The 72,089-nt window shown below is 41.2% G+C and overlaps 2 protein-coding genes across 2 annotated transcripts; both read left to right on the forward strand.

The window, feature by feature from the left end:
* The first annotated feature begins 7,165 nt into the window (after nt 1–7,165).
* si:dkey-96f10.1 (6-phosphofructo-2-kinase/fructose-2,6-bisphosphatase) lies at nt 7,166–34,281 on the forward strand. The gene is given in 15 exon segments (XM_067447032.1): nt 7,166–7,365; nt 7,946–8,071; nt 12,151–12,247; nt 12,525–12,591; nt 16,166–16,240; nt 16,347–16,403; nt 16,654–16,775; nt 16,870–16,964; nt 16,967–17,076; nt 24,095–24,241; nt 24,396–24,500; nt 25,172–25,301; nt 27,332–27,394; nt 27,486–27,550; nt 33,873–34,281. Coding segments are annotated over 15 exon segments (1,410 nt in total). The 5' UTR covers nt 7,166–7,274; the 3' UTR covers nt 33,933–34,281.
* Nucleotides 34,282–45,002: 10,721 nt separating this feature from the next.
* Nucleotides 45,003–58,330, forward strand: LOC137079530 (golgin subfamily A member 6-like protein 7). Its single transcript, XM_067447483.1, has 3 exons — nt 45,003–45,401; nt 57,245–57,488; nt 58,071–58,330. The coding sequence occupies exons 1-3, from the start codon at nt 45,003–45,005 to the stop codon at nt 58,328–58,330; spliced, it is 903 nt and encodes a 300-aa protein (XP_067303584.1).
* The last annotated feature ends 13,759 nt before the right edge of the window (nt 58,331–72,089 follow it).

The raw sequence follows: 72,089 nt of genomic DNA on the forward strand, positions 1-72,089 counted from the left end.
CCCTTGAGACCTCCAGCTATATAAACGCACTAGGGAGATTATTTGCCATTAAAGGGCCCGTAAAACAATTTCAGTCAGATTGTGGAACTCACTTTGTAGCTGCAAGCAAATAACTGCAAATGTCCAAAAAGATGAAGGACCCAGAGATGCAAGAATACCTCACCAACTGCTCTTGGTCATGGGAATTCAATCCGCCCCATGCTTTACACATAGGGGGAGTTAGTGTACAAAATCTTTCCAAGCTCCAAGCTCTGATGGGAGAGTATCTAAAAAATGGAAATGATGTAAAGTATCCTTCCATTTTCCTAAAGCCGGTTGCACACTGTGCAATTTATAATAGTCCTTTACGATTTTTGCTTGTCAGACTGTACGAACATGATCCCTGCTGTAAGCCACGTCACATTGTTAGGTAATTAATGTCAGATCGCACGATAAAAGGCGTGTTAAAAACGGACGCCTGCCAGAATTTCATCTTGGGAAAATATTTGCTTGCAACGGTCATTTATTGGCTTTTAGTGCACATGTCAAACTAACGATCAAAGACTTCAGATTTTAGCCTAGGATCAGAGGAATCTTTTTAGTGTGTACCTGACTTAAGGAAAATTAAGACTTAAATTAAGACATACTTAGGATGTCTGGCAGGGAGTTCTGCTCCAAGTTTACTTGCCACTTGTATTTTGTATAGTTGTTTTAGTTTTGGCACCACCAGGGCTTGACATTTACACCCGCCAGCCCGCCAAATGCATGTATATTTCAGCTGTGGTGGGTAGGCAGTCACTACCACTGGCCACTTTGGTGGGTTGAGTGTACACTGGGTACAGAAAGTATTCAGACCCCATTCAATTTTTCATTCTTTATTTTGCAGCCATTTGCTAAAATCATTTAAGTAATTTTTTTCCATCATAATTGTACACACATCACCCCATATTTACAGACCCTTTGCTGTGACACTTATATATTTAGCTCAGGTGCTGTCCGTTTCTTCTGATCATCCTTGAGATGGTTCTACACCTTCATTTGAGTCCAGCTGTGTTTGATTAAACTGATTGGACTTGATTAGGAAAGCCACACACCTGTCTATATAAGACCTTACAGCTCACAGTGCATGTCAGAGCAAATGAGAATCATGAGGTCAAAGGAACTGCCTGAAGAGCTCAGAGACAGAATTGTGGCATGGCACAGATCTGGCCACGGTTACAAACAATTTCTGTTGTAATTAAGGTTCCTAAGAGCACAGTATCCTTAAATGGGAGATTTTTGAGATGACCAGAACCCTTCCTAGAGCTGAATGAGCAAACTGAGCTATTGGGCGAGAAGAGCCTTGGCGAGAGAGGTAAAGAAAAACACAAAGATCACTGTGGCTGAGCTCCAGCGATGCAGTCAGGAGATGGGAGAAAGTTGTAGAAAGTCAACCATCACTGCAGCCCTCCACCAGTCGGGGCTTTATGGCAGAGTGGCCCGACGGAAGCCTCTCCTCAGTGCAAGACACATGAAAGTTTGCTAAAAAAAACACCTGGACTCCAAAATTGTGAGAAATAAGATTCTCTGGTCTGATGAGACCAAGATAGTAGTTTTTGGTCTTAATTCTAAGCGTTATGTGTGGAGAAAAATATCACCTGTCCAATACAGACCCAACAGTGAAGCATTGTGGTGGCAGCATCATGCTGTGGGGGTGTTTTTGAGCTGCAGGGGCAGGACGACTGGTTGCAATTGAGAGAAAGATGAATGTGGCCAAGTACAGGGATATCCTGGACAAAAACTTTCTCCAGAGTGCTCAAGACCTCAGACTGGGCCGAAGGTTCACCTTCCAACCAGACAATGACCCTAAGCACACAGCTAAAATAACGAAGGAGTGGCTTTACAACAACTCCCTGACTGTTCTTGTATGGCCCAGCCAGAGCCCTGACTTAAACCCAGTTGAGCATCTCTGGAGAGACCTGAAAATGGCTGTCCACCAACATTTACCATCCAACCTGACAGAACTGGAGAGGATCTGCAGGAGGAATGGCAGAGGATCCCCAAATCCAGGTGTGAAAAACTTGATGCATCTTTCTCATAAAGACTCATGGTTGTATTAGATCAAAAGGGTGCTTCTACTTAATACTGAGCAAAGGGTCTGAATGCTTGGGACCATGCGATGGTCAATATGGGGTGATGTGTGTACATTAATGAGAAAAAAAGAACTTAAATGATTTTAGCAAATGGCTGCAATGTATGAAGAGTGAAAAAATTAAGGGGGTCTGAATACTTTTTTGTACCCAATGTAATTTCAGCCTACAGCCAAATTTAATGCCAAGACCATCATATTACAAAAAACATTTTTTTTACAATTCTTTATCGATTAACTTGCAGTTCTCTCTCTCTCTCTCTCTCTCTCTCTCTCTCTCTCTCTCTCTCTCTCTCTCTCTCTCTCTCTCTCTCTCTCTCTCTCTCTCTCTCTCTTTCTCTCTCTGTCGAATGCGCAATCAGCTCTGTTTGTGCCGAATAGTCAAATATATGCGTATTTTGCATGAACCCAGTTCGTAATGGCTTAAGTGTACGTAAACAGCATAACTGGATATGTGTCAGAATATTACATGCATTCAGCAGCCCAATTAAATACCTGTCTGTCATTAATGTTAATCAAACAAATACAGGTGTTAAATAAAAGTATAGGTTACATTTAAAATAAACTCTACTGTATCTGAACATTTTTTTTTTTAAAAATGTACTATTGTTTTTGTAATTTGCAAATTTGCTTTGTTCTTTTATATAGCTTTAAAAAAAACTTGGGATATTAAATATGCCTATGCTCATATGCCCATCCCTTACCCACCTGCACATCCCAGCTGATATTCAGTGTAGTCTTGATTGTTGTGGTCACTCTGCATTTGAAAGTTTGAAAGAGTTTTAAATCTTCTAAATCAAGTAAAATGACTCAAAATCAAAAACACCAAGCATGCCAATGCCAACTTTAATCACATACAATGTAATTTCCAAACATCATTTTTTTTTTTTTTTTTTTTTTTTATGTTTGGAAACATCAAAATTGGTTTTGCAAAGTTACTAGCCACTCAGCTTTTTTACTGGCCATAATATTGATGTAGCTGATAAGCAAAAATGTTCATGTCAAGCCCTGGACACCACCCAGTTCTCAAGAAAGATCACATTTTACCAATCACCTTCTTCTCCTTAATCTTTGAATGCCATCCTTTGTTTTGGTTTTGTAAAAGCATCACCTGTAAGTTAATTTTTCATTACATAATGCTTAATGATACGTATTATCATATATTCAGCCTTTGCTTTAATTATTGTGATAGCCTTTAGCTAATTGCCTAGCCTTTGTCTGATATAGCCTAGCACTTAATGTGTTCATTTCTATCTACTTTAGTAAGATATCTTCTGGATTTTCTATATGTATTTTTTGCTATCCGCTTGGTCATCTTATAATCCATTTATGTTAATTGATTACATTGATTTCATTTGGGGCATTTTCAGACAAGAGATCATTTTGTCATAGGTCATTACAGTCATGTTGTGATTGTTTATTTGCTGTACATATACAATTTTACTCATAATTCATAATGTAGGCCTACTTGGCATCTTATTAAATTAGTTATTAAATACTAAGATCCTCCTACATCTGTACTTTATGGATGAAGTTTGGCTGGCTATTAAAATGCATATACATGAAAGGAGAACAGTAAAATGTAAATTTTCAGGGTAACAATTTTTCAGTGTCAATGACGAAAAGAATGTTAAGGGGTCTATGGGTTTCTCAAAGTTTTTTTTTAAATGTTTTTTTAATGTGTCTTAATTCATGGTCCTTAAAGGGATACTTCACCGTTTTTTCATATTAAACTATGTTATTCCCTTAACTAAGATGAGTTGATACATACCTCTGTCGTCTAAGTGCGTGCACTTAATCTCTCTGAGGCGGGGTGACATTCTGATAGCATTTAGCTTAGCACACTAATCACAGTTCATTCCTATGGAACCAAACAGAGATCAAGTTAGAAGCAACCAATCAACTCCACGTTTCCCCTATTTAAATACAGTTACACGAATAGTTGGACGATCAAGTATGGTGACACAAAATAAAACGTGGCGCTTTTTTAACCGAGTTAAAAAGGAGAACTATAATGTATGGCGGAATAGCACTTCTGAGAGTACTTCAACTCGGCGCAGTAAAAAGTCCCGGCCGAAACATCTTCCCTCACATCTCCCCCTCCCTCTCTCATTTCCGTAAATAGAACCAACGTGATCTGCACGCCTGCATCAGTAGTAGTTTGAGCAGAGTTGACGAAGTACCAGTTTGTAGGAAGATAGTTTGAACAATCATGGTTATAATGTGCGTCGTAAAGGGTTGTGAGAACAAGGCGAAGGTATTTAGTGCCGTCATGTTTCACCGATTTCGGCGGAAAGCTTGGTTAGCTGATTTGAACATTAATGCAACAACATCGCTGGAGATTCTGAAGAAATGGCGTGTTTGCTCCGAGCATGTCACACAGGCGGACTATACCTCCACAGGATTACGCCTAAAGGATTCTGCCACACCGACAATAATCAAAGCAAGAACACAACAAAGTGGATCATCACCTAACACTGTAAGTGTCCGTTTGCATGGTATTTGGTTGTCCTGAAGTGCAGGTGGCAGTAACCTTAGCTTATCAAACTGTTGTTTAACCTAGTAAACACAAGTAACTTTGCTGCGAAATCAGTGCGCTTGTGAGCAATACAGAGTTTTTGACTGTTTGATGCACTTGAGAAGTGAGCTCAGAAATAAAAATGAAGTATAAGCCTAAGCCCGTAGTGTAACGTTATAACTTAGTGTCACCAAATCAACAGGCACTGTGTCAGCTTTCCAAGTGATCTTAAGTAAAAGACAAAAGCCAATATTAGTATACTTTAAGATAGCAACGTTTAATATTACAGATGGAACATTCACGAGAACATCATAAAAACAAACAAACAGATTTTATGAGATGAACCTCTCAATATAGAAACCTGCAACCGCAGTGAGAAAATAAACATAAAAACTCCCCTTACACTATAAGCTTTAATGTCAATATGGTAATATGTGAAATGCTCGGAGCAAACACGCCATTTCTTCAGAATCTCCAGCGATGTTGTTGCATTAATGTTCAAATCAGCTAACCAAGCTTTCTGCCGAAATCGGTGAAACATGACGGCACTAAATACCTTCGCCTTGTTCTCACAACCCTTTACGACGCACATTATAACCATGATTGTTCAAACTATCTTCCTACAAACTGGTACTTCGTCAACTCTGCTCAAACTACTACTGATGCAGGCGTGCAGATCACGTTGGTTCTATTTACGGAAATGAGAGAGGGAGGGGGAGATGTGAGGGAAGATGTTTCGGCCGGGACTTTTTACTGCGCCGAGTTGAAGTACTCTCAGAAGTGCTATTCCGCCATACATTATAGTTCTCCTTTTTAACTCGGTTAAAAAAGCGCCACGTATTATTTTGTCACCATACTTGATCGTCCAACTATTCGTGTAACTGTATTTAAATAGGGGAAACGTGGAGTTGATTGGTTGCTTCTAACTTGATCTCTGTTTGGTTCCATAGGAATGAACTGTGATTAGTGTGCTAAGCTAAATGCTATCAGAATGTCACCCCGCCTCAGAGAGATTAAGTGCACGCACTCAGACGACAGAGGTATGTATCAACTCATCTTAGTTAAGGGAATAACATAGTTTAATATGAAAAAACGGTGAAGTATCCCTTTAAACACTTTCTTAAAATAAATTAACTCAAAATGGCCCTTTTTGTTGCCATATGCCACACATATGCAGCATGTTCTCATGTTCAAGCCCACACTGCAAACGGAAACAGAATGGGCAATTTATTTTATAGCTCCCAATAAGCACAAACTTTTTTAAATACACAGAAAGAAAATTATAGAAAATATCTATAGACCTGATCAGCCTATAGGGTGAAGTCGTAACAACTATTTGTGAAAAATAATGTCTTATAATGGAAAACTATGCGAGTGTTACAGGATTTTGAAGAGCTCTGCTCTTGTGATGCCCTAATTAATGTTACCTCTGAGTTATGCAACTAATGTTAATACTTTCACCATGTGCCGCACGTTAAAATAAATGCGTTGCCTCTTTCGACAGGAGGTGAAATGGAATCGCATACAGGGTGGCCAATAAGGTGTCAGGGGTGTCCAGTGACACACACACACACACACACACACACACACACCACAGCGCAAATATAACCACAAGTGAATCTCGTGAGAGTTGCTTAAGATGATTAAAGACATGACCGCGAACTATGGCGAAAAGTTCCTATATTTTAGACAATTCGCCATTGGAAGAACCCCAAGCGACGTAATCATGAAGTGAATATTAAAGAGAGAAGCATCGGACAGATCGGTATTTTGTCTGTGTGTAATCGGTGTTTGTGTTAATATGTGTTTTTATGGAGAGTCGTGGTAAGAAAGTCATCATGAGAAAGAGAGCGCGCTGCGAGAGCACAGGTTAGACTGAAATATGAGAATAGCGCATGGACATGTATTAACAGATAACTGTGTCGTGTGTGTGTGTGGTCCAAGCTACTCCCCGCGTTAAAAATGCGTGCATGCACATTTAGGACTGAATCTCTCTCTCACACCTACACACGTTGGGTTTACATGTTTTATGGGGATATTCCATATACATAGGCTACTGGTTTGTACAACTGAAACATATCCTTTAAAGAAAACTTTATGCAATTTAACATTTTCAAAAACATCAAACTTGCGTTATGAGCTGTGTTTCTAATGAGACCAATGTCCGGGTATAGAGGCAAAGGCTCTTGCCATGTTTGTGGGGACATTTAGTCCCCATTAAGTAAACTTGAATAAACACACTCAGTCAGTCATAAATAGGTGTCTGTACTGGCAGAGCAGTGTCTTCTTACAGATGTGTTGGATTATTCAGAGATGCCAATACCAAGGAATTCAACCCCCCCCCCAAAATGTGTTTAAAATAAGACGTTTCTAGGTATCCTGGATGAATTGGCTTTTGCCTTTCAGTGATGGAAAGGAGTCAATGAGTCAATTTAATGCTCATTATTTGCATACTATATATTCAGATGGTGCTGGTTTTGTAGTGATTATTGATAGGCTGTTGTGTGTAATGTGGCCTGATGCGCCTCCTGTACCAGGGTTCAGTTTAAACACTGGACACGGTTACACATACAGACATTGGCTTGCATTTATCACACACACCTGTATATAGCTCACACAGACTCAGCTGTATCACACAGATTGGTGAATATGTATCGCTCACAAATGGAACTTACACAAAATCCTCTGGAGAAGATCTGGGTGCCGTGGATGAGCAGCCGGCTGAGGCAGAGAAGAGGCTGTAAGTCAGGCATCTAAAGAAACATCTCTGTCTCATCCTTCACTCTATTTCCGCCGTCTTACCATCAGGTTATGAAAGTGTCAGTTAGTGGATATCTTGTTTATTCATTATGCTGTTAGAAATGTATCTTGCAAACATGACTGTTAAAATGTGTTTTTTTTATTATATTTTTTAACATTTGTAACTTCCATTTTCCAAAAATATTTTGAGACTGCGTAAGTGAGAGTTAGATAAGAAAGCATACTGCACAGTAAAATCATAGAGAATATTGTGTGATACTTTTCCTAAAATGTTTGTTATGTGGTGCTTGTTTTGTGCGTTTTTAATAGTGTTTGACAGTGCATGATGGTTTGTGTCCTCTGGGCTGTTCACCTCAGTACAGTTCATTGCCACACACACACACACACAAACAGAGAGAGAGAGAGAGAACTAATACATGAGACGCTACTGTTTAAAGCCATGTCTAAAACAATATCAAATGATCCATCTGTTTGAAACGAAATGTTAGATGAATATACATGTATGAAACGATCTTTAGTTTTATTTATTTATTCAGACATCATGTGTGTGCTTGTTTCAGCATCAGTTCCACAGTTCACCAACTCTCCCACCATGATTGTGATGGTCGGTCTGCCCGCACGTGGAAAGACCTACATCTCTAAGAAACTCACACGCTACCTCAACTGGATTGGCGTTCCCACCAAGGGTGAGAATGATTAGTTATGGAAACATAAATTCATCAAAGTAGCAAGTAGAATCACAAAATCTTTTTATACATTATAACCAAGTATTTGTTAAAGGGGTGGTGAAACACATGATTTGACTTATCTAACTTTAGTTAGTGTGTAATGTTGCTGTTTGAGCATAAACAACATCTGCAAAGTTACAAGGACTACAGCAAACGGCCGGTAGGGAACTCCAGACATCATCCATCACCAGCCCCAATATTTACATAAACCTCTCCTCCGAGAATAGAGAGAGGTTTCTTGTGGTGCCCTACCAGTGCGGTGGGAGCAGCGGTACTGAGTGTTGTTGCCTTAGTGATGGGAAGTTCGGTTCTTTTCCGCGAACCGGTTCTTTCGGACAGTTCGTTTCAATGATCCGGTTAAAAAAACCGGATCACCGGTTCTTTTACGTCTTTACGTAATGACGTCATTTCTATCATCCCGGCGGATGAAAATACATTCAAACACATCCATATAAAGTATTTGTAATCAAAACTTAATATAGTAATAATTATAATTGACATCATCATCATCTTGGAAACATTTTTTCATTTATGTTTTGCAACAGCACTAAATACAGTTCACCAAATCGATTGTTACAACATCTACTTCAAGATATTAGTTTTATTTCTAGTTTGAGAGACTGTCACTGTCACTGTCGTGCAAACACTGATGTTTTACACGGATTAAATAAACTGACATAATACTTACACAAATCCTCATTGTTCACCCGTGCTCATGTATTATCAGCATCAGCTGTCCCAGTCCGAGAGAAACAGTTCGGTTACGACGCTCTCACGCATGCTCAGTATCTCAGCTCACCGGTTCTCAGAATCGAACATGTCCGAAAGATCGAACGTGTCCGATAGAAACGGTTCTCGATTCTGTACCGGTGATCCGTTGCAACCGGTCGATCTGACTCGAGAACCGCTGTATCAGTGTGTGTGTGTGTGTGTGTGTGTGTGTGTGTGTGTTGAGCACAGGGTGCTGAGCTGCGAACTGCTGCAAGCTGAATAGTCTATATCAAACCTACTGTTTTGATTACATCTATTTTAAAATCTTTATCGACTTAGAAATTAAATAAGATAAAAGCTGTTCCTGAAAATATCATGCATCATTGATAAAACAAATAAATGTTTAATTTGACCGTTTTACAATCTATTGTTTCCAAAACTTTAAAATAATACAGTGACAGCTTTGTTATAATGTTTCCAAACGTGATTAGTTTTAAATACACTATAACCTGCATTTCGTTCCTCTGAACAAATAACACGCATGCGCAGCTCATCGGCTCATCGGTTCTCAGTATCGAACGTGTCCGACAGAAACGGTTTTGATTCTGTACTGCTGATCCGAGGATCCGACAACCGGTACGTTCGGTTACACGCGCATGCTCAGTATCAGCTGCTCGTGAGTTCATCAGATCTCTCAGCAAAACATGTCTCACTTCAGCTAACGATTGGAGTTACAGAATCTACTTCAAGATATTCGTTTTATTTCTAGTTTGAGAGACTGTCACTGATGGCAGAAAGTTAATATCTACAGTATTTGTGGGATCAGCCCTGATTTGAGACGCGAACCGTTTAGAACGATTCAGTTCGATTTGGTGAACTGGTTCGACCGGTTCACTATAAAGATCCGGTTAAAAAGAACGATTCGTTCGCGAACCGGACATCACTAGTTGCCATAATGCCGGCCAAATGCTGTTATTTTCATCCGGATTGCATCCACTTTGTTCATCCTTCCTTGGGACGGGGGAGTTAGGGATCAATGGTTAAAATGTAAAGGGTTAGTTCACCCAAAAATGTAAATTCTATCATTAATTCCTCATGTGGTTGGACACCCGTAAGGCTCAGAAAGGCCTTCATTGACACCAATGACAGTTTTTTTGTGCACAAAAACTCTTCTGGTGTCTTCATAAATGATTGTCGAGCCACTGTAGTGAGATGGGCTTTGTAACGACATTGGTGTCAATGAAGGCCTTTCTGAGCCATCGGATTTCAACACTAATATCTTCATCTGTGTGTGAAGATGAGCGGAGGTCTGACGGCTGTCCAACCACAGGAGGAATTAATGACTGAGTTTACAGTTTTGGCTGAACTAACCCTTTCAATCTCACTCTCTGTGCTGCACATTTTACGGAGGAAAGCTTCAATCTTCGCGAGTTCAATGTAGATTGCGGCTCGCACAACGGCTTGGCCTGAAAGATGGAGCAGTTCCAACTTTAAAAACAGGCCATAACCTGTAAGCATGATTTATTTTTTCGTCGATGTGTTTTCCTGTAATAGTTCATATTGTTAATAATACATTGTAGCAAGGAAGTAAACAAATGACAACGCTGTTTGTCACTGTAATACAGTTTGTTAAACGCTCATTCATTCTTAACGTTATCCGACAAACACCTAACTTTACAAACTTTTATAAATCTCAACAGCTGACTTGGAATTAGTGTAAATTATTCTTTGATTAGAGCTTTTATGTATTGTTTATCTACAGGCATGCTAAACATGGTTCTGTGTTTGATCTGGCTACTATAGTAAAGCCAATGTTTAGTGTTGGTTTTGGGTTAATAGTTCTTGCGACAGATATTTAGCAATAATCGTTCTAAAAATACAAAAGGTGCCATTCAGTAACTCTATATAGATCCGCAGTCTTTACAGGGTAAGGGGTTTCCGAAACACGTGCACTAGGTGATTAGCGAATCACAACACATCTGACCAATCTGAGCCCATTGTGTATTTCTGAGGGACCGGCTTCATATAACCCGGAAACCATCAGACCGTTTTTACAAGGAGAGACAGAGCAGTGTAGAACAAAGGTAAAATATAGAAAAAAATATGAATTTTGGTATTTTCACTGTTAATCAGGCAACTCTGACAAACTGTTTTTTTGTTTTTTCAAAATCTTTTTTTTCAAAAACTTAAAGTGCCCCTATTATGTTATTTTTAAGTTTCCTAATTTTGTTTTGGAGACTCCTACAACAGGTTTACATGCATCAAAGGTCAACAGACACTTTAAGGGGTCATGAATTGAGAAATCAGCTTTCCCTTGAGCTTTTCATATATAAAAGATCATGGTAATATAAGAGTATCCTGCACGTTTCAGAAAACGCTCTTGTTAGTCAAAGAAAAGCTTTTATAGACACCAGAATATGCCAGGCTGTGATGGAATTCCAAAGCTGCCAAAATTTATAATAAATATACAGAGAAATGTACAAAAGCAAAAATAAAAATATGTAAATGAAAATACATAGAAAAGCAACAAAAACAAATATAAATAATTATTTATAAATTTATTTCCTTATTTATGTATATTTTTTTTTACACATTTATTTATTCATTCTCTTTTTGTTTCTACATTTATTAATTTCTGTTTTTATTCATTTCCACATTTATTCATTTCTAAATGTATTTATTTTTACATTAATTTATTTCGACATTTCTTTGTTTACCTCAGACATAGCCCTTGAGCTCAGAGCCGGCGATGTCGAAGTGTTGAGGCCACAGTAATACCTTGTGGTGTGGTACAAATCAATAAGTTATGAACAGCATGCATATACTGTGGCGTGTTCCAGGGGCTCCCAATATATCAGTGACGTTCCGGCGTGACGACAAACATGACCGACTGAAAGGGAACATCTCGGTTGCGTATGTAACCCGTGTCCTGTTGCCGTTGCCACAGTTGCTGTACCGTCATTGTGCGGCCAAGTCACTGGCTCGGCTCCTCAGCGATAAACAAATGTGCATTGCATCTGAAGCAGTGGTCAGTAGAATTACATGTTAGGTCAAGTTGTTTGGGGGCAGACAATGTGCAACATAGTTGCAAATGTATTTTCTAGTGAACCGTAACCGTGAGATTCGAATTGCAGATGAATCGTTTAAACGGTTCAGTCAATTCTTTCTTTTGGGAGACAATTTATATGTACTTACGTAACTTTACGTAATGTTTACATTCACAAACAGCTATATTACACACTGCATGAAAGAGATTATTCTATAAATCATAATAGGAGCATTATTTCTTGCACTAAACAGTAACTATTGTGAACCTATTTTAACAGTGTTTAACGTTGGACAGTACCGTAGGGATGCCGTTCACACCTACAAGAGTTACGAATTCTTCCGACCAGACAACGAAGAGGCAATGAAGATTCGCAAGTGAGAAAGTCACACTTTACACAGCGGTGATTCATTTCAGTAATATGACATGAGCAAGAGGGCTGTTAGTCCAAAAATCTATATTAAGTTCCTGACTATGTAACTGTTGTAGAAAAGCAATATCACTCTGGCAATTATGCTGTTGGTCTAAATATTCAGCATCAGCACTGCTGTAATTTGGTCATAGGCCAGGGGCTTACATTATATTTGACATATTTTTTGGTGTGTTTGTTATTGTATTTTTGCTTTCTTTTTGTTGTTAAATTGTATGCTTTAGAGCGTGTGCTCTGGCGGCGTTGAAGGACGTCTGTTGTTACTTCACTCAGGATCATGGACAAGTGGCAGTAAGTGACAGCACACACACATGCTCATCACAAGCGTTACTGATGTTTCTACAGAACATGAATTTTAGAAGAGCTGAGATTAGAAACTTAGCTTCTGTTTCAGAACAATTTGCAGTAAAAGCTGGTAATGCAGTAAGTATTAACACAGTAGTTTCTGTTTAATGCGTGATGTTTTATACATAATCAGTCAAATAGTTTGAAATAATAAAACATTTTTAAAAATGTTTTTAAATCTATTATTCTCACCAACTGAATAAATCTGTTTATTTTCTATCAAAAAGATAAAAAACATATTGTGAAATATTATTTAAATAAATCAAAATAACAAATATATATATATATATATATATATATATATATATATATATATATATATATATATATATATATATATATATATATATACCAATTTTTTCCACAATATTACTGTTTTACTATATTTTTGCAGCTATTTTTTCACTATTACGCTACTTCTGAAAGAGTAAAGAATCTCCGGATCAAAACACAGGAAAAAAGGAGCAGAAACAACAGATAAAAGCATTGCTAATGCACGTTGTAATCTTTAAGAAACATGATTTTCTCAGCTTATTATACAAAATGTAAATATATTTTTTTAATGAAACTTACCGACAATCAAGACTCGCTTTTAAAAAGAATGCATGAAGCTAGAATAAAACGTTTTGTTGTTTGTCGGGTATATCCCTCAAACGTTACCTGCATGCTTTCTCATGCCTGACCTGGACTTGACGGCCTCTTCTGATCTGGCAGAGAGCATATTGTTGACTGCATGTTTTTAGTGAACCCAACTCTTCCCTCATCCCCGGTATGAGGAGTTGGTGAAGGAAATGACCTGCGCCACACCCAGACTTAATGTCAACTAATCCTGCCTTGCCCTCTAATCCCTGCCATTCTGGCTCATCCCCAAAGCATACAAGGCAGCAAGCCAGGCTGGTGGCACTGTGCATGCTGTGGCAGTGTTGCAAGCAAACCAAGCCAGTCTTTTGAAGGGGGGTCTCTCCAGACGCAATCATGGAGCTCTGCCTTACCACATACCTCACCCTTCGTGCCAACAGCCGCTCTCTTGTGGTCATAGTTGCCATGAAGCAGCATCTGTGATTGAACCTTTTGGGCATAAAAAAGAGGAAAACATCTTTCCTCCTTGACTCCCAGGTCTTGCGTTTCGGGATTTTTAGTAGGCTGTGGTCTAGAAGTTTAGGGAGGCTAAGGTTAAAATGGCAGCATTTTCCACACCTTGGTCAGGTTCCTTTACCTCTGACCTGATAACCTGCTCCAGTTGGAGACAGGGACAGTTGGGCGAGTGTGGGTGCCTGTGGCTGTGCCCCCTTCTGATGGGGTAGCCTCACGATAAGCCAAACAAGGATCTTAGGTAGGTCAGCAAAAGTCGAAGTCCTGAGATCCTTTATGCAGGGCTCGGCAAGTGGATTTTTTTGAAGGGGCAAGCGAAAGAGAATTTTATTTACCCAACTGGACAAGTAGCCTGATTAAAAAGTCAATAAAAAAAGAACTAGGGAATCACCAAAATGCAAGAATTATTCTGCATTCATTTAGTGCAAGTAGCGGTTGATATTGGGTAATTATATGTACAGGGTTTGAAATGAACACCTGCCAACCCACCAAATGCGGGTAAAAATCAACTGTGGCGGGTAACACTGTCAAATCACTTGCCAGTTTACTCACTCTCCTTAGGAATTTTGTGTATGCCAAATCACAGATTTAGCACAAATACTCAACTCATGAGTCATTATGATATAGCATATTCCTCATTGAATGAATCAGTCATTTCAACGAATCGACTCAGTGACTCACTCATTTAGACCTGCCGCCACCTTATGGCGGTATAGTTTCATGTTTAAACATTCTTTCTCAAAAAAATGTATTTGTATATTCAAAATATTTTTAAAACAATCTCAACATTATTTAATGCAGTTGTAATTTTTCAGTTAAAATTATTTTATTTAATTGGTAACTTATTCTAATTTGATGTATTGATCAAATTTAAGAATATAAAATGAAAGCCGAATATAGCCTAATTTAATAAGACAAGTTTTTTTTACCCTTTTAAAGGTAAAAATATTTCAAATATGCAGATTTAAATATGTCAAAACTGATTGAACACTGGTGAGAATATTGCTTCAGAATAAATTATATTTACACGGACATTACTTTTATGGACTTCAAAGATGAAAAATGAACAGTCACTGCCATTATAAAGCTTTGAGGCGTCAGGATATTTTTTAATATAACTCTGATTGTGTTCATCTGAAAGAAGAAAGTCATATTATAGACCTCGGATGGCTTGAAGGTGAGTAAATCATGGGCTAATTATTATTTTTGTATGAAATATCCCTTTAACATGTTTGCTGATGGCTGTGCTGTCATTAGTGGCCTACTCTCTGTCCTCCTCTCGAGCACTTCTTCTAGAGGTAAATATGTGTCTGCACTCCCTTTGCTAGAATTGTGAGGAATAGATAACCATTAGCTGATGAGGGCCACTTAGTAGAGAATGTTTATGAGAGGCGCTACGGCCTGCTCTCTAAGCTGCCAAAGTTGATCCCTAGTGGTTCAGCACTGAAAGTCTTTCGGTATAGGATGCCTCAGAGAAAGACTTTATTGCAAACAGGCATCCCCTTTTCTCTGTTGCCTCGTCCTGATGTTTAGCTTGGAGGCAGCAAGTGTTGACTAGCTTTGCTAACACACTTCCATAATGGTCTGCGATGGAGAGCATGAAACTCTCAGAAAGATGCAAGCAAAGACATTTGGTCTGTGTCAGCAACGCTGACGAATATCCAGAAGTTAAAGCACAATCTTTGCTGAGTTTTGTTGGTGGCGATGATGTTGTGACCCTCGCCCTCTTCCCCACGGGGTTCGGGAAAAGTTAGATTTTTCAGCTCGCTCCGTTAGTTGTGAAGGAGTTACCATGATAAGACATACGGATGACATAGGTCACAACCAAACATTAGCGATTGGTTATTGCAGATCCAGAGTTTTAAACTTCAACAGAGGACCCGCCTTCGCAGAAGTAAATGATTGTCAATGGAGAGTGGCCAGACTCTATGTACAAATGAAATGTACGAGAGTCTGGTAGGACCTGGCTAGGCCAGTAATACAGGTAAGTAAAAATGGGAGGGCATTGAGCAAGTTCTTGGTCACTCTGTGTGCTGTTTGGCTGCCTTTAGCTATCTCCTAGCTTGCTTAGTTAATTTCACAGCACAGTGAGGCATTTGTTCAGTATGGTGCAGTAGCATCAACTCCAGGACTCTCGTTCCAACGTAACCTGAGACATTTAGGAGGGTAAGAAAAATGATCTTAATGAAGAAGTTTATTGCGGTGTAGCAGTGACAAAGTACATTGAAGCACCTTGGATCATCGCAGTTAGATTTGAACATCCTAAACTCATCATATAAACCATGAAGTTAATGAAGTTCTCACCCACTCCCATTCTACAATTGATGAACATTTGATTAGGATGTGATTCACTCAAATGGTACAATGACTTCTCTATTATAACTAAGCCAGTTTGGGAAATGAGCATGTTCAACATCTTATGTTACAGGTGTTTGATGCGACCAACACAACAAGAGAACGTAGAGAGGTGATTCTCACCTTTGCTAAAGAGAACGGCTATAAAGTGAGTGAAGCAGCTGAACTGATGAGTTAATAGTCATCAAAATGAGTATGGATTAAAAATATCTCTACAGTATATCATTTTTAAAGTAGGTTTGTTTTTCTTCTAGGTCTTTTTTATTGAGTCTCTTTGTGATGACCCAGACATCATTGCAGAAAACATCAAGGTTATAAAATTATTTCATGATGTGTATATGTTTTAGTTTTTAGTTGATCTAAATGTATTAATGTATCTGTGTGTAATTTGCTTTTTACTGAGCTGCATAGTTATTAAGATATTACCTAGTAATTTTTAAGGATTTTGTTAAGTTGGATTTTGTCTGTGTTGGAATATATGTGCTTTTAAAAAACAATTCTTTAGAAATATTCACACTCTTAATCCTGTAAAGGACCTTTGTTTCTGTCTGTATCTTTCAGCAAGTGAAGCTGAGCAGTCCTGATTACATTAACTGTGATGAAGAGGAGGCTGTGACTGACTTCCTCAAGAGAATAGACTGCTACAAACTTGCATATGTTCCTTTAGATGATGACAAGGACAGGTGTCACCCAGAATGAATTTGACGAACATCTGTTGTTTTTTATGATAGTAGTGGAAGTCCTCATCATTACTGTCCTGTCTCTGTGTGTCTCCAGGAACCTGTCATACATTAAGATCTTTAACGTGGGCAGCAGGTACCTGGTAAATCAGGTTCAGGATCATATACAGAGCAGGATTGTTTACTACCTGATGAAATCCATGTCACACCTCGCACTATCTACCTCTGCCGTCATGGAGAGAGTGAGCTCAACCTTTTGGGGCGTATCGGAGGCGATTCTGGTCTCTCCTCACAAGGAATGAAGGTTAGCTTAAAAGCTGATCTAAAATATATAATAATGGAAATAGGGTTGAGCAGGACTTTGAATTAATCATAAATACTTAAATTATTTGCTAGAAATTGGTTTTTGATCTTTACCATCTCTCCAACTGATATATTACAACTTGTAAATAGACGAATTCAAGGCTTTAGTGGTATAACAGTTTTTTTTTGTGAAGAATGTATGCAAGCTTTTGTGCCCATTTTACTGTGTGTAATTACCTTAGAATTTTAGTCAAATGTGCAGTTATTTACGTGTGCAAATTAACCCTTTAAGGTACTACTCAACCATTTGGTTGACCACAGTTTAAATCACTATATTTCATTGAAAAATGCATCAAGCTTAACTCAACCTGAATGAGCCATCTCTACCGTTTGGTGTTGTTGTGCAATGCTAAAAAAATCCTCCAGATGGCACTGTGTCTGTGAGCAGCATTCCTTTTCAGTGTTCCTTCAAACAGCACGTGACACAGCGAAAATTTGCTCCTTCTTTGATGACTCATATCGGCGGGACTTTTAAAGGTAAGACAATTTTTTTGACATATCATTTCAGAGGAGTTGTTAAACAGAATTATGTAACATAATTAAACAAAAATAAGTCTTATAAGGGTCAAATAATTTTTTCAAAACATGCTCTACCAAACGGTTGAGTTGTCATTTTATGGTAGAGAAGCTAGCTAATGATGGTAAAATTAGCTAATGTTGGTAAATTAGTTAATGTTGGTAAAATGAGCTATTTACAATGAACAAAAGGGCTAGTATTGTTAAAATTATTAATTTAATATTATTCAATTGCATATTTGATGAAAAATATTTGATCAATATAATTTTTATCAAAAATAAAAAAAAATGAATGTATTATCAAAATAATAAATTTGAAGAATTAATACCAATTCTGGTGTTACTATTAATTTCATAATTTAAAATTTACTATGTTTGTGTATTACTATATGACTATCATTGTAAGAGTAAATGGTTTGTAATACAAATTGTTTTCTTTATGTTTTAGACACGATAGATGGATGTCAAATCATTTTACGGCTCAAGACCACGCACTTTTCTGGCCCTTGTGCCAGAAAATCCTGAGGACTCAGATGCGGATCTGAGTCATGATGACCCCGTAGATGATCCAGATTATCTGCCCACACCAGCAGAAGAGAGTGGGGACACTTCATTTGATTCAATGGATGAGGAGGAGTTTGCCTCAACAAGTTCATCCTCTAAACCACCGTCCAAAAAGAAGAGGAGAATGGGGAAAAACTCCCTGAAAACTGTTTCTTTGGAAGAGCTACAGGACACACCTGAACCATCACCCCCAGATGGAAAGGAAGGCAGAAGAAGATTGTGGAGGCATGAAGACATTGAGACATTCCAGGTTCCAGACTCAAGTTTTAACCTCCCTGATGCTGTAAAGACACCCTTTCAGTATTTTAAAATGCTCTTCACAGATGAGATGATTACACATATCTCTGAGCAAACCAATCTCTACACTGCCCAGGAGCTGGGAGATCCAATCAGCACCAGTCCTGAAGAGATCGAAAAATTCCTGGCAATGCTTCTCTTCATGGATGTTTTCAGTTTCCCAGCCATCGATGACTACTGGTGCATTGAATCACGATTCAGTGTGATAGCCGATATTATGCCAAGGAGAAGATTCAAGCTGTTACGTCGGTACCTTCATTTTAATGATAATCAGCAGTGCAATGGCAGTCCAGACAGGTTCTACAAAATCCGCCCCCTTTTTGACATGCTTCGTCAGCAGTGTCTTCTGATCCCATCCACTTACCAGCACAGTGTGGATGAGGTCATGGTGGCGTATAAAGGCACAAGGGCTGGCTCTCTCCGCCAGTATATTGCCAACAAGCCAGACAAGTGGGGCTATAAATTGTTCTGCTGGGCCAGCTCATCTGGCATCATTCATGACTTTCTGCTCTATCAGGGGGTGTCTACATTCTCCAACGTTTCCCTAACTGAGCAGGAGGAGGCACTGCTTCTAGGGGCCAAACTTGTCACAACACTCTGCAAAACCATCACACTGCCAAGACTTTCAGTCGTCTTCTGTGACAACTTCTTCACCAGTTTCGACTTAGTCCAAAACCTGCAAGAAAACCTGGGCATCAGGTGCATTGGCACTGTCCGACCAAACCGCATGGGTGGAGCAACCTTAAAGACAGACAAAGAGCTGATGAAGGAAGGACGTGGAGCTTTTGACTTTATGTCTGCTGAAGGTCTGCTCGCAGTGAAATGGTTTGATAATAAATGTGTGAGCCTTCTTAGCAGTGCCTGTGGGATCACACCTCTTTCCTCTGTCAAACGGTGGAGCAAAGAGGCCAAAGCAAAGGTCGCTGTCCCATGCCCATCACTCATCCCTGCCTACTATCAACATATGGGAGGCATAGATCTGTCTGACATGCTGGTACACATGTATAAAACCCCGGCGAAATCCAGGCGATGGTACCTTCCCCTGTTTGGATACATCCTAGACCTCTGCATCTCAAATGCCTGGCTTGTCTACAAGCGGGACTGCAGACTCCTAAAGGAAGCACTACTGCCTCTCAAAAAGTTCCGTTTGGCAGTCGCACACACTTTGGCTCAAGTCAACAAGCCAGCATCTAAAGTTGGCCGACCTTCATCATCCTCTCCACCACAGATGTCGTCAAACAAAAAGTGCAATACCCCAAGACCCTCCCACCCACAACCAGATGTACAATATGACAACTTCGGACATTTGCCACTACACTCTAATAAACGGGGCCGATGCAACCTCTGTCCAAAGGGAGTGTCCAGATGGAAATGCCAGAAATGTCATGTATTCCTATGTATGAATGCAAAGCAGGAATGCTTTGCAGCATACCATCAGAAATGAATGGTCAAAGGCAAAATAAGTGCTGTTGCACCTGTTACACCCCTGACCAAAATCATTAGTGCAGTTGCACAAGTGAAAACCCATTTGTGCTGTTGCACGACCACCAAAACCAATTTGTGGAGGTTTTCACTGTCATTAAAAAGAAAAAAGAAAAAATTCTAATCAAATCTTGGGTGAAGTTTTACACACACGCGCACACACGCACACACACACACACACACACACACACACACACACACACACACACACACACACACACACACACACACACACAATTTGTTTTGAGCCATCAATAGCAGCCAACAGATTTTTTTTATTGGTCAAGAAATTGCACTTAATATGACTTGTTCTTTTATTATGAACAGATGTCTCAACCGTTTGGTAGAGGACTGTATCTAAAATACTGTAGGGTCTAAATCAGAGGTCACTAATAGGCGGACCGCGGTCCGGATCCGGACCCAGCCGCCGTTCTGTCCGGACCCGGACCAATAACCCATAAATTATTATTGAAAATTATTTACTTTTGACGGAGCGTTTCTAATTTAATCCGCACAGTTTTTCTAACATCTATGGTACTGTTTTAGCACGGCCCAGGAAACTCACAGACCAATAGCATGCGTTGTAAATCATGTCACGTGATGCTACTCGAGTCAGACAGCGAGAGATGCGCACACACACACACACACATGCACAGGGAGAGACGAGACGAAGGAGAGACAACGTTTCACATGGCGTGCTCTAAAAAAAGAAAAGTGGACAGCGAAAAAAGAGATTTTAATCAAGAATGGACAGATTCTTACATGTTCATTCTTCCCACGGGCAGTTCCAAACCGGTATGTCTCATATGTTCAGAGACTGTCGCGATTATTAAAAGCGGCAATTAAGCGCCACTAGCACAAATCTTTTGACCAAACATAACCACTTAAATCCGCACTGAGGGCACAGAATATAAACGATCTAAAAGCCCAATATGATCGATCCAGCAGAATTCTAACACATTCATTCACTGCCCAACAACGTGCTAACGAACGTTCCCTTAAAGTTGCTTGGATTTTGGGCAAACATTAAAAAAACATTTACTGATGGAGGGGTTGTCAAGGAGTGGATGATTGCGGTAGCTGAAACCTTATTTGAGGGAAAACAAAAAGACGACGTGTGTATAAATCAATCAAATATGAAAAGAGAAGGAGAAAGAGAAAAGGAGGTGTTAAAGCTGTCCAATTGTTAATGTGTTGAAATTGTTTATTTTAAAATGTGTTTAAACTTAAGATGTGAAAGAGCGTTAACTAAAAAGTAAAAGGGAAACTCAATCTATACTTATTACATTTTTCTAAAAATTAAGCTCTATTTTGAGATGCACTCTGTTGTGTTTTATTTATTTATAATTAATTTTTAAATGCAGCCTTATTTATTTAAATTGATAATTTATTATTAGAGTACTTATTATTTCCCTACAGCTCAATAAATAAACAGACAATAAATATTGTTGAAATATTATTAAATTTACTTTCATTTTATTTGACAGTCGTCTCTTGACTAGGCTACTTACATATTTTCATACAGCTACTAGGCTGTGGCACTGAATGAGAACACAAGTTAGTCATTGTGATGTTGCGGACCTTTGGTTGCTGATTTTTTTTCTAACTGGACCTCTTAGAATTTTAATTGAATACCTCTGGTCTAAATTAAAAAAAGAAATTGATTGTTGTTATTGTTATCATAATTGAATAAAAAATGCAAATAAATAATTTTTATGAAAAATATGACGTTTTTCTGCGTACCCCCAGGGCGTCCAAGATGTAGGTGACTTTGTTTCTTCAGTAGAACATAAATTAAGATTTTTAACTCCAACCGTTGCTGTGTCGGTCATATAATGCATGTCAATGGGGTCACAGTCATTAAGAGTAAAAAAAATTCTACAGACAACGTCAAATTAAACCCTGCAGCTCGTGACGATGACACACTGATGTCTTAAGACACGAAACGATCCGTTTGTGCGAGAAACCGAACAGTATTTATGTCATTTTTTTCAACTCAAATGTCCAACAGCCTTGAACATGCATCACTTCCGGTAAGGAAGGTCAATGTACACGATCTGGTGTTATTTATGTGTACAGACATCACTTCCGTTATGTGAGGTCTCTGCACGATCTGGCATAGTTCAGTCAGGCAGGTGTGTGATGGGACACACTGTAATGTCCTCGTCCTCGTCGGTGTCTTGCAGTGGTGGCATTGCTATGTTCCATTCATGACAACAGATGCTCTCCACTTCCGTTGGCATCTCACAACACTTATTACAAGAACACCACCACTTTTGAAGAGATCTCTGTCTGTCTGAGGCTTGAAGATTTGCTGCTGCAGCAGATGCTTCCTAGATGGAGTAAACCCCGCCAGAACTCAGTCTGGAAACCTGAACATTCATTTCTACTGCTTCTGTTACACTTTTGAGGGAACCAATCGCAGACTGGTTTATCCACCTGGTGCGCCATTGGCGGGTTTAACAAGATGACAGATAGAGAAGTGATGGGTCGTTGCCTGTTGATCACGCCTCTTGTGGTCTGATTGGTTGAAGGAATATCCAATTGCATACAGAGTCATTAGAATAATGCTCGTTGATCACTCCTCTTTGTACAGAGCAGACTCCCCAGACCAACTGAGCTTGGTCTGGTGATAGCCAGACAAGATGCTTCCTCCATCTGTCTGAGTTCTTAATCTGAGTATTCTGCTTAAAATAAATACGGTTGGGCAAAAACTCCATGTGGTCTGTTGATATCAAAATCGTCTTCCACTGTGATGACCTGCTGTATGTCTAAATATCTTTAGACCTTCACAGTGGCAGGGAACACTTCTGCAATGACTGTGCACTGTATAAACAATGAGTGCCGTATACGCGTGAGAGATCACTTCTGCCGTTCGCGTAAACTACGCCAGATCGTGTGTAGAGACCTCACATACCAAAAGTGATGTGCGCTCTTGGACATAGTGTTGTATTCTAGTTAAAAAATGAAATTAATACTGTTCGGTTTCTTGCACAAACCGATCGTTTCGGGTCTTAAGACATCAATGTTTTGTCACGAGCCACAGGATTTAATATGGATTTGACTGTGCATGTTTTTTTTTTTTTTTACTCTCATAGAATTTGACCACATTGACATGCATTGTACGACTGGCAGACTCCAGCGATTGGACTTAAAATCTTCATGTCATGTAGTCTCGTGTGTAGGTCATGTAGTGACGTCTACACTTTGTATTGTCACATTTGCCACGTTTATTTTTGTAATATCGATTATTTTAACATCCAGTTTTTTGCCTCTCCCAGAGGAAAAGCCCCTGTTGTGTACATAGTGTGTAACAACAGAGTAGACAAGTTTTTGGACATACTGTAGAATGTACAAAAAAACTAATTGCACTGTTGCATAGCTCCATTCCTGTCACATTAATTGTCCTGTCAATCATGTTGTCACATTTAATGTTCTTTTATACACACTTCACATTTTAGTTAATTTAACTTACACCACAAATCTTCCTACTGTATTGGAGAGAAAAGACATTGCACATTGATCTTCCAATTGTGGAGAATGCTTCTCATCACAGTGTTTTTGCAAATTAAAATTTATTTTTAATCATTTTAGATGCTGAATAATCGCTCAAACCCCTTAATCTAAACCTTTACTTAACCATCAGTCTCATATATCTGCAGTGTGTGCAGTTTTTTAACACTTTATTTGTGTTTGTAGTTCTGAACTGAAACCTACTCCAGAGCAATGGGTTGTTGGCAAAATAAGCTTGGAAATCTTAGACAATCTTTGAAATACTTATTTTAACATACTACCATTTGAGACTAACTTAATATTCAACAGTATTATTGATTTTACCGCATTTACACTATTAGAGTATATAGACATTCTGTGGGACTGCTTTATAGATTAAATGAAATCATATATTAATTGATGATATTTACAATGGAACTGAATCAACACTACTGACTGATGAACAATGACACAATGAATTGAAGCATTTTCCTAATCATTTATCACTGTAAAGCTGATTTAAAATGGTCTGTATTGTATAAAGCGCTATATAAATAAGACTTTACTTGACTTTACACAAATTCTAATCAGAAACCTATTTGTGTCAGTTTGCTGCAGCTCTTGGGACATATATCAGGAGTCAGTACATCCTTGACCTGAAGATCTGGACCAGTCACATGAGGAGAACAATCCAGACCGCGGAGGCGATTGGAGTGCCCTATGAGCAATGGAAAGCACTGAATGAAATTGATGCCGTGAGTCTAGTGCTATTTCTAGGTGCACATATGATATTGTCCGTAGTGCCCAATGGGCAACAGCCACAGTTGCCATTTGTTTTGGTTCTTTTGCAAAGTGTGCTTGATTTTGAATGTGATATATTTGTCATGAAGTGCATGTGTTCAAGTGCAGGGTGTGTGTGAGGAGATGACGTATGAAGAGATTCAAGATCATTCTCCTGAGGAGTTTGCACTCAGAGACCAAGACAAATACCGATACCGCTATCCAAAGGGAGAGGTGAGTATCGTGGCAAGAGACTTGAAGAACTTATAGGTCTCTGACCTGTGCATTAGTCCTCTGCTAGAGTTTGCATTTCTATTAATGCTTGTTAGTAATTTGTTGAGCTTTGATGATGCATACATTTCAACAAAATAATGCAAATGACTCTGGGCTTAGTTTTTTTCAATTATGATAATAATCCTCCCAGATACAGATTATATATCCTTCTGCACATGTGCGTTTGCTGGATCTACCTGACATTTATTAAAAAAAAGTTTTATCTCACCCTTATTTTGTTTTCAAACTGTATGCATTTCTTTAAAAAAATATTTTTGTCCATTCAAAGAAAGTCAATGGGTACCATAGTTTTACAAAATATTAGGTTTGGAACAGCATGAGGGTTAGTAAATAATGACAGAATTTTCATTTTTTGGGTAAACAATCCCTCTAATGGCATTAATTAATTAAATTAATGTTAAACTGATCCAGGCTACGGTTCTTTAAAGCTACGTTTTTATTGCGAGCTAAGTTCTCTAAGTAAATCATAGAGACCAAGGGTGCCACATGTGTCCTTGTTTTAGTACTACTGTGTGTGTGTTTGTGTGTGTGTGTGTGTGCGACATGTGCGTGCGTGTGTGCATTTGTGTGTCTGTGTGTGTGTGTGTGTGTGTGTGTGTGTGTGTTTTCAGTCCTATGAGGATCTGGTTCAGCGTTTAGAGCCTGTAATCATGGAGCTTGAGCGCCAGGAGAATGTTTTGGTCATATGTCATCAGGCTGTCATGCGCTGTCTGCTGGCATACTTCCTGGACAAAAGTGCAGGTAGAGTGAAACCTTTGGCACATACTGCTAAAACATTGATGTACTCCAGTAATTGGGCTATGAACATGTAAATAGGAAAATGGCATTATTTTGTCACTTATTGAGCAGTAGGCTAGCTTGAGGGTGACCATATTTTGATTACCGAAAAGCAGGACACCTGGCAATGAGAGGGGGCTGTCTCTTCTTCTGCAGCACACGTTGCACAGCCCTTTTCTTCGTTACCTTCTAGATAGATGCATTACGCGTGGGTGGGTGGCTTACTCTAACATAAATCGAATGCATCATGCGCGTGGTAGATACTCAAGTACCGGTCAAATCAATCAATCAATCAATCAATCAATCAATCAATCAATCAATCAATCAACCAATCAATCAATCAATCAATCAATCAATCAACTTTAATTATATCGCGCTTTTACAATGACAATTGTTTCAAAGCAGCTTCACAGTGTTGAACAGGACAATACTGTTACAGAATTTGATTTGGCTAGTTTGATTTTGGTAGTTTATAGAATTAAATATGACCTAATTAATTCATTTTATTTGTATGTTTAGTTGAATAACTTGGATCATAATGTTAGTGTCCCCAACTGAGCAAGCTAAGCCAAAGGCGACAGTGGCAAGGAAACAAAACTCCACCAGGATTTAAGAGAGCGACTGTTCCAGAGTTGAGGAGCCGCCACACAAAAAGCCTGGTCACCTTTAGTTTTATAATGAGGGCGCGGAATTGAAAGAAGTTGGTTAGAAGAGCGTTGTGATCTTGAGGCATTGTGCTTGCTGGAATCGAAGATGACACCAAGATTCTTGACAATATCATGAACATTAGAAGAGAGAGAACCAAGCTTATTGACCATGTCAGAGGACAGATCTGATGGTGCAAAAATAATGATTTCATTTTTGTCATTATTTAGCTGTAAGAAATTCATGTCCATCCAACCTTTTATGTCCCTCAGACAGTCAAACAGAGTAGACACAGAGCAGTTGTTCTTTTTGATAGGAAGATACACCTGAGTGTCGTCGGCGTAACAGTGGTAAGTTAACTTAGTATTCTGTGGAGAAACACTTGTTGGCAAGCACAGAGGTAAGACATTTCTTGAAGTTGGTCACCAGGTTTGCACACATCGCAGTAGGGATTTTGGTCCTCTTCTTTTTACAGATCCTTTCTAAATCCTTAAGGTTTCTTGGCTGTCGATTGGCAGCTCAAAGTTTCAGCTCCCTGCGCAGATTTTCTATAGGATGAAGGTTTAGAGACCGGGTAGGCCACTCCATGACCTTAATGTGCTTCTTCTTAAGCCACTCCATTGTTGCCTTGGTAGTATGTTTTGGGTCATTGTCATGTTCTGGCTGGTCCTTGTCCAAGATTTTAATGTTTCCACCTCTGTGTTTGACTGCAGTGATGGTGTTCTTGGGGTCATAGTCAGCTTTTCTCTCCCTCCAAACACAGCGAGTTGAGTTTATGCCTTAAAGAGGTAGTAGAGCTGTGACTGTAATGTCCCAGTGGGCAAGCTCTCGTAGTGAAAGATTTTTTATTTTGGGTGTTTCAGACAGTGATCGAGTCCATCCAAGGGAGAGAGAAATCGGCCAAACAGGAGCAACCATTTCTTTACAGAGGTGAATAGATTCTTTAAAATCAAGAGATGCCGGCTTAGACCTTGAAGAACAAAGCTTAAGTGTGTGTGCCGGTCGCCTTATATACCCATATATACTCCCAGGGGCGACCCCTTGTGCTGATATTTCGACACAATGTTGAAAGTGGTCAACAGAAAGGGAACCAAGAAACATTGATGAAGTGGAAGTTTTTGAAAGAAGAAAGTCATATACACCTAGGATGGCTTGAGGGTGAGAAAATGATGGGCTGATTTTCATTTTAAAGTGAACTACACCCTTAAGTTCACAAAAATGTTGTTGATACAGTCTGACTCCTTCTTGTAAAGGAGTAAAAACATCTTGTAAATAAAAACATCAATCAAGCGTGTACATGTAAGTACAGAGTGTTTTTAATGACTGCTCTGTCCCATCTATCACACTAGATGAGCTGCCTTATCTGAAGTGTCCTCTGCACACGGTCATGAAACTCACTCCTGTTGCCTATGGTCAGACTCTCTTACTCTCTTCTAAAGTATAACTGTTTGCATCAAGATCAGTTAGATCATAAAATGATCTATTTTTCTTTTGTGTTTCCAGGCTGTGATGTTGAGTCCATTTTCCTGAATGTTGAAGCAGTGAACACACACAGAGACAGACCTGTGGTGAGCAAAGTAAATACTGTAGGACTTACAAAAAAAAAAGAGCATTGCAATTCTCCAGTGTTAGGAGTAGGGTTTAATCCCTTTGGTAACTCCATTTCAAGAAAAGTTAGGGCATTTTGAAAAATGCAATAAAATCAAGAATCTGTGATGTTAAATGAAGTTCCAAACGTAGGTTCAGGAGGAGCCTAAACAACCAGTCCCCTCAATCATCATTACAAGCATACTATATATAAGCAGCAGACACTGTCATCCCATTGACAAATCACATCATTTGGTTTCAAAATAAAACTTTATTCCTCACTGCTGCAGCAGTGATTTCGCCCACTGCTCTCGCACGAACACTTAGAAAATGTTATTTGCTACCTGGCTCTGCAATGATTTTTCACATTGATTGCAATAACCTCCATTCTTTTCATTTCCGCAGCAGTGATTTCTCGTTGTGTTTTCTCTTAGCCTTCACGTGAGATTTACCCCACAAACCACCCTATATTTACCCAAAGTGGCCTCAGCTAAATATTCTATCAAAATCAAATCAAATCAAATCAAACCTGTATTTATATAGTGCTTTTTACAAGTCCCGTTGTTTCAAAGCAGCTTCACAGTGTTAACAGGTAAAACAATGCAACAGAATTTGATTCGGCTGTACAGCCATTCTGGAGAAAATGGTGATGTTATCAGCTTATTTCAATTATCATATAGTGTCAATGCAGGCAGATTAGTAATAGAGATTCAATTTAAGTATCTGAGCAAGCCAAGAGCCAAAGGCGGCGAGGAAACAAAACTCATTCAGGGCCAGAATGGAGAAAAAAAAACATGGGAGAAACCAGGCTCAGTGGGGTGCCAGTTCTCCTCTGGCTGACAAACAACAGTGTATGATTATTATTCTGGCAACATTGCAGGTCTAAAGACATATTAGGTAAATAGATATTCAAAATATTGGAGTCGTCACACCGGAGACGGGTTTATTGAGGATGTCGTGTCGATGCAGCATCTACAGGAAGAGTTTAATTGACCCGCTCTCAGCAGACACTTCAGGGATGCCAGCAGCCATATCACCCTGTAGCCCAAGACTGGTTTCCCACTGAAGCTAAGCAGGGCTGAGCCTGGCCAGTACCTGGATGGGAGACCAACTGGGAAAACCAGGAGCTGCTGGTAGAGGTGTTAGTGAGGCCAGCAGGGGATGGCCCTTAATCATGGCCTCCTAATAATCCCCATCCACTGAATTGGCTCTATCACCCCCTCTTCTCTCTCCCTATCGCTGGTGTGTGGTGAGCGCACTGGGGCCGGTGCACTGTGGCTGCCGTCGCATCATCCAAGTGGAGCTGCCCGTTGGTGGTGGTTGAGGAGAGACCCCTGACATGAGTGTGAAGCGCTTTGGGTGTACAGTAGTACATATGAAAGCCCTATATAAATCATTCATTCATTCATGCGTTGGTCATGCCCAGGTGCAGGTCCACCATCTGATCTGGATATGGCCTGGATCCGGCCGACTGCAGTAAACCTCAGGATAAACAGAGAGACTAACATTAGCGTAGATGCCACTCTTCTTATGATGAACGTGTACATCAGGTGTTATGGGAAGTGTTCCCGGTTCCCGATTCTACTCATCCTTAGGGGAACAGGGCTTAATTTCTTAAGTCTTTTCTACCTATATCGCCAAACCATTCATGGTTTATTGCCCAGCTTGCTGTCTTTGCAATACTTTTTGAGGGGTTTTAGCTTGAGTCGAGCCTCAGGTTCAAGCCTCCTCCAAGGACAGCAAGCCAAGTTAGTTTACTATTAACCTTTGAGGCTGAATGGACAGGTGAACTTGTGAATTCTCTTGTATCTTTTTTTAACTGAAAAAAGTACAAAGATTTTTTTTAAAAAATGTTTTCACTGACCAACTTAATTGTATTTTGTAAATGTTAACATGTTTAGATTTTGATAGCTGCAACATTTTTTTTTTGTGGTGTTCTTCCACAAAAAGCCCCCCCCCCCCCCACCACCACAAATAGTCCAGCATATTTAAAGGTGACTTCAGTTGAATAAGAAAGTAACTTGTCCCCACTAAATCTAGTTACCATCTCTAGTTATCTTTAATGTACAGTAATTGCCTTTCATAATGTTATGATCATTAAACTTTTCATTTTCTCATTCATTTTAATACATTTGACTTAGAGTTGCCACCTTTAGTATGGCAAAAAAGGAAACCAATTCAAAACACATTTTTCCTACTACTAAATTGGTTTCTTTATATTTGCTATTAGGTGTTCTCCACACTGTAAAATATTTGTGTTTATTTAATCTTTGTGTGCAACCGTGTCTGCCTATGAAAAATACGGGAAAAATCACATCCCGTAATGATTTAATATGGAACGCATATTTTTACCTTTAACCACCTGCACGACATCATTAACCAACATGGTTCATCATTAACCAACATGGTTCATCATTAACCAACATGTTGTCGACAGATTTGCGACAATGCGGTTTCAGGAAAGTTGTGACTATCTACCGGTAGTTGATTTCTTCAACGATGCAATGTACTCTGCTAGTTATTAAGCAGTGAGTTACATCATTTTACGGGAAACGCACCCCTGGAGAAAACAGTGATGTCATCCAGCTCAGTTCAATTATCATATAGTGACAATGCGGGCCAAGCCAATGCAAACCAAGCCAAAGGCGACAGTGGCAAGGAACCAAAACTCCATCAGGCGGCATTATGGAGGAAAAAAAAACATCGGGAGAAACCAGGCTCAGTTGGGGTGCCAGTTCTCCTCTGGCCAATGAACAGACAGTGTATGATTAAGATTCTGGCAACCTTACAGGTCAGAAGTCATATTAGATCAGAATATTCAAAGATCTGAGTCTTTAACATGTGGTGGATGAAGGACAAGATAGAGGGATGGAGGGCTAGACCCATGAAGTGGAATTGGGCCTGGAGCATGGCATAGATGCAGACCTAGGCCATAGAGAAGAGGCAGACCTGGACAGTGGTGAAACCAATGGACCATCATGTGACCCTGGTGTAGTCAGCAGAGATGGAGAACATCAGTGCGGAGCCGGCGGTGGTTATCTCCACAGATAAACACCACAGATGCCTCTGTGGCCTTTACAGAGGGAGCAGATGTATCACTGGGTTATGTAACAGAGCACCATATATCCCAAGTTTATCCCAAGTGCAGTTTATTTAGTTTACTCTGGGATGGACTCCTGGTCTGTTGTGGACTCTGAAGCGGGCATATTGGCTGGAGCAGATTCATGGGCTGGAGCCATCATTGGACGCTGGTCTGGGCCGGAGCCATCTCTGGATGGGGTCTGGCTACCACTCTGGACAGGGACTGGAGACATCTCTGGATTCTGGACGGGGACTAGTGTCCTCTATGGACTCTGGACAGGGGCTGGAGTCATTTCTAGATGGGGACTGTGGACATCAGTGGACTCTGGACAGGGACTGGCATCCTTACTGTACTCTGGAAAAGAACTGGAGAAATTTCTAGACAGGACTGGAGCCATCACTGGACTCTGGACAAGGACTGGATACATTTCTAGACAGGGACTGGAGACATCACTGGACTCTGGACAAAGACTCGAGACATCACTTGTGTGGTGAGGGCACTGGCGCCGGTGTACTGTGGCTGCCGTCGCATCATTCAAGTGGATGCTGCACACTGATGGTGGTTGAGGAGAGACGCCTGAAATCAGTGTTGAAGTGCTTTGGGTGTACAGTAGTACATATGAGACCGCTATATAAATGCCTCATTCATTCATTCATTCATCACTGGACTCTGGAAATTATCTCACAGCTGTGGTGGTGAAGCTGTAGTCTCTCTAGATCAGGATCTTCATGAGGTAGTTGCTCAGGTCACGAACCAGCCAAGTCCTGATGGAAGATGGCCTGGGGCAGGGCATAACCCTGGTATAGGTGATCAAAGTGGGTAACATCATCACCAGATCCATCTTTACTGCGGTTAGATCCAAAATAATCATATAAGTAGAAAACAAGATCTAATTGCAGCAGTTTCTTTAGCATTTAATAAACAAAAGAACTCAAGATACTGGACCACTGAACAGAACAACAACGTACACACAACAATAACTTAAATGGGCTTAAATACAACCAGAGGAAGAAACTGACTAGATAATAGACTGGCACTATCATTTGACGACTTTAACACACACCTTACAGCCAGTCAGAATCAGGTATTCAAATTTTATTCATTACATAACTCATCTTTATTACACTAAATTTATTTTTTAAAAAAAAACTGATTTGGACTGAGATTAATTATAGTTATATAGGATCTTCATTAAATCTTTCTTTATGTAAAAGCCGCAGAATTGTAAATACCGTATTTTCGGCACTATAAGGCGCACCCGATTATAAGGCGCACCTTCAATGAATGGCCTATTTTAAAACTGTTTTCATATATAGGGCGCACCGGATTATAAGGCGCATATAATCGCCTAGAAACTACTGCAGTCAAACGTTGGACTGGGTTTGCGTTATGCATCCACTAGATGGAGCTGTGCTAAAGGGAATGTCAACAAAACAGTCAGACAAACTGACTATTCGCACGGAATTAGTATTATCTGGGGACCTCTGGTGATTTGTAATAATTGCAGAGGTTGTCTGTGATCTTAATCCCGTGCAAATCGGCCATGTCTGTAATTTGTAAAGCAAAAATTCCCCCGCAAATTACCTACCATATTTCGCCGAACACTGAGTCCTGTGATAATATTAGTCCCGTGCGAATCGGCATCTCTGTGATTTGGCCAGGATTAGGTGGATCGTATATCATTTTTTCAAGGTTTTTTTGTTCCCATGTGCATTTCTGTCTTTATCTTTCACGAAGAATGGAGGCTGCATTCATTATGCGCACCTTTATGAATTCCCGCACGGATTATACTTTCACTTTTGAATGAGTACCAATTTGGGAGCAAATTGCTTGAATGGTGTGTTTAATATTAACATCAATACTATTCATAATGAAAAACATAACAATAGAACAGTACAATGACAAGCTCGCTTAAATGGGCGCTTTTACATTTAGCTTTGAAACTCAATCTTCCGCCGTATCTGAATGAAATCTGACTCCTGCCGCTGGTCTGTGCTCAGTTCAGTTTTTAATTGTTGCGTGTTCTCTAACTGAACGAAATAATTTGTATTACTATAAAACTATCAAAACGATATCGATACGACTGTTTATGATTTCTTACAGCTATAACGAAAAAACATTTACAAGTCCTGACATCATATCCGGGAGAAGTCAGTAAAATCGAGTAAAATTACAGGGTTTGCTTATCACGTGCGAATGTGCCACTGCCACGCAAAACTCAAATGTGGGGGAGAAATTTCTAAATCACAGAAATCCCAGATACTAATCCCATGCGAATATTGCTTAAGTCAAACTTTATTAAGCGTTCTGACAACTCCATTCACTCCCATGGTAACGTTGTTCAAACGTTGATGTGCATATTAACAATATCTCCCAGCCTTGGTAATCTTTTGGCAGTTGCTGCGAGGCGGTAGTACGTTTGCGTATGGAGAGATTACGTCTTTTCATAAAACGAAAGCACCAAGAAGGACCGCCTTGAAATTCATTGATGTTCATGCCCCGTAGTATTGCTGTTGGCTTCATTCAAATAGTGACTGTAGAGACGCAGACGCGCGTTTTTATTGGTTTTTCATACTGAAACATTTTGACAGAGCGCCTTGATCCATATATAAGGCACTCCGGATTATAAGGCGCACTGTCGTTTTTTGAGAAAATTAAAGGCTTTTAAGTGCGCCTTATAGTGCGGAAAATACGGTACTTTTACTTTATTGGTAGCATTTTTTTGGTTGTGCAGCTCACTGGTCTGATTTGTCAGCTTTCTTTCACTCTTCTCTTTGACTGCATCTGCCTATTCTCATGTACACTACGGCAAGACCTTTTCCTTTGTATTTTTTTTAATCTGTTCGCTTTTAGCAAGTTTATTGTCAGTGCTTGTGCTGCCCCAAATGCTTGGGTCTTGCCCACACCTAGGAGCCGACTGGCCTCATTGTGAGAGTATAAATATCAAGGCGCATTGTTTCTGGGTTGCTTTCTTTTAAAAAAAAAAAAAACCTAATGCATCACAGGGACATTTAAAAGGACGTTTAAGTAAATATAGTTTATATTCATTTATCTGATTTTTAAGCCGGCACAAATGTATAACCACTGTATTTGTGTACATTCTTTGTTATTAGAGAAGTGCATGATTTCATAAACATTAACCATGTTTATCTTCTATTGTTCAGCATTCTCCTTGAGATGTGAATTTGTGTGATACTGATCATCTTCTTGTGATGTTTCAGAATGTGGATGTGGACAGAGATCCAGAGGATGCTTTACTGACCGTACCCGAACACAACTAGACAAGATCACAAGATTTCCTCTTAATGATTACATATCTTTTCCTTACTTATGCGTTCTGACCTTAGATGTAATTGTATGTAAACTCTTTTGGACTGTTATTTAGACTTATACAATGATGTCATGAAAATAAAAGTTTGTTTAATCTAAAAGGCCAGGGAAGTAAAAGATTAACTGAGGCAAACAAGACAAGAAGATCTGATTGTGCAGTTCTGACAATGTTTCTGCTTCACAAGTCAAATGTCATCCGGTCTGGAGACATCACAGCTGACCAGAACATTTCATCATTTCATAGCAAACTGAAACTTTTTATATTGATATTATTGATATTCATTAAATAATAATAATTAAAATTTATTTGTATAGACCTTTTAAAATAATACATACATTTTTTAAATACATTTTATTCATAATAAATGCAACTCAAAATGCTTCACAAGCATAAAAACAAATAATAGAAATACAATTTCACACAATGTCAAAATTTTTAATAAAGTATAATTGGTAATACAATATCTCCTCAATATCAATGATAAAACTGGAAAAAACAGTAAAAAAAAATAAAAACAAACACTTCCCACTATATTGTTATACTGGTAAGCAACTCTTGTCTTAACACGCCTTTTAAAAATATGAATGTTTGGAGCATCTTTCACTTCATTTGGCATAGAATGAAAAAAAATATTTGGAGCATAGTGGCTAAAAGAATATTGTTTATGTAATGGATAATGTCCACCCAGCCGATTGTTATCGCAGAATAAACCCCTTCAGAGTGATCAGGACCCCGACGTGAAGCGGAGCATCACTCTGAAGGGTTTATTCTCCGATAACAACTGGCCGGGTGTACATTATCCCGCTTATTACACGGCTACTAGTCTCAAATAAATTAGACACTAAATATTGTCTTGAGATTAAATATTTTATTAGCTCTTACGCAAAGCTTCCGCGAAGAAAAACAGTTCCAACCTGCTTTAAGCCTTTATCTATTGCTGCTAAATGTTGAAAATGAATGCTGAAAGGGTTAGTTCACCCAAAAATGAAACCAAGCCTATGATTTACTCACCCTCAAGTTATTATAGGTGTTTATGACATTCTTCTGTCAGACAAATACAATCAGAGTTATATTTAAAAAGTCAATACTAGCTAACGTTAATCCCAGCAGTAGTTGGAGCTGTTTTTGAAGTCCATAAAAAATGCAGCTGTCCGTCAAATAACGTGCTCCACACGACTCCGATGGGTTAATAGAGCCTTCTGATTCCAATCGATGCGTTTGTGTGAGAAAAATATCCATATTAAAAACGTTATAAAGGAAACCTGCCTTGAAGTCTTCCATTGTAACCCACGGCTGCTTAAGCCACAAGATGGCGCCAGCGTTAAGCACAGAAGTAGAACCGGTCAAGATAACTCGCAGTACCCGGATGAGCGGGTGTTATCTGGAAATAACGTACCGCTGGAATGTGCGATTGACCAATCAGAATCAAGTATTTCACAGAGCAGTGTAATAATAATTATTGTATACTGTGCCAGAAGATTAGTACTAGTGGATCTCAAACTACAATTTGTATATCTTGACATTCAGTCTGAAATGTATTATTATTGTTTTATAAACCAACATAACCTTAAAATCAATCCTATGCTGAACTGGTAACCAATTTAATTCCATTAAAGGTGTCATATAATGGTACATGCACTTTTACAAGCTGATTGTATGGAAATATATGTTGGCATTGCCTGTACACAACCATCCTATAATGATAAAAATCCATCCAGTGTTTTTTTTTATTAATCTCCTTATATGTTTTCCCCTCTCAAATCGAGCCATTCGACCGCGTGATGTCACACACGCCCCTCCACGATTGTTGATTGACAGCAGCGGTTCACCTCAGACCCGCCCTGAGCGAGCTTTCATCACAGTCCGTCATTGCTGACACGCTGGAGCATAATGGCGTCTAAGCGATTGTGGTGTTCTGTTCTTGGGTGTAATAATGAACACAGCAGTCATTCTGATGTTCCTAAATCCAAACCGCTGAAGACGCAGTGGCTGAGTTTTGTTTTCGAAGGGAATATTCCCCCCGATCAACGTCAATGCTTTCATGTTTGCGCAAATCATGTCTCACCAGACTGCTTTATAAACGAGGGTCAGTATAAAGCAGGTTTGGCTAAGAAGCTGCTCCTGAAAAAAGGATTGTTACCAACTATTCATGTTCTTGCTGCACCTCCAGAAGAAGTGAGTGTAGTTTGAAATGCTTGCAAGCTTCACGATGAATGCGGCTAAAGTTTACAGGGTAAGTTACATTACGGCATGCTTTCTATGTATGACGTTCTCAATATAATTCATAAATCCACGTTTATAATGAACAACGTTATTGTGTTATTACGAACTGTGTACGCTGGTGATAAAGTTAACGTGGACGTTGTAACACTACACTAAGCTTACTTCTGTAGATGTTTTATAATGGTGTCTGTTACTTTCAACAAAAAAAAAGTGTTGTTACAGTTATTACACTGCATAGATAACGTTACGCATCACTGACAAGCCTACAATTTACCGCAATTTTTAAAAAATTGGCATTAGCTGTAACATCAATCTGTAAATGAACTAACATATACATGAGTAAACACATAACATTCGTATCCAGGGCCGGCTCTAGCTCTTTGGTTGCCCTAGGCGAGATGGAGTTTTGCGCCCCCCACCCCTCCACCCCACTCACTTTTATCGTCTCTATTCTAATTCAGTACGTCTGTTTTCCTAGGCCTACCCCTAACCGAGAAGCACTTATTATTAAACACGTTCGACGCTTTATTTCCACTTTTCAAACATTTTCTCACTTTTTATTGAAAATAAATGCCTTTCCGATCTGATATGTGATGGGAAAAGGGAATAGAGCGAGTGTGGCAAAAGGCAGGATCGAACCTCTGATCATTCTGCATCAAATCTTTATGCCATGCATCTTACCACTACACTACAGCCACTGAAAAGAACTTGGTGAACACAGCATATTTGTCTTTAATGTAAATAATATGGCATCTTTCGTTAGGCTGCTCCAGTAAAAAAAAAAAAAAAAACGAGAGGCCGTATTTATTTCCTTCCGATGCCCACGTAGAGAGCGTTTGAAGCCTACTTTTCATAAATAACATGCATACGTTATCCATATTTATAACGAACTGGACTTTTGATATTTAAATGACATCCATGTAGGTTATTGATTATTGTCAGTGAAGTTATGTTTGCAATACGTATAGTAATTATGTAGAAAACTAGCAAGTGATAGCTTAGTGACAATATTAATAATATTTATAAAATAAATATTAGTTGATAAGATTGATACTACTAAGTAATTTTATTTTGTTTGACAACTTATTGGCTGAGATAAGAAGACTAACCTCTATACTGGGCTTTCTTTCGATTTTCTTCCTTTCTTTTTTTCTCTTTTTCCGTCCCTGTGCATCCGCGGGGTTTAGACGCCTCATTTTTGATGAACGCGCAAGATGAGCACTTGTCTTACCTAACGCCTGAACTAATAATCAATAATCACCATCAATTCAATCTAATAATCAGGTTAAGTAATTAAACGTGTGGCTGAGGGGGCGCCCTATGATGATCATGTTTAATAAACATGTTCTATTTCGCTTGTTCCAATTCTATGCTTAATGGGAAGTAATGGGTGGCACTAGAGCGCGCTCGCGCCCCTAACACAATTGCCGCCCTAGGCAACCGCCTAGCTCACTTATAGCAAACGCCGGCCCTGTTCGTATCTCACTACGCTACCGTTACCCTGCCAGTACATACAAAGATAGATCAAAGTGACATTACGTTAACCAACCATTCAGAAATGTCCTCTTCGAGCCTTAATTGTAAAACTTAGTTGGAGCTGTCATCTTGTTCCGGGTCCGACTCCGGTTCAGATTGATACGGTTGCAGAGATGTGTCCTCAGAGACTCCCATTAACATTTGTTCACCAAAATATACTCTACACTGTCACCACGTGTGTTGTGTCAAACCGAGGGGCGAGGTGAGCATTAAAGACACATGCACTGAAATGGCTTTGTGAAAACAGCTGTTTTTGACCAGGTAAATTGAGTGTTTTCTTACAGTACTAATGAGAATTTTTAAATAAAGTATATTACAAAGGTTTTATTTAGACACTAAAGAATCATATTAACTTGTACAAAAACGGCATTACATGACCGCTCCCCTTTTGAATTTCATTAGAACTCTGGCTGCTGCATTTTCAGTTGTTTCTTCACTTTAGAACCCTTAGGTAAGCCAGTGTATATAGCATTACAATAATCAGGATGACAGAAAATATTAGTATTTTTTAACATTTATTAGCATTATTAATTTTTAAACAAAGTTTAAAACAACTTCTATGTGTCAGACGAGGACACAGATGGTTAGTGCAGTGTTCAGTGTTTATTAAACAGAGGTAATGGACACAGGATGATCTTTACACATAGAGGGCAACACAAAGTGACACAGACTTTCCTTAGTGAAGACAGGTGATGAAGACGGTGACCACGAGGATGACGAGGATGAAGATAAAGATGATGAGGCAGACGGGCAGGTAGACTTCAGGTAAGTCGCAGGTAACAAAAGCCCCGTTTGCACCAAAATTACCCGGAACAATTTGTACCAGGAACTTTTTTTCTCCCCCCCCCCAGACCTGTAACTGTCTGCGTTTCCACTGCGATCTAAAGTTCCGTGAAGATTAGGCAAATTAGTCCGGTAAAGTAGGACTGCGCGCGACTGCTTCTCCAAGTCAGTGCCGGACAGTAATAATTTTTGCGCAACACTAGCCACGTTTACAAGCACACTTTTTTGTCATTCCGATTGAAAGATTTAATGGACTGTTTACATGAGCCGTTATCTAAACCGATCTGGTGTTTACATGTGATGACTTTCAATCGCAATCATTTTGTGACGTGCAGTTTGTCTGCCGCATCAAAAATGTCAACGCTGTTTTCTCCAGCAGCTAGAATGTGTTAACTGTAGCCATAGCAACTCTTAACGGCCACCAGGACTAATACAGTATTATTTAAGCTATTTTTTGTTAAGTGTAATAATCATTTCAGAAAAAATGTATTCTTCTGTCAGGTGCAGTTAAAGTAAAAACTGCCTGGGGCAATATACGCTATGTCATTATTTCAACATTATCTTCATAACTTATGAAATAAAAAGTTTACCCCTCAGAAAAATGTTCCTCTCTTGTCAACATGAGCGCGGCGCGCGCTGTCACGTCATGTAAGGACGCACACTTAAAAGTAATCGGTCAGGTCGTTTACATGGTGAAAAATAGAGTGTAAAAAAATAAACAACGAGTATGGAAGAGATTCAAGCTGTGCTGCTTTTGCTGGTTATGTATCGGTTTACTAAAGAGGTAATTAACAACGACAGAAAAGAGCACTAGCATATTCAGAAAGCTTGTAAAGCTAGATTTAAAATGACAATGTATATTATTATCAGCTATTATGGACATTGAACATGAGATGGCTGAGACGAACGCACGCCATCAGACAGAGAGCAAGACTGATATTTACTGAACGTAGACCGAACCTCGCAGAAGACTTTTAAAAATGCTGGTTGAAATAAAATGCTAAACCAATCAGCATGTTCAGTTCCCAAGTCCCGCCCTCGAAAGTTCCTGAACTTTGAAAAAGTACTACCTCGCAAGCAGGGCCGTTTGGAGGGGGAAATATTTACCCGGAACTTCATTTAGACCCTGGTTCCTGTGATCAAAACACACAGAGTACCACCCAAAGTTCCTGGTTCCTGGGTAAAGTTCCTGCGTTGGAAACGCGGCTAAAGGTGTTGATCAGTGCAAGACCAGACAGAGACTGTAGGGATGAGGAGTGCTTTATGTAGGGCACTGGTGATGGGGCACAGGTATTCAGGTGATTGGGAACGAGTGGGCGTGGCGTGAGATTCTGTGCCCGAAGGTGGTGGCTGTGTGGTTGTGACACTGGAATATAATTATGATTTTAAAGAGTATTGCTTTATTTTATACACTATCCATAGATACACACAATACTCAATATAGCCTTCATCTCAAACTGCAACATGACATCATGACTTTGCGTAAACATACACGCCACTTTCTAAAGCCAAGTGGCGTGTTATCTGTACGCATTTTGAGCTATCCGCGTGTATGTTCACACCATGTTATTTTGCGTGTAGGTCTACACCTAAACGAACCATCATCTCCGCGTGTATGTCTATGTGATTCCGCCAACCTGATCTCACAGAATTAATAGCCTAATTTTATATTTTGGAGCAACTAACTCCACTCCTACCCTAAACCTACCCACTCTCAACAATATAAAACACGTAACAGGCAAATAAATGTACAGCCACATGTATTTATTACAAGAACGGACCAAAGAACAGTATAAAAGTATTAACTCATGTTGCATTCCAAGTCTTCCGAAGTCATACGATATCTTCATGTGAAGAACAGAATTGATCTGAATGTTTTAGTCGTTGAAATGATGATCGCGCCCCTGTGTGAACAGAACACGCACGCACTCGTTCATTTTTCTGATTCAAATGATCCACAAGTCACGACAAGTTTAGAATGACGCAATTGGTCACGAGACACACGACAGCCAATGCTGTCAAAGCTGACGTGACGTTTCTTCCGGCGGCAGTATTTGAAATTTATTATTAATCTTTGGCGGATGGACTCGACATTCTTTTTGGGGATTTTCTTCACACAAATCAATCGTTTGGCCTCAGAACTCTTGGAATATTTGTAATTTCTGAATAAATTGTGCCTGCAGTCATATTTGCCAGTTATATCCTGTTTTTTATAATACACAAATGGGCAGGTTTAGGGAAGAGTTTGAGAGACACGTTCAAAATGTGTCTGAATATGTGTGTGTCCACAAGGTACATTTATAAACATACTAAATTATGTTTTTTTGAAAATGTAAAAAAAAGCAGAATGTTTCTTGTGATGGGTAGGTTTAGGGGCTGTGTGTGTGTGTGATGGGTAGGTTTAGGGTTAGGGGGATGTAGGGGTACAGAATGAAATGGCGTTGATAAACATGCTAAAATTTGAAAACGTTGCTAGGCAACGTGGGGGAGAGGACGCTGGCGTTGTCTGTTCGCCGCTTCTCCACCCACAAATCATGTTAATGTACTATTAGATTTAGATTTTATTTTATTTCCTTATGTTTGTGACTAGTCTAACAGTCAGAGCTACAATTGGGACTGTTGCTGATTGCTGGCAGCCACTGAGAGGACGTTGTTCGTTGTTTCGCTGTTTTCCACCGCTTCTCTAATGTTTATGTTTGAATTGCTGCGGTTGGTTGGTTCTGGTTTGGAGGACATTTGATGTTTCTCGCCGCGACTGCTCACTGGTGGTCTCCCTCGGGCTTAAGCTGCATGGTGGCTGAAGTTTGCACCGGGCTAGCGTCATCTGGGCCATCGTCATCGGCGTCCGGCATGATGTTGGGATGTTCTGCTTCTCGGCTGCGCCGCTGTTCCGTCCTGCATTGCGGCCGTGGAGCGGCTTGGACTTCTGCGCCGACCCCGGTGTGTCCAAAGAAAGTGCCCGGAAAAATGTTCTGCCTCCTGCATGGTGCTGCGGCGATCCCCATCGTTTGAATCGTCATGAAGATCCATCATCTGGTCTTCAGCTGTCGTGCCTCGACGATGTCATCAGGACACACTGCCGCTGGGAGAAATTTAAAACATGGAGTGGACCACAGTGTGCTGCGGAGCTAACAGAGACTTCCACCATCAGCTGTTTTCTGTTCACCATCAGCTCTGTTTCTGTTCACCATCAGCTCTGTTTCTGTTCACCATCAGCTGTTTTCTGTTCACCATCAGCTCTGTTTCTGTTCACCTTCAGCTCTGTTTCTGTTCACCATCAGCTCTGTTTCTGTTCACCATCAGCTCTGTTTCTGTTCACCATCAGCTCTGTTTCTGTTCACCGTCAGCTCTGTTTCTGTTCACCATCAGCTCTGTTTCTGTTCACCGTCAGCTCTGTTTCTGTTCACCGTCAGCTCTGTTTCTGTTCACCGTCAGCTCTGTTTCTGTTCACCATCAGCTCTGTTTCTGTTCACCATCAGCTCTGTTTCTGTTCACCATCAGCTCTGTTTTCTGTTCACCATCAGCTCTGTTTCTGTTCACCATCAGCTCTGTTTCTGTTCACCATCAGCTCTGTTTTCTGTTCACCATCAGCTCTGTTTCTGTTCACTTTCAGCTCTGTTTCTGTTCACCATCAGCTCTGTTTCTGTTCTGTTTTCTGTGTAGGTTGATTGTTTGTAGTATTCTATATTTTTACTTGTTATTCATTTTTTGTGTAATTCCCCCCCCCCCCCTTTGTTGCACTTTGAGATTCTTCGGAATGAAAAGTGCATTATAAATAAAATCTATTATTATTATTATTATTATTAAAAAGCGATTATGTGTCTTCATAGCATGCCAAAATGGCATACGAATTGGCGTGTCATACATACGCCATTTCATGAGATCAGTCTAAAAACTGACAAACTGACAGCTTCCTGCCTCCTGTTGTGTGTCTCCGGGCCTCTAGAGGTCCCCTGTGCCCCCCCCCGCCTTGGTTCTTCCTCGTGTGTCCTTGTTAGCCTTATCCAGGTCACCTGTGCCTTGTTTTTCCTAGAGTATTTAGCTGTGTTTTTTTTCACTTGTTCCTCACTCAGTTTTTGTGAGTCCTGGCTATGCATCATCCCCAGTCCTTCTAAGCTGTCTTAAGTAAGGTTTTCTTAGTTATTTGTATTCTCTGGTTCTGTTTTCTCCCCTCGTGGAGTTTTACTTTCTCCTGTTATTTTTGCACTATATCTATTTTTTATCTTACCTCATTCTGAGAAGAACTTTTGTTGGAGTTTTTTGTGACTTGCTAAATACCTTTTTTTTGCCTGGAGTGTTTCGTTTGGGTCCAACACCACCACCTCTGTGGCTAAGGGGTAGATCTCTCTACTCACCACACCAGAGACCCGAGTTCAAGCCCAGTTTATTACAGAAAAACTGAGTCACTGTCATGGACCCAGGGACACTCAGTACCAAGGATCTGTTGGCAGTGATCACTCAACATGAGTCATCCTTCCAGCGTCATGAAGCAGACCGTTTGAAGATTGCTTACATTATTACCCTTCTTTCAGATAAGGTACTCTCATGGGCCTCTGCAGTGTGGCCGTCTCAGGAAAGCTGTTGTGATTCCTACACAGCATTTGTGGAAGAGTTTAAGTGAGTGTTCTATCATCCTGTCAGTGGTGGGGAAGCTTCCAGGCGCCTACTCACTCTACGTCAGGGTTCCCGTAGCACAGCTGATTTTGCCATTGAGTTTCGGACCATAGCCGCAAGGAGCCGATGGAATGATGAAGCACTGAGGGTTTGTTTCCAGGGGGGGTTATCTGAGCTACTTCAAGATTAGTTCCCCACCCGGGAACCAGCTAAGGATCTTGAGTCCCTCATAGCAATGGCCATCCGCCTGGACAATCGTCTGAGAAAGCGGAGAACAGTTTGCCGCCAGATGTTTCAGTCCCATGCTCCTCTGAGCAGGTTTGTTTCTCTGAGCAGTTATTGATCCCTCATCCAGAGCTTCCCCGGCCCCTGAACAGCACCAGGCTTCCCCGTAGGACATACAGTTGGGCCGTTCTAGGCTTTCTCCTAACGAGAGGGAACGACACATGAGAGAGCGTCTGTGCCTCTACTGGGGTTTTTCTGACCACTTTCGCTTCACTTGCCCTGAGCTTTCGGGAAATGCCTGTCCCCACCCAGCTACAGGAGGGCTGTGATGGGGAAAATAAGAGCTCCTCCTGCTAACGCTGTCCTAGCCGTTCCAGCCACTCTGTCCTGGAATGGCCACCGCCGTTGGGTCCAGGCTGTGATCGATTCTGGTGCCGATAGGTAGGAGGTTCATTAAGAATTTCAGCTCTGTGGTGGCTCCCTTGATGGCACTTACCAAGGGAGGAGGAACCGAGATTCACTGGGGTCCAGAGCCAGCGAGGGTCTTTGAAGATCTCAAGCGCTGCTTCACTTCCGCTCCTATTCTTTCGATCCCTGACCCAGAAATACCTTTTGTGGTGGAGGTGGATGCCTCAGAGGTGGGGGTTGGGGCTGTCCTGTCACAGAGGGGTGATCGTGGAAAATTACACCCTTGTGCCTTCATGTCTCGCCGCTTGTCTGATGCTGAGCGCAACTACCACGTGGGGGATCGAGAGTTGCTTGCGGTAAAACTTGCCTTGGAGGAGTGGCGCCATTGGCTAGAGGGGGCTCAGCATCCTTTCCAGGTTCTCACGGACCACAAGAACCTGGAATACCTCCAGCAGGCTAAGCGGTTGAACCCACGTCAAGCACGGTGGTCCCTGTTTTTTTATCAATTCCAGTTTCTCCTGTCTTACAGATCTGGCACCAAGAATGTTAAGCCAGATGCCCTGTCTCGAGCCTACTCTTCTGAAACTCAAGAGAAGCCCCTGGTATCGATTATTCCGAGTTCTAAGATTGTCGCACCTCTTCAGTGGGAACTGGAAAGAGTGGTACGAGAGGCCCTTGCCCAGGAGCCTGATCCAGGCGGTGGTCCGCTGGACGCCTGTACGTTTCTCTATCTGCCCGGGCCCGGGTCTTGCAGTGGGATCATGAGTCGCCCTTGATGTGCCATCCAGGAAGTGCTCGCACTTCCCCAATTATATTAAAGACGATGAAATAATTCAGAAGCTGGTGGACTGGGGAGTAAATCCAATTCTTCCGTTAAGAAGAAGATATCATCCGGGCACCACTGTTGCTGATGGAACAAGGTTTTTAAGAGTTAAATTCCCACAGGACATTGTGACTTTTCCATACAATGTGAAGTTTGACACGGAGGAAGGACTGAAATACTTCAGAGTAATTCATGATGACCAACTTAAGTCATGCAGATTATGTGCAAGCACAGATCATGAAAAAAGACTGTCCTAAATATAAATTTAGAGATTGTCTGGAACAGGGGCATTTCGCGCGGGACTGCCAAGCCCCGCGGTGCCAAAGCTGTGAAAAGACATGGATGATGTGCATATGTAAATCTGGAGAGGAGGGTCATTCAGAAATGGAGACAGAGGTGCAGGAATAAATGGAAGAGACACGCAGTTGTACAAGGGAAGACGATATCCAGGAGGTGAATGGAATTTCTGAGGATTTATGTCAACAAGAAAAGGAGGACCGCATGAGGAGAGAGGATAATGGAGAAAAAGAAATGGAAGTGCACACGACAGAGACTGAGATACAACAAACTGCTGTTAATGATGGACAAATTAAAGAGAAAGACGACATCCAGGAGGAGAATGGAATTTCTGAGGATTTATGTCAACAAGAAAAGGAGGACTACATGAGGAGAGAGGACAACGGAGATCAAGAAATGGAAGTGCATAAGGCAGAGACTGAGATACAACAAACCACTGTAAATGATGGACAAATTAAAGAGAAGGAAGGTGCAACATTGAGTGAAACTGAAGTTGGGCGGAACAAAGAGGTGAGAGATGAGGAAACTGAGTTTGACAATAGAACATTGGACATTATGAAACGTAAAACGACAAGAGGAACACAAATAAATATTCAACGAGTATTAAAGAAACGTCTCAGGTTACGTATGTAACCCTAGTTCCCTGAGGGAACGAGACGCTGCGTCGAAACGCTGTGAGAACGCCTCTGCGTTAATGCGTCGTGAAGCGCCTGTAGAACCATTCCATCGGAAAAAAGATCGATCGTCGGCGTGATGACGTCATCGACCGGAAGCTATAAAACGTCCGTGAAAACAAACAGGAACTAACTTCTGATAAAGCCTGAAGTAAGTGATCACGGACACGCCGGGAGTATGGCAAAGCGACGCAGCGTCTCGTTCCCTCAGGGAACTAGGGTTACATACGTAACCTGAGACGTTCCCTTTCGGGGAACTCGAGCTGCGTCGAAACGCTGTGAGAACGCTTATACCCACATCGCCATAGGACCAAGTGTCTCGTATGTGTGAAGCCGAAGCGCACACGGTTACGAGAGTACCTGTGCCCCTACTGTAGATGCCAGGTCTAGTTCGTAGAACCTGACGAAGGTAGAAGGAGACGACCATCCGGCCGCGTTGCAGATATCGTGGAGGGAAGCCCCCGACAAGAGTGCTTTAGAAGCAGCCATACCCCTGGTTGAGTGCGCCCGGACAGCCAGTGGAGATGGCTGCCCGGTAGCTTCATAAGCAAGTGAGATGGCCTCGACCACCCACTTGCTCATCCTCTGCTTGGATACTGGGGCCCCCTTCTTAGGGGGTCCAAAGCAAACAAACAATTGTTCCGATTTTCTCCACAGGGCAGCTCTGTGAACATAAGTATCCAGTGCCCTCACAGGACACAGCAGATTTAACCTTTCCTGGTCTGACGTCATAAACGGAGGAGGACAGAAGGCTTGTAGAGTGATGGGGCCCCGTGGGCTCGTAGGAACCTTGGGGACATAACCCGGCCTGGGATGCAGAAATGCTTTCACCATCCCTGGCGCAAACTCTAGACATGAGGGCCCTACTGACAGGGACTGAATATCTCCTATCCTTTTAAGAGATGAAATGGCCAAAAGGAAGATAGTTTTTAAGGTGAGGAACTTATCCGAAACCTCCTCCAGAGGTTCGAACGGAGGTCCGGACAAGCCCCTCAAAACAATGGCCAAGTCCCATGCTGGGACCCTCGAGTGCATAACTGGCCTCAACCTTAATGTGCCACGAAGGAAGCGTGTAATTAGAGGGTGTCTTCCCAAAGACACTCCACTGCAAGGGACGTGGAAGGCACCCAAGGCCGCCACGTACACCTTAAGTGTGGAGGGGGTCAACCCTGCCGAGAACCTCTCCTGCAGGAACTCCAGCACTGTACCAACCGGGCAGTTAACTGGGTCCCACTGGCGTTCTCTGCACCATGCTGAGAAAAGTCTCCATTTCAAAGCGTACAGCTTCCTTGTGGACGGAGCTCTGGAGTGTAGGATGGTCTCCACGACCTCGGCCGAGAGACCTTCCTCTATGAGCCTAGCCCCCTCAGAGGCCAGGCCCACAGTTTCCACATCTCCGGGCGTGGGTGCAGGAATCTCCCGCCCGCCTGAGAGAGTAGATCCCTCCTGATCGGAATCTCCATCGGAGAGCCTTCCAGGAGAGATATTAGGTCCGAAAACCATACTCGGGTCGGCCAGTTCGGAGCCACTAGAAGTACCTGGGCCCCGTCCCGGCGTACCCTCTCCAGAACTCCTGGAAGCAAGACAATCGGGGGGAAGGCGTACAGAGGCAGCCTCGGCCACTCCTGTACCATGGCATCCAGCCCCAGCGGGGCCGGATGGGTCAGAGAAAACCACTGCGGGCAGTGAGAATTCTCCCTTGAAGCGAACAGGTCTATCTCCGCTTTCCCATAAACCTTCCAAAGGAGCTCCACCACCTCTGGGTGGAGTCTCCAGTCCCCGGGCCTCGGCCCCTGTCTCGACAGGCTGTCTGCTTCCTGATTCAGGGCCCCCGGGATATATACTGCCCTGATTGACAGCAATTTCCCTTGGGCCCACAGGAGGATCCGATGTGCCAATTTGTCAAACGGACGAGACCTCAGACCCCCCTGGTGATTTATATAGGCCACCACGGACGTGTTGTCTGTTCTGACTAGTACATGGTGGCCCCTGAGGTCGGGCAGGAACTGTTTCAATGCAAGAAACACTGCGAGCATCTCTAGCCGATTTATGTGCCAGTGCCGCTGATGTTCCTGCCATAGACCCTGGGATGAGCGACCACTCATGGTCGCCCCCCCAGCCCGTGAGAGAGGCGTCTGTCGTTAGCGTTACGCGACGAACATGAGCCCCCAACACGGGACCCTGAGATAAAAACCCCGGGTATTTCCACATGACCAGAGCACGTAGGCATCGCCGCGTGACTTTGATCGTGCGGAGCGGATTTCCCCTCGGGGAGAACCCTTTTGTTTTGAGCCACCACTGCAGTGGCCTCATGTACAGTAGGCCAAAAGGTATCACGTTGGACGCTGCTGCCATGAGACCTAACAGTTTCTGGAACCGTTTCACAGTGACGGCTCGGCCTAGCTTCTGTTCTTTGGCGGCTGCCAGGATCGATGCTATGCGTGTTGGCGATAATTGCGCCCGCATAATTACCGAGTCCCAGTTCACACCTAGAAAAGTGGTTCTCTGAGCCGGAGAAAGCACACTCTTCTTGGCGTTCAGCCTCAACCCCAGCTTCGACATATGGGCGAGAACAGCATCTCGATGCTGAACCGCCATCTGCTCTGTATTCGCTAGAATCAGCCAGTCGTCGATATAGTTCAGTATGCGGATGCCCTGTAGACGCAGCGGCGCCAGAGCTGCATCCACACACTTGGTGAACGTGCGGGGTGACAGTGCTAGACCGAAGGGAAGTACACGATATTGGTATGCCTCTCCCCCGAAGGCAAACCTCAGGAACTTCCTGTGATGTGGAAGGATGGAGACATGAAAATAAGCATCTTTGAGGTCTATGGTGACAAACCAATCCTCCGATCTGACCTGCGCTACAATCTGTCTGAGTGTAAGCATCTTGAATTTGAGCTTGGCCACCGAGCGATTCAATAGCCGCAGATCTAATATCGGGCGTAAGCCCCCATCCTTCTTCGGCACGATGAAGTAACGGCTGTAAAAGCCAGACTCCCTGCTGGGAGGGGGAACCCTCTCTATAGCCCCTTTTTGCAGGAGTGTCTCTACTTCCTGTGCCATTACCAGAGCCTGCTCCGGGCCCACCTCTGTAGGTAGGACACCGCAGAAAGGAGGTGGCCGACTTTTGAATTGAATGGCGTACCCCCTTTCTACTATCTGCAGGACCCAACGAGATATATTTGATAGACGTTTCCATTCGTCTAGAAAATCTACTAAGGGAACCAGCCTCTCGAGGCTGGCCTCTGGTGTATTTTGAGCAACAAATGCAGTGCCCTGAAGCGGCGGACCGGCAGGGAACGACTGACTTGACTGCTCGGGGACCCCCCGGAGGGGGTGCGGACCACCCTCGGGTGGCCCGCGGAGACCGACTGCGCCCCGGCATTGCGGCGGGGTTGGCAGCGCGGCCCCCCGAGGGTGCCGTAGGGAAGCGGGTACCGTTAGCAGGGGTAAACACCGCTTCCCTATGGGGGGAACCACCCTCAGCGTCCTGACGCTTCTGGCGTCAGGAACGCTTCGACGAGGCCTTCTTGGCGATCAGGACTGTCCGCAGATCAGCCCTGCCCCTCGAAGGCCTCGCCTGAGAGCGCCGCCCCTCGTCCCCGCGCTGAGGGGGAGCTCGAGCGGCGACGCTCTGTTTTTGTTGCGCCCTGTGAGCGGAGCTCGTACTCGGCTTAGGCTGCCTGATGTCAGCGGCAGCCCCAGGGACCTGGACCCGGAGAGGGAGAAACTGCTTTAGCGCCGCAGCTTGTTTCTTTGACTCCTGGAACCTCTCGGTGACAGTGTGTACTGCGTCACCGAAGAGGCCACCAGGAGACAGCGGCGCGTCGAGCAGGAAGCTTTTCTCCCTCTCCTTGATTTCAGTGGGGTTGAGCCATAAATGTCTCTCCGTAGCCACCAATGCTGCCATAGAGCGGCCAACACATCTGGCCGTCTCTTTGGTGGCCCGGAGAGTCAGATCAGCTGCTGTTCTTAGCTCATTTATGACATCACCCCCCACTTCATCACGTCCATCTAAGTCCCTGAGCAGGTCAGCCTGATAAGCCTGCATTATAGCCATGGTATGCAGGCATGCAGCAGCCTGACCTGCCGCCGAGTACGCTTTGCCCACCAGTGCCGACGTTGTTTTTAATGGTCTGGTGGGCAAAGTCGGGGCCTTCAGGGACGATGCCGAGGAAGGCGAGAGATGGCTCGCAAGCGTCTGTTCTACCTTTGGCATCGCCCAATAACCGTAGTGCTTCAGCCCCATGATGTTGCTGTAGACCGAAGTCTGAGGGCTGAACACACGGTATGATGCCGGTCTCTTCCATGATGTTGCCACCTCGGTGTGCAAATCATGGAAGAATGGCAGGCCCCGCCGCTGAGGTTCTGAAGCGCGAGCGGGCAGGAATCTTTCATCTAATTTGCTAGATCTTTTTCTTCCTGCCTCAGATCTCTCTACGGGCCAGTCAATATTTAATCTGGCCACAGCTCGCGTTAGAACCTCAACGAGCTCCTCACTCGCAGGGGACTGAAGTGGCGAATCTTCAGTCGCGATGCTCTCAACGTCCACCTCCTCGGAGCTGGATAGTTGGAGCACCGGCGGCTCTCTCGGGGGGGAAGAAACCGCAATGCGTGCTTCCAAGCCCCGAGAAGAACCGCTGGATGGAGCAGGTGAGGGCAGAGATAAGGCAGCGCCCGTCTCAAACCCCTCTGCAACATCCAATTGTGAACCCCACGACTGCAGCCTCCGCTCTGCCTCGGCAGCAGCGGGACCAGAGCCGCGGGGAACACGAGCCGAAGCACCCTCCTCGAAGAGTGCCCGGCGGGAGCGCAGCGTTCTCAGTGGCATACGCTCACAGTGCTCGCAAGCAGCCCCCTCGAGGGCTGCCTGGGCATGCTGCGCTCCCAAGCAGGCAACACAAAGAGAGTGTGTATCCCCACTCGTGATGTAGCGTGGGCAGGGATGTACACACCTCTTGAACTGACTGCTTTCACTCGCCATTTCTCTATCTATTTATTTTCTCTTTTTTGTAAATATAAGGAATATTTAACAAAGGGTGGAAAAACTCTTTCAATAGACAGACAAAAACACCAAATAGACAGACAGGTTCACACAGATCGCTTGCTGAAGGCTCAGAAGCTAGTTCCTGTTTGTTTTCACGGACGTTTTATAGCTTCCGGTCGATGACGTCATCACGCCGACGATCGATCTTTTTTCCGATGGAATGGTTCTACAGGCGCTTCACGACGCATTAACGCAGAGGCGTTCTCACAGCGTTTCGACGCAGCTCGAGTTCCCCGAAAGGGAACAAAAGTTAAGAAGAGAAGATAAGAAAAAGGTTAATCAAAGATAAAATATATCTTTATTGATAGATCTTAAGAGAGACCACATATTGATGATGGTTTGTTTTGGTTTGTGTTTTTTCTTTTATTTCATTATGAGTAATTTATGTGTGGTCTCGATTAATGTTAGAGGGTTGACATCTAAATGGAAGTTTGAAAATGCGATCACTTTAACAAAAAAAAGTGATATTATATGTATTCAAGAGACTGGATGGAATGAAACAATACTAGATGATTTAAAAAAATGTTGGGATGGAGAAATATGTTATAGAAATGATAACAAATATGTTATTTGTAAGAAAAGAGGTTTGGCGATACTCATCAGAAAGCGAGTAGTAGAATCAACAAATGTCCTACTTAAAGATAACCATGGAAGGATTTTAACTGTCAAAATCATGGATAGAGGGGAAGAAATAACAATATGTAATATACATGCTCCTAATGAAGATACAGAAAGAGTTCTTTTTTTAAAGAATTGAGTATTTTAATCAATGGATGGAAGAATGTCACTGTTATAGGAGATTTTAATACTGTTTTAGAAAGGAAAGATGTTGAGGATCATATGGTGTACAGAGCAGATGTTGGAAGAAAAGGATTGAAATGTATGATGGATGAACACAAATTAGTAGATGTATGGAGAGATAGAAACACTGTCAAAAGGGAATATTCAAGAAGGCAGTGGGTGAATAACATTTTAAAACAAAGTAGAATAGATTTTATTTTATGTGACAGAAGTTTTGAGCATTTTATTTCAAGAGTTTTTTCTAAAATGTATAGTGGGAGTGATCATGATTTTTATACATTATGATGGACTTCAGTGGAGTGGAAAGAGGACCAGGGGTATGGGTGGTTAATGCAGAACTCTTTAAGAATGATATTTATAAAATGGAAAATTTGATTATTAATAGTGTAGATGATGTTTTATATGATGAAGCAATATGTGTGTGGTGGGACAATATTAAATTAGACATTAAAAGGTTATCAATAGAATGTTCCAAGAAAATACTAAAGAGCTAAAGAAAGAGAATTAAATAGAGAATGGGAAAAGGAAATGGAAAAGGTAACCGAAGGAAACATGGACATTAGGAAAATAGTAGTGCTAGAAGATACATTAAAAAAAAATGGAAGAGGACAAATGTATGGGTGCTAGAATAAGAAGCAAGATCAGAAACACGGTGGAAGGAGAAAGAAGTACAACATTTTTTTATGAAGTAGAAAAGACTAGACAAAAAGCTGATTTAATGAAGAATGTTTCATTGGAAGGTAATAGCATAAAAGATAAAGAAGGGGTTTTAAAAGCGGTCCAGGACTTTTATGGTGTTTTATTTAGGACGGAAGGAGTTAATGAGGAAGATGAAAAATTCCTGTTAAATCAAATTAAAGTGAAAGTAAAAGAAGATGATAAAAAAATGTGTGATGCGGACATAACAGAAGAGGAGATACATGAAGCTATAATGAAATTAAATAATGGGGAAAGTCCTGGTCTAGATGGTTTATCATCTGAATTTTATAAGGTTTTTAAAGATGTTTTAATACCGATATTGAGAGATCTCTTTTTAGTGATCTTACAAAACGGACAATTGAGTGAGAGTATGAAAAAAGGAATGATTAAGATAATTTATAAAAAGAAAAGGAATAAAGATGATTTGCGAAATTATAGACCGTTAAGTATGCTTAACACTGATTATAAAATATTAGCAAAGATTTTCGCTAATAGACTTAAAAGAGTAATTCCTCATATTGTCAAAACCAATCAAGCGTACGGTATATTAGGAAGAGATATAGCTGACACGGTGACGAGCATTAGAGACTTAATATGGTATATGACAGAGAAAAAGGGTGATGGTTTTTTATTTAGTATAGATTTAGAAAAGGCATTTGAGAGGGTGGAACATAAATATTTATTTGATTTGATGAAACAATTTGGTTTTGGGAACAATTTTATAAAGTGGATGAAATGTTTTTACACAGATATTTTTAGCTGTTTTAAAATAAATGTTTTTTTAACAGATTATGTAGAAATTTCTTGATCAATAAGGCAAGGTTGCCCCTTATCGGCCTTACTATATTCATGAGTTGTTGAACCGTTAGGTTTAGCTATAATGGGAGAAAAAGAAATAAAAGGCATTTTAATAGAAGGCAATGCAACAGAACAAAAGATTTTCCAGTATGCGGATGATACCACTTTGTTTATAAAAGATTTAAATAGTTTTGATAAAGCTATGGGTATTTTTGATAAATACTGTCGAGGTTCAGGTGCAAAAGTAAATAAGGAAAAAACAGAATATATGAAGATTGGAAAAGTGGAAGTTCCCCAAAGAAATTGGTGCTTCAAGGAACAAAAAAGTAATATAAAAATTTTAGGCATTACTCTTGGATGTGATGAGATGATAAATAGAGAAATAAATTGAAACGAAGTTGTGAATAAAATGGAGAAAACATTAAATTTTTGGAAACAAAGAGTACTGTTCCTTAAAGGGAAGGTGCTTGTCTTAAATTCTCTTTTTCTTTCTAAAATGTGGTACGTTTTAAGTGTAGCTTGTTTATCAACGTGGGTATACAAGAGAATAAAAACTATGGTTTTAAAGTTTCTTTGGGATGGAAAGCCGTCAAAAATTGCCTATAATACAATCATCGGAAAAGTGGAAGACGGAGGATTAGGACTAATAGATCCATGGTTGAGAATGAAAAGCATGAGGATTAAAATGGTTAAAAAGTTTTTAAACAAAGAAGATATCCCATGGAAGTGTGTTATGGGTTATTTTATGAATAAGTGTGGACAAATAGGAGATGATTTTTTATGGATGGCTTTTAAGGATAATATGATAGTAGGGCTGGGACAACGCGTTGACGTCATCGATGACGTCTACGCAAAAAATACGTCGACGCAAAATATGCGCGTCGATTCGTCAGACTCAAAATAAAGATGGCGAAGCCGGAGAGTAGTAGCAACCATAGATGTACATAATAAAGTATATTATGTAATTAAGTATATTATTTATTATGAATATCTATGGTAGCAACACGAGTGGCTCCTCAGACTTTCAGAAGTGCAAGGCTTGCGGGTTGGCCACAGTCTATGGGGTTGGCGCGCGGTGCGCACGGAGCATCACAGGCATGCGCGCACGCGTTTTGTTGTCACGGCTACATAAACAAATTTCTGCACAAAGGAAGACAGATGTTTTGGTAATATTTGATGTATTTTAATCACAAAAAAACGTTTACATCAAGTGAAAGCATCGGACACATTGGCTCCGTTACCTACATAATAAGCTGTTTTAAATTTAAAATGTTCAGTGTCTAATCGCGCTGATGTGACCGAGGGTATCCATCCTCTAAGTGAGCAGTTTCATCCCAGGACTATTCCGGTTTTAAACGGAATATTGGCGCCCGTAATGCACTCTACATGTAACTTTTTTCACTGTCATGCCGCGGATGCGGCGTTTCTGTTACGTGTCAGCCACGGGGCTGTGTGGCGTTTTCTCTGCCTTTGGACACTAGAAGCGTGTCTGACGCGGCGCTGCTGCTGCTATTGATGCGGAGGGAAGCCCTATTCCTAATGTTAAACATAAATAGCCTACTGATACAGCAAAGACAACGTCGGCAGTAGCCACATATCTATGGTATTGACGGCAAAATAGGCTACAGAATATTTCGTTCTGTATTGACAGTTGCAATATTTCAAAATCGATAATTGACGTTTTTTATTATTACAATTAGGCCTATATCTGCATTTATGTAAACCTACAGACTTTCAAACATGAAAATGTAATTTAATAATATGTATTCGTGTCAAAATGATATATAAACATCTTTTCCTATTCTATTTTGCCTGGAGACGCTCCCAACACGCGTGAAAAATAAGCGCTCTTCTATTTCTAGCATGCACGCGTTTTCCGCGCATCACAGGCAGTGTGCAAACTCCAACCTGTTAACATGTGAGCCGAAACAAAAACGGACACGCCACGCAGCCGAGACGCTCACGCTTGCAGTGTGTCCCCGGATTTCATTAACCAACTTGTTGATATTTAATCGATGGGCATAGCCTGTAGGCTGAGTTGCATAGAAAAATCGTATGATATGTTTCTTTGTTGTAGGTTAATACTTATTTATTTGTGTGTGTGTGTGTGTGTGTGTGTGTGTGTGTGTGTAGCCTACTTAATGTTTTCAAGGTTTTATTGAATGCATTGCTCTTGTATAGTCTTACTTTGGAATTTTAAGAGCAATAAACATATATTGCAATGTTAAGGAATTAGTTTTTTTTCATTCAGATAATTAAATCAACATGTATGTGGTGTGACAGGCAGCGGGGCGAGGGACCGCGAGAGCGGGCCGGTGATTAATGTTCATGAGTGCCAGCTGCGTGGCACACCGGTCTCATCTCGCGGCCATGTGACGGGAGTATAAAAGGAGGAGCAAGGACAGCGGAAGACGAGAGAGGACCAGGCCTGGATTTTATGTTTAGTATTGTTTATGTGTTTGTGGGCAGTCGTCCGTGAAAGTTTTACTTTCGTTTTGTTTATTTCTTTTGAATTAATAAATGTTGTTGAACGTTCGCCGGTTCCCGCCTCCTTCCTTCCATCCACGAACCGCGTTACATTTGTGCCGAAGCCTGGGAGGAAGGAGGGACGCGCTGTCGGAGAGCCCTCGCTGCTGAGGGGGATCGCGGTGCTGAGGAGTTCGGGCAGCGCGGATGATGAAAGACCGCGAGTGACTGCCCGAGGCAGTGGTGCTGGAGCGAGTGAAGACCGGTGGGACGGAGAGCTTGCTGCCGTGCCCCTGGGTCGAGGTGGGGTGGCGGCCGTCCTGGAGGGAGCGGAGGAGTTGCCGGCGTTCGCCGTGGGCCGGAGCCTGCTGCCATCCGCCGGAACGGGGAGGAGCAGGGAACGCGGAGCTCGCTGCCGACTGCCCTCAATAGGAGGAGCCACCGCCGGCCGCCAGGGGGCGGAGGAGGATCGGGCCGTCCACCGGGCGTCCAGCACATAGCACCGCGAGGAAGAGCCTCTCGGCTGGTGAGGACCGAGTGGCAGTGTGTCGGGGAACCGGACCAGAATTTTTTTTCTCTTTCTTTCTTTTTTCCCTCTCTCCCCTCTCTCGTCCGCGGGCTCCTCGTGCTCCCGTCTACATTTCTCTCACCTCTCTGTCCTTACCCCCAGGTGCTGCGGCCGCCGTGATCGCCCGTGAGGGGCTGTCGTCCGTGAGGGGCTGCCCGCGGTTTTACTTTCGTTTTGTTTATTTATTTTGAGTTAATAAATGTCGTGAAACATTCGCCGGTTCCCGCCTCCTTCCTTCCATCCACGAACATCATTACAATGTATAAATTGCTATTAGGCAATTAATGGGGAGATAATCTGTAATCGAATCGAATCGCAACCGAATCGGACAGGAAAAATTAATTGTTAGATTAATCGATGCACCGAAAAAATAATCGCTAGATGAATCGTTTAAAAAATAATCGTTTATCCCAGCCCTATATGATATTGAATATACCAGAGTTTTATAAAGAACTGTTGAGAGCCTGGAAGTTGTTTTATGATAATCTGTATGTAGAGATTGAGGGGAGAAAACAGTATCTACGGCAACCCTTGTTTTTAAATCAAAATAATAAAGGTAAAAAACAAATGTTTTATGGGAATTGGTTCGCAGTAGGTTTTAGACAAGTTAAAGGCATATTTTATGAAGTGAAACCTGGATTTTTACCCACGCAAGCGATAATTGACTCACTGGAGGAAAGGGAAGATATAGAAGACAAAAGGAAAATTGAAGAACAATATACAAAACTAAAGTTAGCATTGCCAGAATATTGGATAAAAGCAATTGAGGAAAAAAAACGAATGTGAGAATGAAAAACCAAGGGTTTTTTTGAAAAAGGGGGATGATAAGACTGTTATAAATGATTGTGTGATCAAGATGTTTTATACCTGTTTATGTAAGCCTGTTTTTGTAAAACCTAAAGCGATAGAGGATTGGGAGAAGTTTTTTGACAATTTTGATGCTTCAAAAATATGGAAAAATGTAAGAGTGAATTTTAAAAGTCCGTTTTTGGAAAATTTTGATTTTTTAATAAGACACAATTGCATGATGACGAAAATGATTTTATATAAAAGCAGACTAGCGCAAGATGATATGTGCAAAGTGTGCTTGGAAAAAAAGGAAGGTGTTTTGCATTTATTTTTGAAATGCGGAAAGTTAAGTGATTTTTTTAAAAATGTTAAAAAAGATGGTATATGATTTGTTGTATGATGACAAGATTTCATTGGAAGAATGGGATGTAATGTTATTGTTTGGATTTGATCGAAAGGCCAAAAACAAGTACGCTCTTAATTTTAGAATTTTATTTTGGGTTTATAGCTCCCCCAGCAGCGGTTTGCTGTTTGGGGGGGCCAGCAAAAGACTGTTTTGTACTTCTCCAAGATGGATGCAGAAAGCATGGCAGCAAACAAAAGAAGCAAGATGAGGGGAGGACAAACAAACAAAGGACCAGGCATGCAGGGAGACAACGAGAGTGGACCGCAAACCTCTAAACATGTGGACATTGAACAAAGGGAAGGCTTCCGCCGGACAATTCTTCATGCAATTCTTCAACAGAAGAGAGGTATGAGGAGAACGCCATGAGGGTTGTCTCAAAGAGTTGACGGTGGAAGTGGAAGTGACTGGAACTGAGAACATTTCAATGATGGACTTATTAAGAGGTTTAAAGAAGAAGTGTGGTGAGGTACTAGGATGCAGAGTGAGAGGAGAAAGGTATATTAAATGACATTAAAGGATGATATGACAAAGAATAAATTAATGGATGGAGTGAGGGTAAAAGGAGCAATGGCACATGCCAGAGACATTGTGAGCAATGAGATGGTGGTGTCTTTCATCAATCTGCCAGTATACTTGGAAGACCAGAGGATTCTGGCAAAGTTGGATGAGTGGGGGGTGAAACCGATGTCCGCCAAAAAGCGACGGGTATGGCCCGGAACAGACATTTTAGCTGGAACAAGATTCCTGCAAGTTCGGTTTACGAATGAAGTTCGCTCACTCCCGTATTCAACCAGGTTTGAGACATAAAGAGGCGTGGAGTATTTTCGAGTTATACATGACAGGCAGGTGCGTGTCTGCAGGTTGTGCATCAAAGAAGGACATTTGTTCAGAGAATGCCCAGCATTGAAATGCTTTGTGTGTGGCAAAGTCGGCCATTATCCAAGGGAGTGTGGGGAAAGAGCAGCTGGAGTGTCAGATCAGGAGACTGGACAAAGTGAAGACGATAAGAGGGGAGAGGAGGATCAAGCGGGGAAGATTAGAACGGAGAGCGGGCACGACATGGATGTTACGAATGACGGAGGAGAAAGCGGTGACAGTCAGGATATAACTAAAAGGGGACAAAGAGATGAGACAGCTGGTGAAGAGGCTGATGATGAGGAAAGAATGGAAGAGAAGGAAAAGGAGTAGGAGAAGGAGGAGAAAGAGAAAGAGAGAGAGGAGGAACAGGACGAAGAAGACAAAAAGGAGGAAGAGGATGAAAAGGATGTAAAGGTAGTGGGAGCTAAGAAAGAGCAGAGGGTAGTGCAACAAGTGATACCACAAAAGAAAGAAAGTATGATCCCACAAAGGATGCAGACGGCATCACAAAGACTGACCGTTAAAAGAAAGGCAGAGCGAGATAAGGGCAGAATTGAACTGATAAAAGAACAACGCTCTGGTACTTGAATTCTGGTATGGTATTAGATGTTTTGTGCAAAAAAAAAAATGTTTTGTTTTCTTTGGGTTGCTAGTATGATTTCTGTTCCTTCAGTAAATGCAAATGGGTTAAGGAAGATTAATAAGTTGAATGAGTTAAAATTTACATATAGGAGTGATTTAATTTGTGTTCAAGAAACTAATTGGGATGATGAAAAAGTGAGGGAAGTAAGGGAGTTATGGAAGGGAGATATATACTTTAATAATGGTGCAAGAAACGCAAGGGGTGTAGCGATAATGATTAAAAAAGATAGGATTGAAAATGTAAGGCAGGTGAGACCAAGTAGGGAGAATTTTGATTATAGAATTTAAATACAAAGAAATGGAATTCAGATTAATTAATTTATATGTTCCCAATGTGGAAAACGACAAGAGGAGGTGCATAGAGGAGCTAAAGGATCTAATTGTTGGAAGGTGCATAATAGTGGGCGATTTTAACATTATATGTAGTAGACTGGATGTTGGGAAAGGGGGGAGTTTCAGGTGGGAAAAATCCAGATTAATGTTAATGGAAGTAATGAGGGATAAGGGATTACTAGATGCTTGGAGGCATGAGAACCCGAAGAAGAGAGAGTTTACAAGGAGGCAGATGAAAGAAGGAATATTAAAACAGTAGAATCGATCTTGTGTTAGTACAAGGAGATACCATAAACTATATAGATGGAGTAAGACATCAGCGAAATAATTTCAGTGATCATGAGGGGGTTAGATTTGCAATAAAAGTTGGAAGAAGGGAGGAGGGTGGGGGGATGTGTATATTAAACGCAGTGTATATTAAGGAAGAGGAGTATAAACAACAGATGAAAGAATTATTACTTTTGGAAAATCAGTGGTTGGAGGAATGCATGGAGGAAGATAAATTAAATGAGGATGTTGGAAAGAGATAGGTAAAGAATAAAATCAAAAGTTTAAGCATGTGGTATCGCAAGAAAAGAAAAGAAAAGATGATGAATGAAAAAAGGAAGCTCAGGGAACAAGTGAGGATGGAACTCAGCAGAGTAGATGATGAAGAAGGATATTGTATTGGAAAGTATATAGAAGCCAAAATGAGGTTAGAGATATGAGAGGGGAAAATGTAGAGGAGCGATTTTGAGAAGTACGGCAAAATATGCACAGGAAGGAGAGAAGTGTACGGGGTATTTCCTGGGTCTCTAAATAAGAAGGCAGAGTAAAACAGAGTAAAACGCGTATCGTTACACCCCTAATATATATATATATATATATATATATATATATATATATATATATATATATATATATATATATATATATATATATATGAAATACATTCAAAAAAGAGAGAAGTTTGGTTTTGGGGAGAGAATTGTAGGATGGGTGAGGAGATTGTATGGAAGTGCAAGAAGCTGCGTAAAGGTGAACGGGATATTGACAGATACATTTGAGGTGGGAAGGTCAGTGAAGGCTGCCCCCTATCTGCTTTATTATACGCCCTTTCAGTAGAACCGTTGGCCTTGCTCATTAATTATAAGGGAATAAAAGGAATTGAGTTGCCATATGGAGGGAAGTGTGTAATTAACCAGTATGCCGATGACACAACAGTGATGGTAAGGGAGATAGGCAGTGTGAGAAAGGTTTTAGAGTTTAGAAAAATATGGAAAGGCATCAGGGGCGAAAATAAACAGAGAAAAATCGTAATTAATGTATATAGGAGAAGTAGAAAGAGCTGATGTAGGTGTGAGGGTGGAGGAAAAGTACATGAAGATGTTAGGTGTATATTTGGGGGTAGTTTCTAAAGAGGCAAGGGATATAACATGGACTGGAGTGATAAATAAGATAAGAACAGTGTGTACTGTGTGGAAAGGAAGAAAATTAAGGATAAAAGGGAAAATAATTGTGGTTAATAATCTTTTGCTGTCAGTGTGTGTATATGTAATGAGTGTAATCGATATGCCGGAGTGGGTGATGAATGAGTTAAATAAATACAAATGTGGTCCTAAACAAAATAAACAATGCTAACAATGCAATATGTGATGTATGCAACAATGAACATGAGACTTTTTTGCATTATTTTTTGGAATGTAAGGAATTAAAAGATTTTTTTTGTTTTCTTAAAAAATTTGTTAAAAAAGAATTGTTTTGGGGAGGTGGATTTGGAGGAGGGATGGAGGAAAGTATTTTTATTTGGAGTGTTTAGGAAGAAGAAATCAATGGACTTTTGGTTTATCAATTATGTATTAAGTCATGCCAGGTTAGCGGTCGTGTGTAGACGGAATTATGCACACTTTGAAGGGAGAAAAGTCAAAATAAAAGACTTGTTCAAAGCAATAATGAAAAGAGATATTGAAATACGCTGCAAATATGGGATGAGATGATGGGAAGGAATTCTTCGTAACTGGTAATAAATTCATAAAAGAGGGGGCTTGAAAAGAGGTTTTGTATAATTGGTAAAATTGTATGTTCTGAAGACTCAAATAACACGAATGACATGATTATGTTGATTAATGTGAACAATTGAAATTGAACTGTAAATTTTTGAATTTCAATTTTTTTTTTAAAAAGAGCACGCCCGATCTCGTCTGATCTCGGAAGCTAAGCAGGGTCGGGCCTGGTTAGTACTTGGATGGGAGACCGCCTGGGAATACCAGGTGCTGTAAACATTTTTGTTTCATGGGTGAAGAAAGAAAAAAAATAAATTAAAATAAATAAGAGTGTTTGAATTCCTTAAATGGCCCAAATTTGTCAGCAGCTTTCGCTTACAGCCATACCACCCTGAGCACGCCCTAGTGGTAGCAGGAAGTGGTACAGCAAAGAGAAGCAACGAGGAAGAAGGAGTTTATTTGTTTTGAGTGGAGTGAAGTATTCTAGCTTTACACATTGTTTGAATAAGAACTGTTCTAAAGGAATACTTGTGCTGTGGGGCCATTTAATCCTCAAACAGCTCTTGCTGTTTTGGGATAGATACCTCTAGAAGGAAAGAAGGAGTAATGGAGTAATATGTCGAAAATGTGAAATATAAGTTTGTGGGAATAAGCGACCATGCTATGATGATGATAAAGATGTGTTTTTTTTTTTTTTTTTTTACCTTTATTTAACCAGGAAAGTACTCGTTGAGATTAAAAATCTCTTTTCCAAGAGTGTCCTGGCCAAGATAGGAAGCAGTACAACCATACATACAACACAGAATACACAATAACATAAGACAACTAAAATAGCAGATACAACAACCACAAATCCTTAGCATATCATGCATAACAACTACAGCCAGATGTGGCTGCTTCCAAGTCAGTTAATATCCTCTTAAAAGTAACCAATGAGACAAGCTTATTAAGTTTCAAATGTTTCTGTAACTTGTTCCATGCAAAGGGAGCAGCAAAGTTAAATGCCTTTTTCCCCAGCTCAGTTCTAACATTTGGTACAGACAGAAGAACAAGATCCTGGGACCAAAGATTGTAAGTCCCAATATCTTTTACACTGATGTAGGTCAGGAGGTAGGATGGAAGAAGACCTAAAATAGCCTTATATATAGAAACATACCAGTGTTGAAGTCTCCGTGTTGACAGAGAAGACCATCCAACACGTTCATACAGTTCACAGTGGTGAGTGAGGACTTTAAGACCAGTGATGAACCTCAAAGCTCCATGGTATATAGTATCCAGTGCATGTAAACTTTGAGACGAAGCGTGCATATATAAAACATCACCATAGTCAATAATAGACATAAAAGTACCAGCAACTAACCTCTTTTTAGATTCGAATGAGAGACAGGATTTGATTCTAAAATAAAACCCTAGTTAGGGCTGGGCGATATGGCCCAAAAAAATTATCACGATATAATTTAGCATATCAGTCGATATCGATAAATATCACGATAAATGTAAAATCTTTATTTCTTTAAAGTTTAAAGGCATATTTTTGCTCATGAGTGAAATATGTAGAAAACAGACAGTTAGCTGTAGTTTTAATCTATCCTTTATTGTCAAAACATGACAAACACTTGCCAAACAAGTGAACAATTTATTTAAACTGAGGTAGATTTATTTATTAAAATCTTAACTGTGGTCAGCATTTTTTTACTCAACACTATATATCAATAATATATCATTATACAGGGCTTGACATTAAGCATGTTCATGTGCTTGTCCGTGTTTGTGTGTTGTAAATATAATTTATTCTGAAGCAATATTCTCACCAGTGTTCAATCAGCTTTGACATATTTAAATCTGCATATTTGTGGTTTTTATTTTTATTGAATCATTTGAAATTTGTGATATTTTCACCTTTTATTAAGGGCATTTTCCCTTAATCTTATTAACTATAGGCTAAGTTTCATGTTTTATTTTATATTTGTAATTTTGATCAATACATTTAATTAAAATAAAACACTATAAGGGCTGTTACCAATCAAATTAAATAATGTACACTGAAAAATTACAACAGCATTAAATAATGTTTTGAGATTTGTAGTTTTGAATAGACAAATAAGACATGTTGGAAAGTATGTTTAAAGATCAAATTAAACCACCAGTAGGTGGCAGCAGGTGGCCGTCTTAATGAGCGAGTCATTGAGTCGTTCATTCAAACGATTCATTCAAACAATGAATCGTTCATTTACACACGTTGTTGTGAGACGCGTTGCGGTTCTGCTGTGAACGATTTTCGCAGCTGAAACAGAACAAATAATGCAATATTGAGCGTTTATATATTTAATTGTCTAAGTAAAACACTAAGAACGCAATCGGTCAAAAAAAAGCGTTTTAAGAAACATTTTGAGGCCCCTTCTCTTGCCTCACAGTGGATTGCTCCACCGTGCATCTCACCGACACACACACACACACACCTCATGCACCGACAGTGGGCTGGTCGGGAGAGAGAAAAGTTCAGTATTTGTGGATCTCCAGTAAGGGCTGTCTAGTCTATTTTATTCATTTTAAACACCAGATGACATTATTTCTCTTTTGATACAGGCGATGCGGAGTCATTAATACATCACCAAAGACAAACAATTATGATAGCAATGTACAAGTCCGATGTTTTAGTGATTATAGTTTGGTAACGTTAGCCTGTTGTAAATAAGTCACCCACTACAGCTAACAAGGTAATAAGCCGGTGTGTGAATGTAGTTAATGTAGATTCACCGCTGTGTTGGGCTGCATGTTGGGCTGCATGGAAGGACTTTGAAGAAACAAGATAATTTAATAATTAAATTCTGTGTGGTGAACGTGAACCTATGATAAGCAGTCCACGCACGTCGCTCTGTTTTATGTCGGATGGGATCGCTAAAATATCTCCAAACCACTGAAGTTGAGCGAACTAACTTGTCAACGATATCTGTGTCCTCCGAGCTGGCTGTGAGCGCTGCATTTTCTTCATTATTGCTCATTTTTATCGCTCCACTTATCTCCGATCCTCCAAGCCTGTCAGCCACAGACTGTAAACATTACCGCGTGCAGCACCCAGACGCCCGGTCTGCAATACGCATGCGCAGCATTACGCATAGCGCGTAAGCATTATATCGAGAATTTATCGACCTGTTGTTATCGTTTTATCGAGGAAAATTATATCGTGATAATTATCGTTATCGTTTTATCGCCCAGCCCTAACCCTAGTTTAAGTTTTAATCTTTTTGCCAGCTGCTGAATATGAGAAGTAAAAGAAAGAGATTCATCTATTAAAATACCGAGATATCTGTATTTAGAAACACATTCAATCTTCTCGTGTTACGTCTTAAGATGTATTTTATTTGTAATTGTTTTATGTGCTTTGTGGTGTTTGTTTTCTTTTGTTTCTCTCCATGTCTACTGTCACTCATGTAGGTGATTGGGATCACCTGTTGCTGATTTGCTGCCCATTAACTCCAGCTTCACTGATTGGCTGCAGCCAGGAAAAAGTCAGCATAAAAAGCCAGCACCATCTCGTCTTGCAGAGAGAGAGAGAGAGAGAGAGAGAGAGAGAGAGAGAGAGAGAGAGAGAGAGAGAGAGAGAGAGAGAGAGAGAGAGAGAGAGAGAGAGAGAGAGAGAGAGAGAGAGAGAGAGAGAGAGAGAGAGAGAGAGAGAGAGAGAGAGAGAGAGAGAGAGAGAGAGAGAGAGAGAGAGAGAGAGAGAGAGAGATTTTTGATTTGATTTTATAAAAACATCTTTATTACATCACTTTTTCAATTCCTCCAAAAAAATTAACACCACAAAATATCAAAACACAACTCCTCTTCCACCACTGAACACACAGCATCATCATAACACCACTGCTGTACAAAATTATCAACATCATTCATTGCTCTATAATACCTAAAATCTATTGTAATCCTGGACTTTACAAAAGCTTTAAACATAGGTAAAAGCTCTTTACCATGTGTAATCTCAATTGTATTTCTCCGTGTAACAAGTATGGCAAGTTTAGCTTGACCTATCAAAAAATTAATTACCTGCCATTTCATCTTTTGATTCTGACTATAGCCAGCTCCCAAAATAAATGCAATTTAAGTATATACCTCTCCAAAATTAAAAAAAAACCTTACTTAATATGTCAAACAGTGGCATCAATCTTCTACATTCCAAATAGCAATGAAAAACAGTCTCTCGGCATCCACAAAAAATACACTTATAATCAACATTACAATTAATAACAGATATAAAAGCATTTACTGCCACAACACCATGTAAAATTCTCCACTGTAAATCACCAACACGTTTCGTCAATGGTGGTTTATACAGCACCCGCCACACTGGTTTTATTCCTTCATCTAATGCAAGTTTTTCTCGCCACACTGTATCAGTTTTCTTGTCTAACATTGTTCTGTTAAAAACTTTCACAAAACATTTGTACATCACTTTACCATTTAACACAGCCAAGTCTAAACCCTTTAAACCTTTCAAATCCAATAAAGGTCCTGATGCATCTTTTAAATCTGGAGTAAGACCAAGGTTCGGAAAAGGATCCTTCTCATCCGACTTTATGGACCCATCTTTAAATCCTTTTAGCAACTTCAATTCCTCCTCTGTTAATTTTCCTCTCCAGAGTTCAACTATTTTTGCAGTATGACGAATTGATCTCTGTCCCAACAAAGTGGCAACTGCATTAATATCTTCCAGATCGGGTCCAGACACCTCAACTATATGCTTCAATTGGACATTCCTGGAGGTGCAAAGTATCTGATTTAGTCCCATCATGTTTTCTCCTGTTACATCGAGCCTGGCCCCTTTAACCAAGGGTTCTTCAAGCAACCAGTACAATGAGTCTGTTTTCTCCAGCCTGTGAATGATAAAAAGTCTCCAAACTTTGAAAAGTCCACGATAGAAGGGTGGTAATCCATTAAGGCAAATGTTCTTATGGTCCATTAGAAAGAGTGCAGAGTCCATACCAAGACCTTCTACTCTCTGTAAGATTTTTGTAAGGTTTTGGCCATCATTTGCCATACCAAATCTGCAGAGCCAGTCAAAAACTTTTGAACAAATTGTAGGCGAAAAGTCGCTAGCCTACTTTGCAAGTGCACCATGCCCTGGCCCCCCTCCTCTTTGGGCAAGTAAAGCACACTTTTAGGAAGCCAGTGAAATTTGTCCCAGAAGAAATTTACTAAAATTGCCTGTAATTTTGGTAACAGGCCAACAGGTGGGTCTACACATGACAATTTATGCCACAATGTTGATGCAACTAAATTATTAATTACAAGAACTCTTCCTCGAAAATACATTTGTGGATGAATCCATTTCCATTTTTTAAGTCTGCCCTCTATCTTTTCCACAATTCCTTCCCAATTTTTCTGTTGTGCAGCTTCATCACCCAGGTATACTCCCAAATACTTAAACCCCCCCCTTTTCCATATCATCTCACCCGGTAACTTTGGTAAACCATTCTCCCATTTTCCAATTGCCAGAGCAATGCTCTTCTCCCAATGTACTCTAGCAGATGAAATTAAACCAAACTTCTTTACCACAGATTCCAAATTGTCAATATCCTTCTGGCTATTTACTATTATCACAACATCGTCAGCATATGCTGACACCTGGTGTTGTAACTCTGTACAATGCAATGATAAGCCCACAATTTTGCTCCTTAATTGTATTAACAATGGTTCAATAGCTAGGGAGTATAACATTCCTGAAAGCGCACATCCTTGTCTTATACCCCTACTAACATTAAACGGGGCGCTTAAACCACCATTGACCTTCAGCATGCTTTCAATGTTCTGATACAGCACTCGAATCATTTTAATAAATTCCAAACCAAAACCAAAAGCCTCCAAAGTTTTCCACAGATACTGATGTTCAATTCTGTCAAAGGCTTTTTCCTGGTCCATAGAGATGAGCCCTAAGTCCACCCCCAAAAACCTGACACATCCAAAACATCTCTTATTAGATGAACATTATCTAAAATGGATCTACCTGGCACACAATAGGTCTGGTCCACATGAATGACTTGGCCCATTACTTCCCTCAGTCTGTTAGCCAAAACCTTAGATAAAATCTTCATATCAGAGCATAACAAACTTACAGGACGCCAGTTCTTAATCTGTTGTAAATTTCCTTTTTTAGGAAGCAATGTTATAGCTGCTCTTCGACAGCTCAAAGGCAGCAAGCCTTCAGTCAGACTCTCATTAAGAACGCTCAGTAGGTCCTCACCAAGCACAGACCAAAACTCTTTATAAAAGTCCACAGGGAGTCCGTCAATACCAGGAGACTTCCCACCCTCCATATCTTTAAGGGCATTCCAAAGTTCCTGGTTAGACAAGGGTCTTTCCAGATCTGCCTTTGACTCCTCAGCAACACTGGGCAATCCATCATGGAAACTGGCAGACACCTGTTCATTCTCTTTATATTCACTCTTGAACAGATCACTGTAAAACCTCACAGCTCTCCGTCTTATATCACTTGTTTCAGTTAACTCTTGGTCACTCTCTGACCGTAAAGAGTGAATATATCTGCATTGGCCATTTTTTTTCTCCAAGCTGAAGAAAATTTTTGATGGGGCATCCATTTGAGCCAAGTTCTGATACCTTGACCTTATCAGAGCTCCTTGTGCCTTTATACCAAGCATATTTTGTAAAAGAGACCTTTTGGATTTTAATGTCTCAACTTGTCTTGGTCCTTTTTTAACATCTGCCACTGCTTGTAAATTAATAATTTCAGATTCTAATTTTCTCATGTCTCTAGTGATGTCTCGAGACACATTGAAAGCATACTGTTGACAAAGCATTTTTATTTAAATTTTTCCATAGTCCCACCATTGTCTCAAATCATTAAAACATTCTTTTCTTAATTTAAACTGACTCCAAAAGAAACAAAAAGCTTCTTTAAAATTCAAGTCATTTAACAAAGATACATTAAAATGCCAATATGCACTCTTAACCTTCACATTTGCAATAAAAACCTGACATAAAACTAAAAAATGATCCGAAAAACCAACCGGCACAATTTCACATTTTTTTACAACATTTACATGGTGTTTAAAACAATAAAATCTATCAAGTCTTGCCATAGAGAGAGAATTTTCTCTTGTGTGTAACCATGTATACTGTTTCACATTGCCATTAAATTCCCTCCATAAATCACATAAATTATGTGCTTCAATCAGCTCCCGAAGCACTCGACTTGAAGCCGCGTGAGGCTCTACATGGTTTCTGTCCAACATTTTATTTTCTGTGCAATTGAAGTCTCCACCCAAAAAAACATATTCATCAGTGTTAAACTTCTGCAAAGTCGTATTTATACTATTCAGAAAAAGAGTCCTTTCTGTACCATTCGTAGGGGCATACACATTTATAAACACCATCTTATAGTTTTCAAAAGTTGCCTGTATTATCATAAGCCTCCCAGCTATTACTTCTTCCACCTTATATGATACAGGCAAAAACCTCTTTGCAAATAAAACAGCCCCTCCTCCTCTATTAGAACTCATGTTTGTTAACATCACTTCTCCCTCCCATTCCCTTTTCCAATCAATTACATTCATGCAATCACTATGAGTTTCTTGTACATACATTACATCTATATTCTTTTGTTTTATTAGCTCATAGAGCATCATTCTTTTCTTAATATCTCTTGCACCGTTTATATTGAGTGAACCCACCCTTATTGCACTCATTAATAAAAGTGTAAAAAACTGGCACAACACATAACTCAGAAGAAATGAACACAAATAATTATGTTGTTTCGAAACCATTTTCAGTTTGTAGTTCTTGTCTCAATCTAACAACAAATTTCTTTAGCCTATACATTTCTTGCACAGTAAATTGTTCAGTTCCTTCACCCCTCATTAGTGTTGCAACTGACTCAATAAACACTCTCCGATCAGGAAAAAAATCCACAACCTGCACGTTTTTCATGTTCTTAGTTTTTTGCAAGAAAGCCCTAATTTTCACAAACGAATAGTCTTTCTTCTGTTTTCCTTCATTCTCAGAGAGAGAGAGAGAGAGAGAGAGAGAGAGAGAGATTTGATTTTTACAACACTTTATTCCAATTAATAGGGGGTACAACAGTGTAATACAGCACTCACATTCACATATTCTCTACCACTTAAAAAGTAAAAATCAAATCATCATCAATTACAACACACAAAACCTCTTTGCAACACCATATACCTTCAAACGTGATTTTGTCATTCGCCATTTTATAATAATTAAAATCAGTTGTGATTCTTGACTTTACCATTTTTGAAAAGACCTTGTTGTCGCTGTCCTGAAACAAACTTTGTTCTATTTTTGTTTTTCTACTGATGTAGATGGCCATTTTTGCTTGGCCCAACACAAAATTCAACAACTGGCATAAAAACGTCTTGGGTTATGTATATAACCCTTGTTCCCTGAGAGGGAACGAGCACTGCGTCGAAACGACGAATTGGGGAATGCTCCCTAAGCATAACCGCATCTGAAGTATGAATGAAACCTGTCCAATCCTGATTGGTGCAACGTCATGACGTAGATGTGACGGCATCACCGGAAGCTATAAAGGGATGTCCGGCGCATAGTAGCGTCAATTATCGCGATGAAGCAGAACGCTCTCAGGCGATACGCGGTGTGGCGACGAGACGCAGTGCTCGTTCCCTCTCAGGGAACAAGGGTTATATACATAACCCGAGACGTTCCCTATATCGAGGGAACTTCGCACTGCGTCGAAACGACGAATTGGGGAACGAGTACCCACTATGCCACACCAAGGGTACGCCTGCCCTAATGTGAAGCTGGAACCCAGGCACAATTAGGACTGGAGCACCCTGGCGCCGGGAGTCGCAGGGAGGTGAAGACTGTAAAATCGAATAAAAGTATGTTGAGTGGCCCAACCGGCCGCCTCACAGATATCCTGCATTGGAACGCCCGAAAGAAGAGCCACCGAGGAGCCCATGCCCCTGGTGGAATGTGCCCTTACGGCTATAGGTGAAGGCAGACCGCGCACCTGATATGCCGAGGCAATCGCCTGCACTATCCAGTTACTTATAGTGGGAGTAGCTGCAGGCAACCCCTTCTTAGGCGGACCAAAACATACTAAAAGTTGTTCAGATTTCCTCCACTGTGCTGACCTCTCAATATATATTCTAAGAGCCCTGACGGGGCACAATAGAAAAAGTCTCCCTTCTTCCGCCGTCACATGAGGCGGAGGATGGAAAGCCTGTAGAACTAAAGATCTGACCACACTAGAAGGCACCTTAGGCACGTAGCCCGGTCTAGGGTGCAGGATAGCTTTTACTCCCCCGGGGGCAAACTCCAGGCAAGTCGGCGTAATAGCCAAGGCCTGAAGATCCCCCACTCTCCTCAGAGATGTAATAGCCAAAAGGAAAGCTACCTTAAGGGTCAGAAACTTAGGTTCAACTGTTTCTAGTGGCTCAAAGGGAGCCTCAGCCAGTCCTTCGAGAACCACCGCCAGATCCCAGGAAGGAACCCTGGTCCTGACTACAGGCCTCATCCTCCTAGCCCCGCGGAGGAATCGTACAACCAATTGGTGCCTACCCAACTGCCCATCACCCAGAGGAGTGTGGAAAGCCCCAATGGCAGCCACGTACACCTTGAGTGTAGACGGGGTAAGCCCTGCAGAGAAACGATCTTGGAGGAACTCCAGCACTGAAGCCACCGGGCAGTTAACTGGATCCACCTCACGTTCTCTACACCAAGTGACGAAGACATTCCACTTGAGGCTGTACAATCTCCTAGTTGATGGAGCCCTAGAGCTGAGTAAGGTCTCTATAACGTCTGCTGGTAGTCCCGCCTCCTGGTACCTGGCCCCCTCAGGGGCCAGACCCACAGGCTCCATATTTCTGGCCGGGGGTGAAATATTGTGCCCCCCGCCTGTGACAGAAGGTCCCTCCTCAGAGGGACCTGCCACGGGTGACCCACCAGCAGAGCTATGATGTCTGAGAACCATACTCGAGTCGGCCAACGAGGAGCCACCAAAAGAAGACTGACTCCCTGCTGCCGAACTCTCTCCAGGACCCCGGGGAGCAGAGCGATCGGGGGAAATGCATACAGACGCAGCCTCGGCCACGTCTGTACCATGGCGTCCAGCCCCAATGGGGCTGGATGAGTGAGGGAGAACCACAGCGGACAGTGGGACGTCTCTCGAGACGCGAAGAGATCCACTTCCACTGGGCCGAACCTTTCGCATATCTGCTCCACCACCTCTGGGTGGAGCCGCCACTCCCCGGGCCTCAGCCCCTGCCTCGACAGTATGTCTGCCCCCTGATTTTGTATCCCTGGGATGTACATAGCCCTGAGTGATAACAATTTCTCCTGTGACCAGAGGAGGATGAGATGCGCCAGTCTGCACAGAGGGCGCGACCTCAACCCCCCCTGGCGGTTCAAATACGCCACGACTGCCATATTGTCTGAGCGGACCAGAACGTGGTGTCCGCGGAGATCCGGGAAAAAACTCCTCAGAGCTTTGTAGACCGCCATCATCTCCAGACAGTTTATGTGCCAGGAGGAATGACGGTCCTCCCACAGACCTCTCGCAAAGCGGCCTTCCATGACCGCGCCCCAACCAGTGAGGGATGCATCTGTTGAAACGGTCTTCCGGCAACACGATGCTCCCAGCACTGGTCCCTGGGACAGAAACCAGACTTTCTTCCATATGACTAGAGCCCGAAGGCATTTGCGCGTAACTCTGATCATACGAAAAGGGTTCCCCCTGGGGGAGAACCCCCTGGTCTTTAGCCACCACTGTAAAGCCCTCATGTGTAACAGGCCGAAGGGAATGACATTGGATGCTGCCGCTAGGTACCCTAATACTCTTTGAAAGTGCTTTACAGTGATATTCTGGCCTAGCTTTATTTTTGAGACTATCGCTAGAGTGGTCTCGATTCGTGCGGGAGATAGATGTGCCCGCATCGAAACCGAGTCCCATATTACCCCCAGAAAACTCGTTTTCTGGGCCGGCTGTAACACACTCTTCTTCGAATTGAGTCTCAACCCCAAGCACTGGATGTGTGACAGAACTACATCTCGATGTTGAACTGCCATCTCGTACGACTGCGCCGGGATTAGCCAGTCGTCGATATAATTCAGCACACGGATGCCCTGCAGTCTCAATG

Source organism: Pseudorasbora parva, chromosome 6 (assembly GCF_024679245.1).
Source record: "Pseudorasbora parva isolate DD20220531a chromosome 6, ASM2467924v1, whole genome shotgun sequence".
NCBI lineage: Eukaryota > Metazoa > Chordata > Actinopteri > Cypriniformes > Gobionidae > Pseudorasbora > Pseudorasbora parva.

What these genes read in the sequence shown, in the direction of transcription:
- LOC137079530 (XM_067447483.1), top strand. Translation starts at nt 45,003, where the DNA reads ATGGAAGAGACACGCAGTTGTACAAGGGAAGACGATATCCAGGAGGTG. An exon ending in AAGTTGGGCGGAACAAAGAG is followed by an intron (nt 45,402 to 57,244) that starts GTGAGAGATGAG and finishes TTGGGTTTATAG; the next exon opens with CTCCCCCAGCAGCGGTTTGC. An exon ending in AATTCTTCAACAGAAGAGAG is followed by an intron (nt 57,489 to 58,070) that starts GTATGAGGAGAA and finishes TGTGTGGCAAAG; the next exon opens with TCGGCCATTATCCAAGGGAG.